The sequence below is a fragment of the Rhinolophus hipposideros genome (assembly GCF_964194185.1).
Source record: "Rhinolophus hipposideros genome assembly, chromosome: 22".
Lineage (NCBI taxonomy): Eukaryota > Metazoa > Chordata > Mammalia > Chiroptera > Rhinolophidae > Rhinolophus > Rhinolophus hipposideros.
Genome location: NC_138068.1, coordinates 44,426,113 through 44,492,194, shown reverse-complemented (window position 1 = coordinate 44,492,194; position 66,082 = coordinate 44,426,113). Strand labels below are relative to the sequence as shown.

General features: G+C 41.2%; 1 protein-coding gene across 1 annotated transcript; it reads right to left on the bottom strand.

Annotated features, from left to right (window-relative positions):
* Positions 1-14,921: 14,921 nt before the first annotated feature.
* On the bottom strand, positions 14,922-36,070 carry NANP (N-acetylneuraminic acid phosphatase). Its single transcript, XM_081033328.1, has 2 exons — positions 35,914-36,070; positions 14,922-21,124 (listed from the first exon to the last, which is right to left on the bottom strand). The coding sequence occupies exons 1-2, from the start codon at positions 35,998-36,000 to the stop codon at positions 20,465-20,467; spliced, it is 747 nt and encodes a 248-aa protein (XP_080889454.1). The 5' UTR covers positions 36,001-36,070; the 3' UTR covers positions 14,922-20,464.
* Between the last annotated feature and the right edge of the window lie 30,012 nt (positions 36,071-66,082).

The following is a 66,082-nucleotide window of genomic DNA, read 5'->3' as shown; positions in this document are numbered from 1 at the left end:
AGTTTGTCCTTTGTATCCGTGGGTGAGTTTCTAAAACAGAAACTGACAGAACAAAATTCATTTTGTTTGTTAGATTCCACATGTAAGTAAGATCATATGGTATTTGTCTTTCTGACTTACATCACTTAGCATAATTGTCACAAATGGTAAGATTTCATTCTTTTTTATGGCCGAGTAACGTTCCATTCCATGTATGTACCACCTCTTCTTTATCCAAATGTCTATTGATGGGCACTTGTGTTGCTTCAATATCTTGGCTCTTGTAAATACTGCTGCAATGAACGTAGGGATTCATACATCTTTTTGAATTAGTGCTTGGAGTTCTTTGGATAAATACCCAGGAGTAGAATTGCTGGGTCATAAGATAGTTCTATTTTTAATTTTTTGATAAAACTCTGAACTGTTTTGCGTCGTGGCTTCAATTGCACCAGACCAATTTGGAGTCCTACCAACAGTGTGTGAGGGTTCCCTTTTCTCCACATCCATGCCAGCATTTGTTGTTTGTGATTTATTAATGATAGCCATTCTGACTGGAGTGAGGTGGTACCTCATTGTGGTTTTATTTGCATTTCTCTGATGATTAGTGATTTTGAACATTTTTTCATGTCTATTGGCCATCTGTAAGTCCTCCTTGGAGAGATGTCTAATCAGGTCCTGTGCCCATTTTTTAATTGGATTGTTTGTTTTCTTTGATGTTGAGTTGTATGAGATTTTTGTAATTTTTGGATATTAACCCCAATGGCAAATATCTTCTCTCATTCAGTAGGTTGTCTTTTCTTTTTGTTGATGGTTTCTTTTCTTGTGCAAAACCTTTTTAGTCCAATGTCGTCTCATTTACTGTTTTTTCTTTTGTTTCCTTCACCCAAGGAGATATATCACAAAAATATTACTAAGAGCAATGTCAGAGAGTTTGTTGCCTATGTTTTCTTCTAGGAGTTTTATGGTTTGGGATCTTACATTTAGGTCTTTAACCCATTTTGAGTTTATTCTTGTATATAGTGTAACAAATTGGTCCAGTTTCTCTTTTTCTTTCCTTCTTCCTTCCTTCCTTCCTTCCTTCCTTCCTTCCTTCCTTCCTTCCTTCCTTCCTTCCTTCCTTCCTTCCTTCCTTCCTTCCTTCCTTCCTCCTCCTCCCTCCCTCCCTCCCTCTCTCTCTCTTTCACATGTATCTATCCAGTTTTCCCAACACCACTTAATTAATAGACTGTCTTTATCCCACTGTATATTCTTGTCTCCTTTGTCATGGATTAAATGACCATATAGGTGTGGGTTTATTTCTGAGCTCTCTATTCTGTTCCACCAATCTATGTGTCTGTTCTTATGCCAAAATCATGCTGTTTTGATTACTATAGTCTTATTTACAGTTTGATGTTTTGATACCAGGTAGCATGATTCCTTCATTTTTGTTCTTCTTTCTCAAGATTGCTGTGGATATTTATGGTCTTTGGTGGTTCTGAAACCACCGGTTCTGAAACCGGAGGCCAACTGGGGCTCATGCTGCCTGCACCGCTCAGCCAATAGACCATCACAGGAGCTGGGCCATAGAATAAGCATTTACTTTCAGAGCAGGTGGGCTAACACCTCCAAAAATTGCCTTAATAGTCTCAGACCTACTTAGGGTATTTAAGGGAAAATATGGGCTTTCCTCTAGAGGCTATGTGACAGTTCAGGGGTCTACATGGAGCCTTCCCTCTGGCAATGTGATTCTCTGGTGGAGTTAGCAACCCAGGAACAATGATGGGAGTAGCTTGGAAAGAATGCTAGACCACAGAGGTTGTGATCAATAAGCCTAAGGGTATTAATCATAAGTTTCAGGGTGATTTTCTAAAACAGGGAACTGGGTGGGACAGGGAACATTTGGAGCTCAACCTGCAGGGGGATGACCTTTACTTGTCTCGTCAATCTATTATTAAGCTATAGGCCAAGGAAAAGTAAGACTGGGGACATTGCAAGGAGTCCCAACCAAACCCTGCTTCAACTCCCCTTGTCTTTTATTCATTTTATTTCCATAAAATTAGTATGGTTGCAAGGGTAGGGGATGATGATCATTCTTGGCTGCTTCCTGTTGAGAGTGGGTGTTGTTGCTGCCTATGAGCACTCGACTTTATTGTTACTCTATCATAGTGGGGAAGAGAGTGTTTATGGCATATCTAGCAGTCAGAGAGGGTACTGCACCTGGCTATTATATCAGAAAAAATTTACAAGGATATAAGTTTCTTATTCTCCCTAGAGGAGTCAGGGGAAGAAGAGAGCCAAAAGGCATTCAACGGGTATCCCACGTGGGGCACAAGTAGAGAGGCAATAATGAGCAGCTCCAACAGTTCTGTTTGAAGAGGAGCTTAAGGTCTTCAGTTGGCTCACAGGAAGAGGAGCGAAAGTCTTCTCTCTGGCAGAGTACTGTGAGACTTAAGTGAAATAAGTTTGATTTGAGGAAAGTGGACCCAGCCACTGACTCTCTGAAGCCTGACAACAGTTGTGGTGCTCAGAAAAATTGCAAAGGGTCCCTTCCATTTAGGAGCTAACTGGTTTGTTAGAGAACTCCTCCTCCTCTAGGCTTCTAATAATACTTGGTCCCCTGGCTTTCCAGGGTACAATGTGTAAAGGGGTCAGCCTGGGTGGGGGTGCCGGTCCCCTATATTTCCTAAGTTGCTGCTGAATCTCTCCTAAGTTAACAACATAGGAAATAAGAGAACTGAGGTGAGAATCCAAAGTAATGGGCAGCAATTAGGGCCAGGGCTTAAAGGTCTCCTGACAAAACTTTTCCAGAATCCTTTTTAAGTCTGATTTGCTTATTTTAGATTTCCTCTAAGGTATAGACAAATGGTAAGGAACAGGCTGAGTATGAGCCCAAATGTAGGTGCTCTGTTTATCCCTACAACCGAGCAGGTTTCAGAGGAAATAGGTCTAGAGTAAGCAGTCAAGACAGAGTAAGTGGCTCCCATATTAATCAGGAAATTTATAGGTTTAAATACCACATCAAGGGTCACCTGCAGTTCTTCTCCCATGATGAGAATAGCCTCTTCCTCCTGGGGGATCACTGGGAACCTCAGGCCTGTTTTGGTCACAGCCATTTGCAGGAAAAGAGTTGGTCCTTGCTCCCTTCAGAATAGGGGATGATCCCTCCTCCAGTGCCCTTTTAGTTTGCATAGGAGACATGGCTGCTTTGGAGGATTAGGACACTCCTTATTCCAGTGATCTGGGCTTCCATATCTAAAGCAGGATCCTTTACCTGGTGTACCTCTTCTAGGCCTGTTGGGGTGGCCCTGGCCTTGGCCTGTCTATTAACTGCAGCCCAAAATCTCGCCGGTCTCTGGTTTCATCTCCAGTCTCACTGTTCCTTTGTTTCCTGGTTTTACCTGTCTTAGTTGTTAAAGACATTTAAGCAAATTTCGTTTCCTTCTTCTAGGATCTGAGCCTCTTTACCAGGGATGTAACAGTGGGCCAGAGCCATTATGATGCCCTGCCAAGTTAGGGAAAATATTAGGCTAAGTTTCCTTACACTGGCCTATACTCTGACACCAAGGAAGGCACATGAACTCTAGCAGTCCTAAAATAAGGAAGTTTACATAACTATCAGCGAAACTTAGTTCTTAGATTTAGTTTTCTTGAGTAACCAAAGACCTAATTAAGACAATATAAAACACAGCAATTATTCTGATGGCACATATAATCATTGCTTTTAGAGCAGAAAACTTTTTCATACTATCAGTAGCAGACCAATGGTCTAATAAACTTTGCCTTACATAGCAGAGAGAAAGCTTAACTAATCTTGTGCCAGCTTACTTTTGATGTTCAAATATACTTAATTAATCGCATTTAGCATAACCATATATAAAATTTTCTCAAGCTTTTTCTTCACAAACCTTCTATAAATTTCCCAGTCCCTCTTAGTTTGTCTCCTCTCACTCATTCAGAAATAATCATCCTTAGGACAACTTTCTTTCCATTCCTTAAAAAATCTATTTCCATACCTTATACCTTCCTTGAGAACACACATCATCTCCTTTCATATTAATTAGAATCCATAACCTTCAGAATCTTAATTTTTATTGAGAACTAAAAGCACACAATTTGCATTTCCATTGGCAAACCCAGAAACATATTTTGCAACCTTCAGAATCATAGGCTTTTGTAATAAAATACAAGATATTTTTATTAACAGATGTTAATCTATCTTTTAGCTTTCATGTGAGAAGCCAAAAATAGGTGAATGTAGACCTATTTAATAATTTATATTTCAGCATTTCATTATTTTGAAATACATAGATATTCAATAATTTTATCATTTAACAGAATTTGGTAAAACTGAAACCTTAAGTTGCCGACAGATGCTGAGAAACCACGTCCAAACATGTACACTATATAATTATCACTGAAGTTTCATCTAAAACCTTATTTCAGTTAACATTTTATTAGTTCGTAAGTCTATGAGATTTCAAAGTTAATTATCACCCAAGCTATTTTCTTGACAAGTTTTGTAAGAAATAACATTAATTTATTTTTGTAAACCCAGGTGAAAAGATACCATGCTTAATGTTAATAACCTTAAAAGACGTATCTACTTAACCAAAAGTTAAACCAGCCTTAGTATCAAATATTTTCTTAGATCACGTGATCCTGAAAAGTACTTGGATTAGTTTTTTATTATTTAAATTTTATATAAGCGCTTAATCTTTTTTCTTTAGCCAATCAAGTATTATAATCTGGTAATACCATCCAGAGGCAAAGACATTATATTACATATAAAACATAGACAAATACAGATATCGGAGATCATCTACATATAAACAGAACTATAAACAACTGCAGAGAGGGCGGTAGGATGGCTCAATTGGTTAGAGCACGAGCTCTGAACAACAGGGTTGCTGGTTCCATTCTCACATGGGCCAGTGAGCTGCGCCCTCCACAACTAGATTGAAAACAACAAGCTGCCTGCTGCAGAGCTTCCAGAGGGACAGCTGGATGGCTCCGTTGGTTAGAGAGTAAGCTCTCAACAACAAGTTTGCTGGTTCAATTGCCACATAGGATGTTAGGCTGTGCTCCCTGCAACTTTAAGGTTGAAAATGGCGACTGGAATTGAAGCTGAGCTGCTCCCTCCACAACTAGATTGAAGGACAACTTTTAGCTGATGGGCCCTGGAGAAATACACTGTTCCCCAATACAGTGGTACCTCAGTTTTCGAACGTAATCTGTTCCAGAAGACCGTTCGAGTTCTGAAATGTTCGAAAACAGCCGACAGCTAGGCCTCAGGTTCTTGCACTCAGCAGAAGCCACGTGACATGTTCGACTTCTGAGGCATGTTCGAAAACCGAAGCATTTACTTCTGGGTTTACTGCATTCTTAAACTGAAATGTTCATCAACGGAGACGTTCGAAAACCGAGGTACTACTGTATTCCCCAATAAAATTAAAAAAAAAAAAAAGAAAACAACTGCAGAAAGGACCCAAGATCTTACAATTGCCCCTACAATTTCAGAGAAGGGAGAACAAGGGGTGGGGGGAGGTCTGGTTTGTGAGATTAGCTGCTTGGGGTTTTTTTGTTTTGTTTTGTTTTTTTGTTTTTTAGTTTTAGGTGTACAAAACAATGTAATAGTTAGACATTTGTACTCCTCACAAAGTGATAACCCCCCTCCCCCAATCTACTACCCCTCTGCCATCATATGTAACTGTTACAGTTCCACTGACTCTATTCCTTATACTGTATTCCACATTCTGTGAATATATATATATATATATGTATATATATATGCATATGTATACATATATATAAAATTATAGTTGTCATTCATTATTATTCAGCTTCACCTTCAGGTGTACACTGCAGTGGTCAGACATCTACACTATACATGAAGTGGACTCCCTAATAAGACAGTGTCCATCAAATACCCTACAAAATCTTTACAACATTATTGATTATATTTCCCAAACTGTCTTTCGTATCCCAGTGGCAATCTTGTGGTTACCAATTGTGCTTTCTAATCCCCTCACCTTCTCCCTCATCCCCACCCCCCTACCATCTAGCAACCCTCAGTTTTTTCTCTGCTTCTCTGAGAGTGTTTCTGACTAGTTTGTTCATTTATTCTCTTCTTTAGATTCCACATATAAGTGAGATCGTATGGCATTTGTCTTTCTCTATTTGACTTATTTCACTTACCATGATGTTCTCTAGGTCTATCCATATCGTTGCAAATGGTAAGATTTCATTCCTCTTTATGGCCAAGCAATACTCCATTAAAAATGCCTTTTTTGGGTAATCAGTTGGCTAAGTGGTTAGAGTGCGGTGCTCATAACACCAAGGTCACCAGTTTGAGTCCCACGTGGACCAGTGAGCTGCGCCCTCCACAACTAGATTGAAAAACCATGACTTGACATGGAGATGATAGGTCCTGGAAAAACACACTATTTCCTAATTTTAAAAAACAAACAGCCTTTTTTCTTCAGTTACTTCCCCCTCACACATTCCTGGTTGTAAGTGGATTAGAATACGGGTGGATTCCCTTTTTCTCTGAACTATCAGTTTAATTCCCTTCTTTTCAGACTCTATCATAAAGACTTATACATAAGAAATTTAATCCTATTTCCCAGACCTCTAACAGAGCAATTTCAGTTGCAAAATAGTACAAGATCTGACAATTAAATTCAGGAACTTGTTGCAACGATGTTGCTAACCTTTTTTGATATCAGAGGGATTATCCATTATGAATTTGTACCAACTGGACAAACAGTTAACCACATTTACTATTTGAAAGTGCTGAAAAGGCTGCGTGAAACAGTTAGACGACCTGAACTTTTCACCAACAATTCATGGCTCTTGCATCACAATAATGAACCAGCTCACAAAGCATTGTCTGTGCCAGAGTTTTTAACCAGTAAACATATAACTGTATTGGAACACCCTGCCTACTCACCTGATCTGGCCCCCAATGACTTCTTTCTTTACCCAAAGATAAAGGAAATATTGAAAGGAAGACATTTTGATGACATTCAGGACATCAAGTGTAATACGACAACAGCTCTGATGGCATTCCAGAAAATTTCCAAAATTTCTTTGAAAGGTGGAGTCCTTTGAAAGTGACCATAGTGATATTCAGCAATGAGGCATGTAACACTTTTCCTAGGATGAGTTCACAAACTTAATTATCTGACCTCTGATGTACCACCTCCTCTTTATCCATTCTTCCAATGATAGACACCCAAGCTACCTCCACATCTTGGCCATTGTAAATAATGCTGTAATAAATATGTGGATGCCCAGGTCCCCTTGAGGCAACATTTTGGGTTTCTTCAGATAAATACCTTGAAGTGGGATTAGTGGATCCCTCACTGTCTCTGCTTATAGCCTTTGTTTTAAAGTTTATTTTGTCTGGTATAAGTATTGCTATCTCATCTTTTTTAGTTTGTTATTTTTTGTTTCCATTTTCATGTAGTATCTTTTTCTATCCCTTTACTTTCTGTCTGTGGGTGCCTTTCAATCTGAAGTGAGTCTCTTGTAGGAAGCATATGTAAGGGTTTTGTTTTCTTATCCATTCAGTCCTCCTGTGTCTTTTGATTGGAGCATTTAATCCACTTACATTGAAAGTAATTGTTAATAGATATGTAGCTATTGTCATTTTATTATTCATAATTTTGATTTTTTTTCATCTTAAAGAAGTCCCTCTAACATTCTTTGTAATACTGGTTTGGTGGTGCTGAACTCCTTTAGCTATTTCTTCTCTGGGAAGCTCTTTATCTGTCCTGTGATTTTAAATGATAACCTTGCTGGATAGAGTAATCTTGGTTGTAGGTCCTGGTTTTCATCACATTGAATATTTCATACCAATCCCTTCTGGCCTGCAAATTTTCTGTTGAGAAATCAGCTGACAATCTTATGAGGGCTCTCTTATAAGTTACTAGTCACCTTTCCCTTCCTGCTTTTAGGATTCTCTCTTTGGTCTTTAACCTTTGCCATTTTAATTATAATGTGTCTTGGTGTAGGCCTGTTTGGATTCATCCTCTTTGGGACTCTCTGTTGTTGTTGTTGTTGTTGTTGTTCTTCTTCTTCTTTCTTCTTTTAAAGTAGGGTGCATCTCACAGTGGCCCATGAGGGGATCAAACCGGCAACCTTGGTGCTAGCAGCACCACGCTCTAACCAACTGAGCTAACCAATCACCCCCTATCTGCACTTTTTGAACTTGTACATCTATTACCTTCACCAAGTTACAAAAGTTTGCAGTCATTATTTCCTCAAATAGGTTCTCAATCCTTTGCTTTCTCTCTTCTCCTTCTGGTACCCCAGGATACAAATATTGTTATGCTTGGTGTTATCCCATAGGTCTCTTAAACTAGCCTCTTATTTTTACTTTATTATTATTTTTTTTTGGTGTTCTGATTGGGTGCTTTCTGTTCCCTTGTCTTCAAAATGGTGATTCAATCCTCTGCTTCATCTAATTTGCTGGTGATTCCTTCTAGTGCATTCTTTTTTCAATTTTATTTTATTTTAATTTAAAAACAATTTTATTGGGGAATATTGGGGAACAATGTGTTTTTCCAGGCCTTCTAGTGCATTCTTCATTTCAGTTATTATATCCTTCACTTCTGACTAGTTCATTTTCATGGTTTATATGTCCTTTTTTACAAGTATGGACATTTAAGTTCTTGAACTCATCCTAGAAAAAGTTCTACATACTTCATTGATGAATATCACTGTGATAGCCTTAGAAGTACTCCCCTTGGGAAACTATGCACTAATGCCAGTACCTAGTCCACACTTCAAAACAATTTTGGAACTCTTTCTGGAATGGCTATCAGAGCTTTCATCGTATTACCCTTGATGCCCTGAATGTTGTCAAAATGTCTTCCTTTCAATATTTCCTTTATCTTTGGGTAAAGAAAGAAGTCATTGGGGGCCACATCAGGTGAGTAGGGAGGGTGTTCTAATACAGTTATTTGTTTACTGGCTCAAAACTCCTTCACAGATGGTGCCATGTGAGCTGGTGCATTGTCGTGATGCAAGAGCCATGAATCGTTGGAGAAAATTTCAGGTCGTTTTTGTCTGACTTTTTCACTCAGACTTTTCAGGACTTCCAAATAGTAAACTTGGTTAACTGTTTGTCCAGTTGGAACAAATTTATAATGAATAATCCCACTGATATCGAAAATGGTTGGCAACATCATTGCAATAAAGTTTGCGAACTTAATTGTCAGACCTTACATGCTTGCTATCTCTTTATTGAAATTTTCACTAAGTTCCTCGAGTATCCTTGTAACCATTGTCTTGAAATTTGTATGTATCTTGTAGGTTGCTTGTCTCCATTTCGTTTAGTTCTTTTTCTGGAATTTTCTCCTATTCTTTCATTTGGGACACATTTCTTTGTTTCCTCATTTTGGCTGCATCTCTGTATTTGTTTCTTTGTATTATGTCTCCCAGTCTTAGCTGGGTAGCCTTATGTAGTAGGTGTCCTGTGGGGCTCTGGCACTGTCTCCCTGTTCACTGGCTTTGGGTGCTCCAGGAGTGTCTCTTGTGTTGGTTGTGTGTGCCCTTCTGTTATAGTTGAGCATTGATTGCTATTGGCACATGGGGGGCGGGGATCGACCCTCAGGCTTATTGGCTTTGGGATTTGGAGATGCATTTTTGTTAAGGGGAAAAGTAATTTTGTCCTAAAGTAGAATGACTAATTATTTCAGAGTGAGAAAGAGAAAAACATAGGACAAAGCCTCAATGGATATAAAAACATTGTAGATGGTTTGAGGCAAGGATTCTTCAGAAAAGAAAATTATGTGTGGTCAAGCTGGCTAAGATTGGAATACATTTATTTAAGTTTTTAAAGCATGAGTTTTAGTATCAAAAATACACTGGGGTGAAAAATTAGTGTTTTGTTTTCTCTCTGTTAAACAATAAACCTTTGACTATTTCCTTGATGAGCAGGGAGGTGTTTGTGCTATTGCTAATCCCTCTTTTACTTGGATAAATACTTCTGGGAATGTTGAGATACAATTGTATAACATAGTTAAGTAAGACACTTGGGTTATGCAGTTTAAGCCTAACCCTGTATCATTGTTTGAACTGTTTGATTTCAGCTGGTTTGGATTATAGGGATTTTGGCTTTGAGTGCATTCCAAACTTTGGGTATTATTCTTGTTATAGAATTCATTGTAGTCTCCCTGGTGTGCTATATTCTCTCAAAGGTCTTAAATACATGTTCACAACTGCTGGCCAACTGACAGATGATCTCACTGAAATTGGAACGCCAAAGGAAGGAAAGATGAAGAAAATGGCCATCTATAACAATATGAACACAACTCTGTGACCTGTGAATACTACACAGAGAAGTCCATCAAGGTGTTGTCAGGTTTTGTTTTTCTTGAAGCCTCTCTCCTTGGCTTGCAAATTACTGTTTTCTCTCTGTGTCCTCACATGGCCTTTCCTCTCTCTGTGTACACACACACACACACACACACACACACACACACACACACACACACACACGAAGCTCTGACAATTAAGTTCGCGAACTTGCCACCATGCGCTTACGTTGGCAGTACTGTACAAATAGCTTGGTAAGGTTTCATAACCTTGGTATATCAGTGTCTCACAGCTGTGTTCATGTTGACATATGGCTGTGTCTTGCTGAGTGGCATTCATTATTGTTGTTGCTTGTTTTTGTGTGTCATCGTGAGAATATCTGAGTTTGAATTAGAACAATGATTCCTTGTTAAACTTGGCAAGAGTGGAAGTGAAATCAGGAACGGGTTAGTCCAAATTTATGAAGATAATGCCATGAAGAAAACGGGAGTGTACAAATGGATTAAATGTTTTTCTGAGGGGAGAGAATGTGTCACTGATGAAAAGAGGTCAGGGTGGCCAGTAACAAGCAGAACTGACAAAAACATTGCAAAAATTCATCAAATTGTGTGTCAAATTTGTCAGTTGACTGTGAGAAGCATATCAGACCAAGTAAACGTCGATAGAGAAACAGTTAGGAAAATCCTAACTGAAAATCTTGGCATGAGAAAGGTGTGTGCAAAAATGGTCCCGTCCCAAAGGAGCTCACTGATCAACAAAGGCAAAGGACAGTCAAAGTTTGCCAAGACCTTTTGGAGAGGCAAGACGATATTTTGGGCCATGTTATCACTGGTGATGAAACATGGGTGTACCAATACAACCCTGAAACAAAGCGTCAAAATGCACAATGGAAGTAAGCCAATTCTCCATGACCAAAAATGTTCCATCAGTCGAAATCAAGAGTCAAAACGATGTTGCTAACCTGTTTTGATATCAGAGGGATTTTTCATTATGAATTTGTACCAACTGGACAAACAGTTAACCAAGTTTACTATTTGGAAGTGTGAAAAAGTTGTATGGAAAAGTTAGACAAAAACGACCTGAACTTTTCTCCAACAATTCATGGCTTTTGCATCATGACAATGCACCAGCTCACATGGCACCTTCTGTGAGGGAGTTTTGAGCCAGTAAACAAATAACTGTATTGGAACACCCTCCCTACTCACCTGATCTGGCCCCCAGTGACTTCTTTCTTTACCCAAAGATAAAGGAAATATTGAAAGGAAGACATTTTGACAACATTCAGGGCATCAAGGGTAATACGATGACAGCTCTGATGGCCATTCCAGAAAAAGAGTTCCAAAATTGCTTTGAAGTGTGGACTAGCTGCTGGCGTTGGTACATAGTTTCCCAAGGGGAGTCCTTTGAAGGTGACCATAGTGATAGTCAGCAATTAGGTATTGTAGCACCTTTTCTAGGATGAGTTTGCTACCTTAATTGTCAGACCTTGTATATCTGTTGTCTCTTCCTCTTCTTATGAGGCTACCAGTGCTTGTGGATTAAGGCCCCACTATTATGACCTCATTTAACCATAATTACATTTTTCATGACCCTATCTTAAAATATAGTCACTTTAGCAGTTAGGGCTTCAACATATGATATTTGGGTGGGACACAATTCAGTCTCTAACACCTCTGGTCGCCTGCAGTTCCCTCACCCTTTTTCTCCTTACATGCCTACTTCTTTCTGTTCTCTCACCACAGATCCACTTTCTAGTTTTCTGTGGCCTTCCCTCATTCTTCCTTTTAAGAGTTCGCTCTGCAGAAGTGAGATGTGCTGAGTTCACACGCCAAGAGCCCTGTGCTTTCGCCCAGATCTGTTTGCTCGGCGTGATGGCCATGGTCTTCCTGTGCATAACCCCCCTGGGTTTTCCACAGCGCACCCCGCTGTGCACCCTGGCCTACTTGGCTCGCCCTTAGACCAGTCCGGCCCCTGTGGGCATTCACGAGTGGAGCCCCGAGCCAGAGCCTTTGAGTCACAAATTGTGGGATGAATCTGACCTGTGCAGTTGGGCTCACTTGGTGGCTGCCAACCCACCAGCCAGAGAAATTGAGAGAAAAGGCCAAGGATAAGAGCTCCTTTAAAAAGGAGCTATGGCGGGTCAGAGGAAATGACTGGCAGAGAAACAAGTGGCACCCCTGGTCTGCATCTTAAAAGAGATTCCCAGCTTTTCTGTCTGCCCCTCTCTCAGTCTGTGTCTGTCTCTTTCCCTCTCTGTCTCTCACCCAATAAAGAACTATATGTTTTCCACATTGTTCTTATTCAGCTACCACTACACACACACACACACACACACACACACACACACACACACACCAGCACTCCCCACATTAACACAATAGCACTAGACACACTGACACCCAGCAACCTAACATACACACTAAGCACACACACACCTGACTAGGCACACCCCGCACTACCTACACACCCTGCCATCCACAGCTCCACTTTACGGACACCCCAATAAGCACACACCTAATCGCTGTCACACCTACGCATGCAATCCCACTCCTCACGTACATCCTGCTCCTGACACACACAGCTTCATCACATACACACCCCACCACTCACACATAATTCCACTAAACACACCTCACTACTAAGTACACACCTCACGACTCACAAACACCCATTACTCTCTTACATGCAAACACACATCACTAATAAGCACTCACTACACACACAGCTCCACATAAGTATATCACAATACTCAGCAGAGTACTCACACACACAGTCCGTCATACAACCCCAGTACATAGACACGTATTCCCTTACACACCATTATACACACCCCACTACTTACATTTATACATGCACACAGGCCCACTAGACCCACTCTCCCAAACATACAGCCATGCACACATGTCCACAAGACACTCTACACACACTCCCCACCACCAATCACACACATCCACCACACACAGACCTCACTATGCACACACATATACATCCCTTCTACACATACGTAGGGTGTGTATGCATACATACCCTATACATACTCAACCTACTCCACATAAACACACCTCTAGACACACTCATATACACTTTCCCTCTACTATTCACATTCCCCATACCCATATGTACTCACACATCCAATTTCATACATGCACACAAAGCATAAGTTTTACCCTATTTTCTAAAATGTTGATGATAATTTTCTCTATACCCCTGAGCCTCATATTCACAGCCTGCTTTTCACTGCTCATCCTCCCTGTCCAAATTTCATTTCTCTCCATCCTCTCCCTACGCAGATCCCTTTCTTCAATCAGGCTAATCACTTCCCTTCTTTTGAGACTTTAAACTCCTACTGATGAGCACTCAGTGCCTATCACTCAGTACTGGGCCAATAAATTTGTGAACTGAATTCTCTCTCTGCAAATGTTCTCTCCCTTCTTTGTGCCCCAAATATTTCGCTTCCTTCAATACCCATCTTCAATGAAGCCACTATACAGTAGATCCCTTATCTGACATTCTTTTAGAAAGTATTAATCTATTTTGTACCATACTCCTTCTTACTTATGTACCAGGATGTCAAAATTGAAACTGGGATCTAAGTCAGTAGATATTAGTTACCAAAGTGAGTGTGAGAATCCTTGGAAGAGTTTTCAAACTAGTTAGTCAAGAACTTGTTTCCTGACTTTTGAGCTCTGTAACATTTCATAAATAGAAAAGATATGAGAAAGTGGAGGTGGAAGGGAATTTACGGGATTTCTTTGGAGAGAGCTACTGTGGCCTGTGTGTCTATCCCTTGGGGGCATGGTAGAGGAACTACCTCCATGACTTTAGACCTAGAGAGCGGGATCCAATGATAAAGCACAGAGAAAGGTTAACATGTACTTCCTGCAGAAAGCATGCAAGTTCAAGGAGCCTGTGGCAGGTGAGTCAGGGATAATGAAGGGCTGTGGGTGCGGTGTAACTTGATTCTCATTGATGGTGGTGCAGGGAGGGAGGGAGAACAACCTAGAGTCATTTAGTTCTTCCCCGGAGGACTGCCTGGGAAAGGGGTTTCCACTGGTGAGAGTCAGTGGTGGACAGGCCTGCCAGAGAATCAAGGCCATATGGTCAATTCACTGGAGAAGGGGCCCAGAAGCAGCAGCTGGGAGAGTCCAGCATGGGCCTCTAGAGTCCCTGGAAGTGCCTAAAAGGTAGTCAGGTGTGAAAACTTGTTGGCCTACAGGCTTTGGTTCCAATTCATGACAGTAGCAGGCTCTGGGCAAGTGAGAACTTCCATGTCCACCCTCCATTCCCCAGCTTGCACGGAGGAAATGCGTGTAGAAGTAGCCAACCATCCCCACAGAGAGGCTCCAGTAAGCACAGGTCTTGTAGGGGGCACAGGCAGGGTGCTGGGTAGTTCTGCTCATAAACAAAGATGGAAGTGTGAACTAATCTTTGGATTGGATCCTTCACATGTCTTAATCGAGATTGTACTTGTTGAACAGACTGTCTTTACCCCATCGTACATTCTTGCTTCCATTGTCGTAGATTAGATGGGCATATAGGCATGGATTTACGTCTGGACTCTCTATTCTGTTCCATTGGTCTATGTATCTATTTTTATTTATTTATTTATTTATTTATTTATTTTATTTTTTTTTATGCCAATTTTTAATTTTATTGTAGACTCTATTTTAGTACCAGAGGTTAAATTTTCATCACCAAAAAATGAGAATAACAGCTACTACTAAGGTAATGAGCTGTGAAATTCATTCTCCAGTATTGCTTTGAAAATACACCCCTAGGTGGTTAAGAGAAAAATCTGACTTTATCCAAATGCATTATTTAACTGGAATTCTTCAGTCATCATCTACTGTTGGCTTGATTGTCACGCCTCTTCTTATTTGACCCCAACCAATTAAACGCCAGTGTTTTTCAACTCTTCGGCTAAGGGCAATTTTTTCTCCTACTTCTGTGCACACAGGATTAGTCAAAACGATTTTGCCCAAATCGGCCTTGACTGCACTAACTCTTCCTCCTGTTGACAGGGATCCTATGTTCACCATGAGCACTTCATTCTTAGACAACTTTTGCACCTTTGCTGCTTTCTTGTCTCCTTCAGTGCGTACACCTAGCAGCCGTCTAAGCAGGAAATAGGAGATTTCCAATTCTGTGAAGATCTCAGGTAAAGCTCCAACTGCACCGAGTACCTGCCCCACCATTCTGTCAGCTCGGCACAAAGATTGTACTTGTGACTTCAGGTGATCATAGAACTGTTCCCCACGAATGAGCAGAACAGGCTGCAATTTTCATCTAGTTTTTATTCATTGGCAGGGCTTGAGTCAATGTTCAAGGAACAGGTGACAGAAAAGTTCATTCTGATTCCACCCGTGTCATCCTTGTTTGGCACACTGGTTACACACGTTTTTCTTATTAAGTTCTTTAGTTTTTATATTTGACTATCTGGTTTTCCAAATGTGAACCTCTCATTTTCTTTAACCTGCCACAGTATCCAACACTTCATTGGGAGTGGTTAACGTGTGCTGGGGCTAGCAAAGAATTTGGTCAACCTGGAAAGAGTGGGACTGTCTGTGGCCAGGCTCTTGCACCGTGGAATTTTGCATAAGCCATTTCACCAGTTTCAGTGTCTACACTGATTGTACCCACTATTCTTTGCTCCATGTTGTTTATTATTCTTAGATGGAGGAGTTAACCCACAGAATTCCCACAAAATTTGTTTATTCCAAGGAGTTAAATGTAACAGCAGCTGTTTTCAGGGGAGACTGTAACTATCTTATTTTACCGACATCTGCTAGACCCTCAGTGAAGCGCTCTTTGTGTGGTTTTCCAAGTGTATTTTACTGTTATTTTACTTTATTAGGTTTTCAAGTACAGATTTCAAGTTTGGGAGATGTACAAAAAGATTAAATACACGTCTAATGATTAGGTACTCAGCAACTGGAATATGAATGACATACACTAACAAATAAGCCATAATAAAATTTAACTTTTAAATCATTTAAAATTGTACTATTTAAGGGCATTAAGTACATTCACCATGCTGTGAAACCATAATCACTACCTAGTTCCGGAACATTTTCATCACCTGAAGAGGAAAACCTGTACCCATTAAGCAGTTACTCTTCATTCTCATTTCAATAAAATGATCAACATTACATTTTTTTGGACATAATGCTATTGCACACTTAATATAGTGTAAACGTAACTTTCATATGTACTGGGAAACCAAAAACTTCATGTGACTCACTTTATTATGGTATTTGCTTTATTGTGATGGTCTGGAACAGGACCCACACTATCTTTGAGGTATGCCTGTATGTACAGATACATACACAGGAAGCTGCTAACAGGGAAGTGAGTCCCTGGGAAAGAGATGAGAATTTTTACCATTCACCCTTTTTTATTCCTTTGGCTTGTGTATCACAAATAGTGCTTATTCCAAAATGGATATATTCCTTAATTTAAAAAGAGGATGGAATGAAAAACTTTGAGTATCATATATAGTAAGGAATTTGCTTTATAAATCTTGCTTCAGTTAAATATATAAAACTATTTAATACGCACACACATACATATATTCACTGTAAATAAATGTTTAATGGGTTGTGATGGAGAATGTTTCTTATTGCAATTGCAAATAAGTTTGAAAGTGTTAAACCAAGTATCTCTGTAACTATCATAAACTGTAACTGTCTGTAACTGTCTTTTCTACAATACTTTTGGGTTCTGGGCACTACTGTTACTGGGAGTGACGTTGTACCTTGGCTGTCTTCTTGAAGCAAAGAATTCAGTCGAGACATAGTTTGTGTAGCACAGAACAGCAAAAAGTTTATTAGTAAAAGCTAGCACTCTCTGAGACATGGAGTGGGCTGACCCAAGAGAGGGAAGCAGCCTCTCCTTACATTGTATGAGTTTTTATTTCTATGGGTACAGTTGTCTCTCTGCCTCTCTGTAGTACCTCTCATTCTCCCACCTGGTGTACCTCGTATTCCCTTCTTGTTCTCAAGGTTGTCTGAGCTTATTAAAAAGGCCCTGAGAAGCAGGGTGTATATTCTGATAAGCAGGATGGTTTTTCTCTCTCTAGCGTCTAACAATACATCCCTTTGATTTAGGGACAAGCGTGAGCCTGGAATCCTGCTGGGCTAGTAAGGCATTTGTACCCTGAGGGCAGCTGTAAGGGGTTTTGACCTAACTGGAGTTGCAGGAAGGGGCTTCTAACCAGGGTTAGGTCTCTCCTTTTCCTGATCATTTCTATCGATCTACGTACCCTATCAATACCATATCTAATTTGTTTGTGCACCAGTGGGTGAATGTATATATGGAATTAAAAACATCCATCTTTAAGTCAGTATTGTAGGTGTCTACCTTAGGCCTTCTTCTCTAACTATAGTGTGCTTGGGACAGCCTTTGGACAATTGAGACTTTATGATTTTGAGCATACTACTATGGGGAAATTAAAAAAAATTAAGATGAGAGGACACTACTGTTACATCATTTTTTAAAAAATTTTAAGGAATATTATTCTAAAACAAAAACCTTAATAAACTCATAGGTCTATTCCAAGATTTCTTCATATCTTCTATAACATTCCACTCAGAAGGCAGAAAACCACAAAGTCCTTCTCTAAGGATGGGAGCAAATAGAAATATTGCATTACTGCACTGTATAAAATACAAACTGTGAAGACAAGGAAAGTCAATGATTTCATTTTCCACCTCCCAGATGACTTTTGTTGAATAACAGCTCACCTAGCATCCTAAGAGCTATCTCACTGAGATTTGCCACTGTGATTTACAAGTGATGAACCCCCTCCAGTTAGCATAATGAATGTGACACTGCCTACATCCATCCTGTGGGACAGCCAAAGGACACTCAGCATGACACATTATTTTAGAGAAATCATGCACATAATTATTCTTCTGTCAAGATCCTCCAACTTAACAATTTTCAAATAGCTAAAATATAATTGAGGTCACACGGGCATCAAACCTGGAACTATGCACAAACATACCCTGTTCACAAATGTTCAGCTGTATAGCAATAGCACCCTGGGACAGTCAACGGCACAATCACATTTTTAGAAATCAAGAGAAGTAAACACAACAGAGCATTTGCACAATAGCAGAGAATTCTGTTCTTGGTAGTAGACAGGAAACGAAATAGGTTCATAGAGGCATAATCCAGAATCTAAGTATCAGAATCATAGGATACTTGAAAAAGTCATAGCTATATAAATCCTAACAGACAGTCTAACATTTTACCTTAGTAGTTTCTTATAGAAAAATGAAAACAATCTTACCAAAATACAAAGTCATTATTTCTTTTTAAAGATTTATTTATTTTTAAATTTTATTGAGGAATATTGGGGAAGAGTGTGTTACTCCAGGCCCCATCAGCTCCAAGTCGTTGTCCTTCAGTCTAGTTGTGGAGGGCGCAGCTCAGCTCCAAGTCCAGTTGCCATTTTCAATCTTAGCTGCAGAGGGCGTAGTTCAGCATCCCATGCAGGAATTGAATCAGCAATCTTGGTAACAGTTAGTGCTCTAAGCAACTGAGCCACCTGGCCATCCCTCTTTTTTCTTTAATTGCCCTTTGGTTATAAGTTGATGAAACCATGAGACTGCCTAGAAAAGTTTTCTAGTTGCAAGATGCCTTGCCATGGAGTAATTAATTAGTAAGCTCAAAGTGAACCCTGAATTGGATACAGAAATTTGTGAAACGATATATTTCTCAAATTTGAAAAACAGGAGACTGAAGGCAGATGGTAACACTAAGAGCCAGTAAAATATTAAAATGGCAACCTGGAAATGGTTCATAGCAAATATTAATTTTCTATTAATCACTTGGGTAAAACTATTTAGTCAGTAGAGAATAGATGGGACATGGTGTGGGCTGGGGGTGCCTGGTTAGGCTGCACAAAGGCAATCCCCTCTGATGTACCCACAAAAGGCAAATGACTTTTGGTGACATGTGGCTTGCACTTATCCCCAGCAAGACAGTACAGTCCCCTCAACTCCACTGTGTACCTGGGAAAAGATAATAAAAATACTTCCATGAGAGGTAAAGACTAACAGGAAACTACAAGCTCACTTTGGAAAGATGTGAGCATGTCATGGGAAAGGAGCACCACGTGCTAATTTTCAAGATTTTTTTCCTGGAGGAATCTATTTGTTATGTATACAATATAGGAAAATTGGAGCTCCCCCCCACCCCCAAAGGAAAGGTCATGCAGAAAAATTAGATTCATAAAAGAAAGTATACAAAGTAGGTGAAAATACGGTGTATTTTTAAAAAATACATTAAATAATCTCACTATGAAATGCCTTTGATTTGCATGTGACTTGGGATTGACTTTATATGAACGAGGTCTAGCTGTTCTGATAAATCGCTATTATATACGAGTTGGAACGTGTATTTTTAAGCCAGAACATAAAACCTGTTTTTGTGCATCCACGTATAGGCTATCCCGTGTGCTATCTTCTTGGATCCCAGATGCTAAAAAATAAATAACTTTGAAAAAACCTCAAATCACAGAATAACATATTCTTCAAGTTTTCTTTTCTTTCTTTCTTTTTTTTTTAAAGATTTTATTGGGGAAGGGGAACAGGACTTTATTGGGGAACAGTGTGTGTTTCCAGGCCTTTTTTCCAAGTCAAGTTGTTGTCCTTTCAATCTTAGTTGTGGGGGACACAGCTCAGCTCCAGGTCCAGTTGCCGTTTTCTAGTTGGAGGGGCCACAGCCCACCATCCCTTGTGGGAGTCGAAGCAGCAACCTTGTGGTTGAAAGGACGCGCTCCAACCAACTGAGCCATCCAGGAGGCAGCTCAGCTCAAGGTCCCGTGTTCAATCTTAGTTGCAGGGGGCACTGCCCACCATCCCTTATGGGACTCCAGGAGTTGAACCGGCAACCTTGTGTTTTGGCCCATATGGGAATTGAACCGGCAGCCTTTGGAGTTAGGAGCATGGAGCTCTAACCGCCTGAGCGACCAGGCCGGCCCCCTCTTCAAGTTTTCTTGATCACATTACTAAAACCAACGTGTATTCTGAACACCAGATATAAATACCAGTAAGTGGTTGGTTGGCTATTAAATCACAAGTGAAATTATTCTTAGAACTGGGTCACAGTATATAGAACGTCTTACATTTTTTTAGTTTAAATGCTGTAAAATACATAATCATGCCTTTTATGTGCTTTAAGCGGACATACTGACTTTGCAGTCTATGCTTTGTAAAATAGCAGGTAACTCTAGCACAGAAGAAACTATATAATGTGGCATGGGGGATGACTTTTGTGGCACTATTCCATTTTTATTTACCCAGACTGTTGCTTTCAGCCTTGCATTGAGGCCTCCTTGTATATCAGTTTCTAGTGTGTCACCAACCATCACACAGTCCCCAGGCTGTACTCCAAGGAGATTACAGCAGTAATAAAATATGGAAGGTGCTGGTTTCTCTTCTTTCTGTTCTCCGCCTACAACGATAGCGTCAAAATAAGACTGACAGGCACAAGCCTCGATCTTCTCCCTCTGTGTCTGTCTGTCTCCATTTGTTAATAAAAGTAGGTAGACCTCCTTTCGAAGTTCAGTGAGCATGGCTTTGACATCTTCTGCTATTGTCATATGTTGTAAACGTGTAGATTTCCACAGGAAATAACATTCTTCAGCTAATTTCCTATTAGCTGTACCACCTTTCGTTTCCTGGATTGCTTCTTCCCAGTGTGAAGTCCTTAGATCAGTAATGCATGTACTGGAAGGATGAAAACATTCCTTGCTGAGTTTAACTTGAACTTTGTCACAGATGATTTCAGCCTCTTCTTTGTAATAATGGTATTTTGATTGTAAGAGCTTTATCACCTAAATAAAGGAAAATAACTCCATTAACACACTTTATGTCTTTAATTGTCATGCCGTGAGAAGATGTGATCCTATTAAACCCAGAGCAGAGATTCTGACTCCTCTCCTGTCTTAATGCAGCTCTATTACTACACCATTTCTTTTTTTTAAATTAAATTTATTGGGGTGACAATTGTTAGTAAATTTACATAGATTTCAGGTGTACAATTCTGTATTACATCATCTATAAATCCCATTGTGTGTTCACCACCCAGAGTCAGTTCTCCTTCCATCACCATGTATTTGATCCCCCTTACCCTCACCACCCACCCCCCCACCCCCTTACCCTCTGGTAACCACTAAATTATTGTCTGACTACACCATTTCTGATGGGAATTGGTCTCATTTTTAAAGAGTACCAGAGTGAAGATCTCCCAACCTCTCTAGACAAGCAATTCTCTTTTTCTTTTTCTTTTTTTTTTTTTTTTTACCAATTTCTATTCTAAAAAGATTCTTTATATATAGCTAATAAAAGATTCTTTATATATAGCTAAAAAAATGGGATGTGTGTGTGTGTGTATTGATATTGTTTTTTAAGTTTTCTCATGTCATGTTTTGAGATAAGGTTAAATAAAATTTCATCGATAACTTTTTCAAAAGTTTCTTGTATGTTTTCCATCATTGTAAAATAGAGTGCTTTCCTATAAAAATCATTAGAATAGGTGATCGAAAGAAATGAGAGCATATCATAATATTAATAGCATCATGAGAGAAACAGCAAGAATATAAATGAATATTAATAATATTTTATCATTGACTATGAATATAAAGTTTGAAAGGTATAAAAGGTATAAAGTTTGAAAGTTTGAAAGGTATTTCTGTATCAGTTTTAGTTGAAGGTGGTAGACTTAAACTGTCAAATGAAAAAGTCCTTAATTTGGCAGTTTAAATCTACCACCTTTCATTCTGATCATGAAGACATGAAAATAAAACTTGTGCTTATATTTCATAAAACATTGCAATTTTCTAACAACTATTATTTAGATTCTTCCCAGAAATAATGCTAATTAATCTCAGCTTTTCTCTTTTATATGCATTTTATGTTTTGAAGACCTAAACTGACCATCATATAAAACAGGATCCAATTCTGTACTTTTAAAAACGTGTATATAACTCTAATGGAATCAAGCATGTTCTGTGTTTTCAGCAGTTTCATGACCCACTCAGTGCTTCTTCCAAACCTAATTTCCCAGATAAAAAAAATTCAATAGCTCTGAGTCACTCCCTGTTACCCTGGTTCTGATTCCCTTTTCAGAATTAAGCACTCCTTCTCATGTTCCCACAACTCTTTATCTTGGCTTTTATTACATTTGGCCTGTCTTCTAACATTTACTAAAACCCTAATGTGACAAGCATTATGCCCAATGCCCACATACATTATTTCTACCTTTCTAAGTCTGCAACAGAGTTCCCTTTTTGAGATGAGGAAGTGGAAGTTCAGAACTGTTAAGCAACTTGCTCGAGCTGGGATTTAAACCCATACTTGCTTACTTCCAAAGCCCACATGCTTGCCTTTATACTACTGTATTAGGCACTTGGAAACTGGATCCCTTGTCCTCATGACATTATCTGGCAAGGAAAAAGCAGATATGGAAGCACCACAAATACTGTGTTAAGTGTCATGACAATCTTATGAATAATAACTGGAAATAAAATGAAAGATACAAGATATTCCACAGGGTTGTTGGGAAAGGTTTGGCAGAGGAAGAAATATTTCAACCAAAGAGTTACCAACCCCCTAAGGTGGGGTTGGGAGGAAGATAAAATCATTCTAGACAGAAGGAACAGCATGAACAAAGACACAGATCTTGGAATTTTGTGAAATGGGAAAGACAAGAATCTTACTTCAGCCAAAATGGAAGTCATGTGAGGGAGGATGCTAAGAGATGAGACTGGAGAGGCTGTTTGGAATCAGTATGTAAAGACCCTTGAGTCCCAGGCTATCCCGTGTTTCCCTGAAAATAAGACCTAACTGGAAAATAAGCCCTAGCATGATTTTTCAGGATAACATCCCCTGAACATAAACCCTAATGAGTCTTTTGGAGCAAAAATTAATATAAGACCCAGTCTTATTTTCGGGAAAACATGGTAGCAGATGCTACCCAAATCACCTTGGCACACACTCTTCATATACATGCCAATGTCTTCATACTGTAAATGTTTTGGCTCTCTGCCTGAAGGCTTTATTTGGCCACAGGAGCACCCATGCACATAGGCTGGGCTGAAATGTTGCAGACCTCAACCAATGAAGGACAGAAATTGGTGAATAAACATTATAGCTTTCTTGCCCCTTGGAAGGGACAAAGAAAGCATGTTCTGCATACTGTCTCCCATAGTTCTCTAGCTGTTCACACCAGTAACCTCCTCTTTTATGTAATCTATATTCAATTCCTTCCCTTCTCTGTCTTACTCACCACACCCCTAGAGCGCTTTCTGGGATCACCTCCCAAACAAACTACATGCACTTGAAGTCCCTGTCTTAGGGACAACAGGGGAAAGTCAACCATGCCGAGACTATTTTGTATCTTTGAAGATAAGTGCAGTACACGTAGTTTGGACTAAAAATTGTCTGCTGTTGAAAAAAGAGGTCAAACAAGTTAAAGTGTGTTGCCCTAAACTATACAGGGAATAAGTGGTATGCTACTCACACCAGACACTCAATTTACCTACTGAAAATATGAAAGATGAATAGACACATTCTTCTTCCTTCAGAGTATAACAATCACTTACATCAAAAGTAAAGATTTTTTAGGCTATTTGTGCTCATCAGAAAATGCAATAATTAAAAATTTTTAGTCCAAGAAAAACATACCAGTTCTAAGAATTTTAGGTGAAGGCAAAAGACTGAAAAATTTTGCCTCATAAGGTTAAACTTCAATGAACAAATCAAGTTTTTTCAACTTTCATTGCTATGTCACCATCTTTTATAATAATGTCAATTGAATTACTCTTCATCTATGATTGAAGGTCATTCTACAGTTTCAACAGCACTATGGTTGCACAATAAAAAGAAGCAGGCCTCTAGGACTCCACCATGCTTGAGCTTAAATAGGAGCTAACTCAGTAAACAGAGAGCTGCCAATAGGAAACCAATTTTATGTTACTGCAATTGGCAATTCATTAAGTACATTCTTGGATCTCTGAAAAAGCAGAATTAGCTTATCTTAAAAAAGAAATTCTTGTAAAGGCATAGTATACCATTCCCACGGTTCAAAATTTCTTCCCATTACACCCCCTGAATTAACTTTCCCATTTTATCACATAGCAACTAATTACAGATTCATTTGAGAAAACAAGTAGCATTTTAATAATATTAACATCCTTGGGAAAAAAGTTTATCAGTCATTCACATATTAATATTAGATCAAACAGAAATAATACCCAAGTTGAATTAGTACATGTTATTATTAGTATAAACTCTCCTAACATTTGCACTGAGAAAACGGGAGTTTTGATTTAATTGGGGGTGGAGGAAAAAGAGCTCTAACTTGGAGGTGTGATGACATTTTGCGCAAGGGGTAAGGCAGGCTTGAAAAAAAATTGTGAGTAGAATAAGCCCACCAGGTACTTACAGACCTGAAGAAAGATGCCCTAAGATAGTTGAGGCTAGGGAGTGGGAATGGGGAATCAATTTGTAGACATAATACAAGCTAAAACTATCTACTTCAAAACTCTATTTAACAAAGATGGCAGATTAGGTAAAAGCTATGCCTACTGCATCCCAGGACCATACCAAAATTACAAATATAGAACAATTAACCTGATGAATCATCTGAAGACAAGCTGAACAAAACCCCTATAACTAAGGATATAAAGAAGCCACATTGAGAGTGGTAGGAGGGGCAGGGACAAGAAACGGGCTAATCGCAAAATCCACAGAGAGTGGCTCAACACTGGGTGGAGTGGCTACCTCGGTGGTGGAGGTCCCCCCTAAAGAGGGAGGGGTCCCAGCCCCACACTGGGCTCCCCAGCCTAAGGGTCCTGTGACAGGAAGAGGAGTTCCCACGGCATCTGGCAGGGAAACTCGGCGAGCACTCTGTCTACCTCTCCCAGTGACACAGAAGGCAACTAGAAACCCAGACAACCTCTTATAGAGTTCACGCACAGACTTGCTTGTAAATACTCCCCTGGTCTCTGGTGGAGGAACAGCAGCTTGGGAGGCCCAGAGATGTGCAGGGGAAGACTGAATTGTATGGCTTCGGTGCGAGGGCTGTAGGGACAGGAGCCATTGTTGTCCCAGTGTGAAGTGCGACATGTGTAGCCTACAGGAGGGTGCCATCTTTTCAACGTTGAGCCCTCCCCTAAAGGGCCAAGGCTAGGACCACATTGGTCAGGTGGAATCTGTGCATGTGCACTGCTTTGGTGATGCCCTGGGTCTCCACCCCCTGCACAGCTGGTTCTACACTCTGGACTGCTGGCCCTGCCACACCGGCTGTGGAAGCCTTTTTGCAGTGGTGGGTTACCCATGGCAGCCTGGGAAATGTTTGCTGGTGGGCGGTGACCCAAGACCTGCTCTGCAGCAGCTTTTTAGGCAGCTCTTGGGGACCTATGAACCTGAAGTGGGAAGTGGCTGACTGAAGTGTTCTTGGGGCATTTTTGCAGGGTGCCCAGGGGCCTGGCACTAGTTCGAGAATCAAGACTCCACTGACTTTGTAGAAATAACCAACCACACCCCTTAGCTCCCAGGAAACCCCACCACCTAGAGCTGCAATGCCAGGGGCACTCTTGGTGCTTGGGTGGCCAGCCCCACCCCATTAAGCCATGGAAGACGTTTATAGCAGCAAATGGCCCAGTGACAGCCTGAAGAGCTTTTGGTGGTGAACAGTGACCCAAAACCTATGCCTCAGGCCCTACAGGGCAGCTCTCAGGTATTTGCCAGCCCAAGGAAAGTGGTGGCAAGCTGTGGTGTGCTAAGGGCATTTCGCAAAGTGGTCATATGCCAGGTACTGCCCTGAGGCGAGCAATGGCTGGTTGCAGTGTTCTTAGTGCACTGTGCGAAACAATTACAGGTTGGAAACTGGTACAGGAACTGAATCTGCATTAACTTTGTAAAAACCACCAGCCATGTCTCATGACTCCCTGGGACTGTACCCCGCCCAGCTAATGCTACATCGCCGAGGGCACTCTCAACACCAGGTCAACCAACCCAGCCTCCCTCCTAAGAAGACTCTTTCAATGATTGGGCCTTACAGGCCGCCAGCGGATGGCAATAGGCCTGGGGGCCCTGGACCTTTTGCTAAGCTGTCCCAGCCCCACTACTAGTGGCAGCCAGCCACGGTTCACAGTGAGGCCAACCCTACATGCCTTCAGGTCCAGCACAGGCAGCAGCCAAACATACTGCTTTATGGTTCCTACCAGGTAGCCACGGGCAGGTAACAGGCAAGACTGAAACTAGCGTGCACGGGAGCTCCTACCAAGAGATACCAGAAATACCACACCCAGAAGCCAACTTTAGACCATACCAGAGCACTACCTGGTTAGCCCCACAAGCAGCACACCCGAAAACAGGGTCTCAACAGGCATTAAGAGCCCACAGGGGGGAATCTTCTTCTGAGGGATGAGCCCACACAAACCAGCTCATACACTGTTGGCTGACTCACAGTGAGTCAGACTGGGAGTCAATCCCACCCACTGACACAATCAAGGCTTACTTACAACAGGAGAACACACACAAACACTCAAGGAACACTCCTGGAACATACACATAGGAGACCAGGAAGACTGTGTCATTGGACCACACAGGACACATACTATACATAAGGCCACCCAGCAAAGACTGAGAGACACAGTAGATCTACCTAATACATAGAAGTAAACACAGAGCAGCAGCCAGAATGAAGAAACAAACAAACAAAAAACATGTCCCAATTAAAAGAACAGGAGAAACATCCAGAAATAAAATTAAATGAAATGGAGACCAAAAAAAAGAAAAACCCTACCAGAGACAGGTTATAAACACTGGTTATAAGAATACTTAAGGAACTTAGTGATAACTTCAACTAAGAGATAACAAGCATAAAGAAGGACATAGGAACCATAAAATAGAGCCAGTCAGAAATTAAGAATACAATAATTGAAATGAAGAATATACTAGAAGGAATAAACAGCAGATGAGATGAAGCAGAAGGTCAAACCGGCGATTTAGAAGACAAGGTAGCAGAAAACACCCTATTGGAACAACAAACAGAATAAAGAATTAAAGAAATGAAGATAGTTTAAGGGACGTTGGGAAAACATCAAGCGTAACAACATTCATATCATAGGAGTACCAGAAAGAGAAGAGAGGGAGAAAGGGACGGAGAACATATTTTAAGAAATAATGACTGAAAAGTTTCCAAACCTGGTGAAGTAAATATACATACAAGCTCAGGAAGCACAGAGTCCCAAAAAGGATGAACCCAAACAGGCCCACACCAGGACACATTATAATTAAAATAGAAAAAGTTAAAGATAAAGAAAGAATCCTAAAAGCAGCAAAAGAAAGGCAACTAGTACCTTGTAAGGGATCTCCCATAAGACTGTCAGTTAATTATCAACAGAAACTTTGCAGGCCAGAGAGGGAGGCAGGAAATATTCAAAGTGATGAAAAACAAAGGCTTATAACCAAGACTACTCTATTCAGCAAGGCTATCATTTAAACTTGAGGGAGAGATAAAGAGCTTTCCAGACAAGAAAAAGCTACAGGAATTCATTATCAATAAGCCAATATTACAAGAAACCTTAAAAGGACTTTTAAGTAGAAATAAAGGAGAAAACAAACAAACAATGAAGATCGAAAATATGAATAATAAAATGGCAATAACTATGTGCCAATCAATAATCACTTTAAATGTAAACGGATTAAATGCTCCAAACAAAACACATAAGGTAGCTGAATGGATAAGAAAACAAGACCTATGCATATGCTGTCTACAAGAGACCCACCTCAGAATGAAAGATACATACCGACTGAAAGTAAAGGAATGGAAAAAGATATTTTGCGTAAATGGGAACAACACAAAAGCTGGAGTAGCAATACTTAATAAACAAATACAAGGTAGGACAATTAAGTTTGAGAACTCATCCTAGAAAAAGTGCTACATACCTCATTGCTGACTATCACTATGGTCACCTTTGAAGTACTCCCGGTGAGTACTATGCACCAACACCAGTGCCTAGTCCACCCTTCAAAGCGATTTGGAACTCTTTTTCTGGAATGGCCATTCCAACTCATTTTCAGAGCTGTCATCGTTTTTTACCTTTGAGGTCCTGAATGTCATCAAGATGTCTTCCTTTCAATATTTCCTTTATTTGGGGGTAAAGAAAGAAGTCATTGGGGGCCAGACCAGGGGAGTAGGGAGGGTGTTCCAATACAGTTATTTGTTTACTGGCTAAAAACTCCCTCACAGACAGTGCTGTGTGAGCTGGTGCATTGTTGTGATGCAAGAGCCATGAATTGTTGGCGAAAAGTTCAGGTCATCTAACTTTTTTCACGCAGCCTTTTTAGCACACCCAAATAGTAAACTTGGTTAACTGCCCAGTTGGCACAAATTCGTAATGAATAATCCCTCTGATATCAAAAAAAGTTGGCAACATTTTGCAACAAGTTCATGAACTTGTTAGACCTCGTAGACTATAAAATGAAGACTATAATAAGAGATAAAGAGGGACATAACATAATAATAGAGATCGATCTAACAAGAGGACATAATCCTAGTGAACATTTATGCTCCCAGCAGAACACCTAAATATATAAAGCAAATACTGACCGACATAAAGGCAGAGATCAACCATTAACACAATTACAGCAGGGGCCTTTAATAACCCACTGACACCAATGGACAGGTCTTCTAAATGGAAAATCAACACAGAAACAGTGGCCTTAAGTGATACACACTAGACCAGATAGATTTAATTGATATTTTTAGAGCATTTCACCCTAAATCAGCAGAATATATGTTCTTTCAAGTGCACATGGAACATTTTCCAAGATAGACCACATGTTAGGCCACAAAACAAGTCTCAATAAATTTAAGAAGATTGAAATCATATCAAGCATCTTCTCTGACCACAATGGTATGAAACTAGAAATCAATTACAAGAAAAAAACTGAAAAACACACAAACACATGGAGACTAAATAACATGCTACTAAATAATGAATGGGTCAACAATGAGATCAAGAAAGAAATTAAAAGATACCTTAAGACAAATGATAATGAAAATACAATGACGCAAAATCTATAGGACATAGCAAAATCAGTCCGAAGTGGGAAAGTTATAGCAATGCACGCCTACCTAAAGAAACAGGAAAAAAACTCAAATAGACAGTCTATTTTACACCCAAGGGAAATGAAAAAAGAACTGTAAATAATATAATAATTATATATAATAATAATCCCAAATAATTATATATAATAATAATAATCCCAAAGTGAGCATAAGGAAGGAAATAATAAACATCAGAGAGGAAATAAATGAAAGAGACTAAAAAAATAATAAAAAAGATCAATGAAACCAAGAGCTGATTTTTTTAAAAGATAAACAAAAATTGACAAACCTTTAACCAGACTCATCAAGAGAAAAAGAGGACCCCAATAAATAAAATCCAAAATGAAAGAAGTGACAACCACAGAAATACAATTTTGAGAAAATACTACGAATAACTATATGCCAACAAATTAGACAATCTGCAAAAAAAATGGATAAATTGCTAGAATTATACAATCTTCCAAGGCTGAATCAAGAAGAAGCAGAAAATCTGAACAGACCAATTACTACCAACGAAATTAAATCAGTAATCAACAAGCTCCCAACAAACAAAGGTCCTGAACTAAGTGGCTTCCCAAGTGAATTTTACCAACATTCAAAAAACAATTAACACCTATTCTCCTCAAACTATTCCAAAAATTCCAGGAGGAGGGAAGCCTCCAAAGCCTATTTGAGGAGGTCACCATTACCCTGATTCCAAACCACACAAAGACATTAAAAAAATACAAAAATGAAAACAAACAAAAAATCGATATCCCTAATGAACACAGATGCAAAAATCCTCAACAAAATATTAGCAAACCAAATTCAGTAATTCATTTAAAAGATTATACATCACGATTAATTTGGATTCATTCCTGGTATGCAAGTTTGGTTCAATATCCACAAATCAATTAATGTGATATACCACATAAACAAAATAAAAAATAAGTCATATGGTCACATCAATAGATGCAGAAAAAGCATTTGGCAACATCCAGCATCCATTTATGATAAAACAAAAAAACTCAGCAAAGTGGGAATAAAGGTAACATAACTCAACATAATAAAGGCCATATGTGACAAAACCACAGCTAACATCATAATGGGGAAAAGCTAAAACCATTCCCCTTAAGATCAGAAAGAAGACTAGGATGCCCACGTTCACCACTTTTATTCAACACAGTACTGGATGTTCTAGCCACAGCAATCAGACAAGAAATAAAAGGCATCTAAATGAGAAAGGAAGAAGTAAAAATGTCCTTATTTGCAGATGACATATTATGTATAGAAAAACTCAAAGATTCCACCAAAAAATTATTAGAACTGATAAATGAATTTAATAAAGTAGCAGGATACAAAATTAATATTCAGAAATCAGTTGCATTTTTACACACTGATAATGAACTATCAGAAAGAGAAATTAAGAAAACAATCCCATTTACAACTTCATCAAAAAAATACTCAGGAAAATATTCAACCAAGGAAGTAAAAGACCTGTATGCAGAAAATGATAAGACATTGAATAGAGAAATTAAAGAAGATACAAATAAATGGAAACTTATACCATGCTCTTGGATAGGAAGAATTAATACAGTTAAAATGTCCATACTACCCAAAGTAATATATAGATTCACTGCAATCACTATCAAAGTACCAATGGCATTTTTCACAGAACTATAACAAATAATCCTAAAATGTATATTTCAACCATGTAGACCCCAGATAGCCATGGCAATCCTGAGAAATAAAAACAAAGCGGGAGATATCATGCTACCCGATATCAAGTTATACTACAAGCCTATAGTAATTAATAAAGCATGATAGCGCCATAACAACAGACACATAGATCAATGGAACAGAATAGAAAGCCCAGAAATAGATCCACGCCTATACGGTCATTTAATCTATGACAAAGGAAGCAAGAATTTACATTAGGGTAAGTCTATTGAATAAATGGTGCTAGGAAAACTGGACAGAGACATACAAAAAAATGAAACTGGTCCACATTCTTATGCCACACACAAGAATAAACTCAAAATGGATTAAAGACTTAAATGTAAGACCCGAAACCGTAAAACTACTAGAAGAAAATATAGGAAGTAAACTTTTAGATATTACCCTTAGTAATATCTTTACTGATATATCTTCTCAGGCAAGGGAGACAAAAGAAAAAATAAACAAATAAGACTACATCAAACTAAAAAGTTTAGTAAAGGAAATCATCAATAAAACAAAAAGACATCCTACTGAATGGGAGAAGATATTTGCCAATGACACTGACACATCTGATAAGGCATTAATATCTAAACTTAAAAAAAAAAAATTCCAAGAGAAAAACAGCAAGCAATGTAAAACGTGGGCAGAGGACTTGAATAGATATTTCTCCAAAGAGGACATACAGATGGCCAATAGTCATATAAAAAGATGCTCAATGTCACTAATCATCAAAGAAATGAAAATCAAAACCACAATGAGATACCACTTCACTCCTGTCAGAATGGCTATCGTCAATAAATCAACAAACAAGTGCTGGTGAAGATGTGGAGAAAAGGGAACGCTTGTGCACTGTTGGTGGGATTGCAAATTGGCCCAGCCACTATGGAAAACAGTTTGGAGTCTCCTCAAAAAGTTAAAAATACAACTACCTTATGACGAAGCAATTGCACTCTAGAGTATTCATCCAAAGAAATCCAAAACACTAATTTGAAAAAATATATGCACCCCTATATTTACTGTGGGGTAACTATTTACAATAGCCAAGATATAGAAACAACTGAAATGCTCATCAAGATGTCTCTCGGAAAAGACATTGTGGTACATTTATACAATGGAGTATTACCCTGTCATAAAAAATAATGAAATCTTACCTTTTGCCACAATATAGACAAACCTAGAGGTTATTATGCTAAGTGAAATAAGTCAGACTGAACAAGATAAATCCCATTATGATCTCACTTATATGTGGAATCTAAAAAATAGAATAAACGAACAAACAAAATAGAAATAGACTCATATATACAGAGAACAAAGTGATGGTTGCTAGATGAGAGGAGGGTTGGGGATGGGTGAGAAAGGTGAAGGGATTAGGAAGTACAAATTGGTAGTCACAAAATAGTCACAGAGATATGAAATACAGTATGGGGAATATAATCAATAATGTTGTAAAGACTATGTAGGGTGTCAGATGGGTACTGGACTTACCAGGGGGATCACTTCATAGATTATATAAATGCCCAACCACTGCCCTGTGCACCTGAAATTAATATAAAATACTGAATGTCAACTGTAATCAAATATACAGAGGGTGCCAAAAAAAGTATCCACATTTTAAGAAGGGAAGAAACTGTATTAAAATTGTAATACCCAATATATACCGATAACAAAAGATGAATACAAGTCATGTGTATACATTTTTTTGGCACTCCCAGTATACATAAAGTGACGGGATGTAAAGTACAACATAGGGAGTATAGTCAATGGTATTATAATAGCTATGTACAATGTCAGGTGGGTAACAGACTTGGTGGGATTATCACTTTGTGAGGGGTGTAAATGTCTAATCATATGTTATTTTGTACACCTAAAACTGAAAAAGAAAAGAAACAACTCTATTTAAGGCTGTATCTTAATAATGTACAAAAAGGAAACTATTCTTCTATATCCTGCTCTCTGGACCCAGAATTAAAGTTAATGCTATCAGTACCAACATTTAGCTAATTGTGATTTAAGAAGACTTTTTGAGGGCTACAACCATATAACACTATGATTAAGATAAGAAGTGGCTGAACTCCAAATAAAACAAAGTTAAAAATACATGCTCACAAACTATGACTGCCTGTATATATCCTAACAATTCAAGGACTCCTGTTTTTAGTTCAAGTCTTTGCTCAAACATTTTCCACTTATTGTGACCTAAACTGACCTACGTATGTAAAACTACAATTTGTTCCCCTCTCCAATTTGCCTAACACAGTTATAAATACATTTGATGTATTATGTTCACTGTTATCCTTCCTAGAAAGTAAAACTTAAATTGCAGAAATCTTTTTTGCTTTGTTCAGAGAAACCCTAAATTTCTGAATAAGGCTTCCTCTTGAGTAGCGACACTGAGACAGGCCTGAGAGAGTGGAAATAACTTTCCCAGAAGATTTTTAAAAAATTAAAGTTGATCTATATAGTCAGTAAGTATATGACTCGTCCCCAAGACCAAGGCAATGGTTTGACCTTTCCCCCTTCCTCTTTTCTTAACTCATTCAGAGTGATTTATGAAAGCTGGAATATTACTTTTAAATAGGCCAACATTTGTGGGTGTTGTTATATTCTTATGTGATAAAGCATTCCTTGTATAGTCAAAAGCACACAGTTCAAAGAAGTTGGCAACAGAACCAAGTATGGGGAGACCTGGATTTTGATCCATCCATCCAGCTTCCATTCAGCATTTACTATGTGTCAAATGGAGATGACTGACAGTTCCTTCTTAGGAAGCTCAGTTTACTTGTGGGCATCTGAGTTGCAAAAAAAACTGTAATATTCTTTGGCAAGTGCATTAGGAGATACCTGAACAAAATACACTGCTGCTATAAGGGAGGGTGTAAAGACCAGGGAGAAATACAATCTAACATTTGTTTCACAAATTTTAAGATGACATTAATGTGGACAAGACCATAGCAACAGTCTTCAGTGGTGTCAAAACTGCGGCCCGCAGGCCAACTGCGGTCTGTAATCCATTTTTAATCGGCCCGCAGCAAATTCCAAAAATATATTTAGTTTACTTAAATAAACCAGGTGAGGCAATACATACTTCACCTCGAGTGAGTGGCCCGGCTGTTTGTGTATTTTATCGCATATGGCCCTTGGTGAAAACGGTTGAAAAAGTTTGGACACCCCTGGAGATGATAGAAGAGTCCAGCTTTAACTAAGACAAAGGCCAGGAGGCTATGCAAATGATGGACTGAGTGACAGGCTGGATAGTGGTACAATTTATCAAGTGAACACTGGATGCAATGTACTTCCACTGCATTATACTAAGCCTACCTGATAAGATTGTTGAGGCCCAATATCATTATTCAGATTTTATAATGAGGATGTGAGGCTTAGAGTGGTTGAAAAACTTGTTTAGGTACTTTCTGCTAGGTATTGGGAGAGCTGTGATTTAAACTCAAATGCTTGATTTTAAAGCCTCTTGGCCTACAGCATGATTTGGACTAATTGCAACACCTTGGGCTTGGCCTGCCAAGAACACATAGGTTAACATGTACTGTCTGTAGCTAGAGATACTAGAGGCAATATAGCACAGGCTGTTGTCCCTTAGGTCAAGGTCAAGGGTGTGAAAACTGAAGGTATGGTCAATAGTGTGGAATGCCTCAGTAAAGTCATTAAGATAAAATTAAAAGATCCACTGATTCTGGCAAACTGGAAAATACCTAATGACTTGTCAAGTCAATTCCATTCTAGTGACAAAAAGGAAAGCTACACTGCAGTGGATTTAGGAGTAAACAGGAGGTAGAAACTTGGAGATAATGGGTATAGATTCCTCCTGAAAAACACAGCTGTTAAGCGATAGGTAACATCTAGTGGAGGAAGTTCCAAGGGAAACATTCTGTTTATTTTGTTTTTAAAGTATGGGGCAGACCTAAATATGCAGGAGTGGAATGCACAGAGGATGAAGATACAAGAGACAACAGCTAACTAACGAAGCATGAAGAGGAAGGGCCATTCAGGGAGGGAAGGATTAGCTTTTGAAAATGGGCTTTTCACATCTGATAATCCTTAGTTTTCTCCTTAAATCTGAAGGCAGAGGGAAAGAAAGCTGGGATGGATTTAGGGGCTTGAAGAACATAGGAAAGGGCGAACACAGCATCTGTGCGTCTAGAGGAGAGGACGCTGCTGAGCACCGCCTGGAGAAAGGAATGCCATGCCCTGTGCAGGGCGGACTTCTGGGCATCCCTCAGAAATGTGCTCAGGCGACAGGAGGGCAGTTTCTGCGGAAAGCCTCTGCAGTCCATTAAGCGCAGGCTCACCACCGACAGCTGTGCAGCTTCTCGAGTCTCCTCAAAACTTCCCGGGGAGCACGCAGTGAGGGGACAACCCTCTCCCGAGGTCAGAGCCTGCTGCGTGCACTCATTCTGGGGAAGTCGCACCTGCCGTGGCGAAAAGCCAGGCGACTCGCGGCGTGCTGCGACGGTGCTGCAGGTTTGTGCGTAACTGCCGTCGTGGCAGCTTGAATGATATCCTTCCGGGTCCCTCCTTCAAGAAGCCAGCTTCCCAGAGCCTCTGCGTGCACAGGCAGGCGACCTAGGCCGCGAGGCTGGGGGAAGGCGGCCTCCGCCGCCCACCCATCCTTCTCCGCTCCCCCGGGAAGCGGGGGTGCTGTGTGCGTCTCCGGGGCCCCTGAGGGGTCACTGGCCCCGGGCGCGGTGTAAGTGGCGGGGGGGAGGACGCCGAGAACAGGGCAGCGCGCGGTACGCGCTGGGACGCGCCGCCGGCGTCCGCAGGGCGCTGGGGGTCCCTGGGAGTTACCTCCAACGTGGCTCTTCTACTCGCCTGCGCCGTGTCCACGAGCGTGTTGTCCAGGTCAAAGAACACGGCCCGCACACCCAGCCCCATCCCGCCGGCGGCCAGCCCCGCGCCCCGCTCCCCGCTCCCCGCCCGCCTGCGCAGGCGTGAGGCCGCTTCTCGCGCCAAGGACGTGTGGGCGGAGCTCTGAGGGTCCCCTGACCCTGCCACACCCACAGTGGCCGAGCTCCCGCGAGATTTCTCAGGGCGTGAGCGCCTAGGAACTGCGATATCAGGTCACGCTCCGGAATCGTGGTCTTTAGGGCGCGAGAGATCGTCTGAGTCGCTTGCGGTGGAGGGCGATTGGAAGCGCCGTTTTCCTTGTTTGCAGCGGCCTTGTGCTTATCTGTTTGTTCGTTTGGCCCTGCTTCAGTGAGGCAGATGTCACGACTGCTCAGGGGGTGGGGCGGACGGAGGGGGTGTTCTGTGCTGTCTGGCACCGCCAAGGAGGTTGAGAAGAAGCTGGCATCCTTCATTAGGCGGCTGGCTTATCGCACAGGGAGCTGTCGGCGGCTGTGCAGTTGTTGGCGCTGAGACGTCGCCGGCCCTTTGCCTTAAATTGGTCTGTGTGTGTGTGTGTGACTACATCCCAGGGACAGGGCACCGTTAGTAACAGGAGCACCAGAGGGGTGCAAAACTGTGCCAATGTAAGAAATATCCAAACTTGTAGAGAATTTGTGTAAGTTTATTTGAGCCAAATAGACAATTTCAGGGAAGCAGAATCTCAAGGAATTAAAAAAATGCTTGGGAGAATGGCAGTTTGGCAGCATATTTTATACATTAGAATCAAAGGAAAAGATGTAAAAAGGATTACATGAAATCCATTGGTGGTAGACTGAGGGAGTGAGAGAAAGCAAAGTTGGGGGGCGTGGAATCTCTGGCATTGAATAAAAAGCAAAATGGAGAGACACAAACAATTATAGTACCTAAAGATGGTCTCTGGCCAACAAGATAACGGGTTCTGTGGTCTCCTGCTCTAGTGTCAGCAGCTGTGCCATGAGGGGTTTGGAAAAGATTACTCTGACATTTCAAAGGTACTGTTTATCTTAGATGCAAAAAGACAACAGACAGGCTCACTTAAGGTAAAGACTGACCTTTCTCAAGGCAGCTACAGGCCAAGGATGTGACTACTCGCCATGGCCTGCTTTTAGTGAGGAATTGTTATGTTCAGAGCATCCTATGTGATTACTTTTGTTCTGAGTTCATAAGGCCCACCATGCAGGCCTCCCCTGAGTTTGTCAAGTTTACTGTGTGACTTGTTTTTTGTCCACAGCTGTCATTGCCAGTGTTTTAAAAATCTTGTTTAATTATAGCTTATTATGTGCATTGTATTTTTCAAGCTCGGAAGCCTCCCACCTGGGCCTTACTGTGTTTACCTACTAGACTGTGGTACCTGTGTTAGAACTGGAGCCCTCAACAGTACATTTTTAAAAGGTGTAACCTGGGATGGCCAGGCCAGTTAACTTAGTGGGTTAGAGTGAAGTGCTGTTAACAACAAGGTTGCTGGTTCGATTCCCCACACGGGCCACTGTGAGCTGTGCCCTCCACAACTAGATTGAAACAACTGCTTGGCTTGGAGCTGATAGGTCCTGAAAAAACCTATTAAAATAGGTAAAAGTTTTAAAGGTGTAACCTGGATTTTTTTTTTTAGAGTCCTTGACCGCTGTGCCTGAAGACTGAGGGCTCTGTAGTGTCTGCCTGATACTTTGTCCACCTTAACTTTTTCCTACGGTCTTGCATCTTCTAACTTTTCAGGTATAGCAAGAGGTTGAGGGACCTAGACAGTCTATTAAAGCTCCAGAAGGGTAATAATAATAACTATTTCCTTCTGCTGTTAGCAGAACAATGATTTTGAAACTGTCAACCAAAGGTCGTCATTGCCAGTTCAGCACCAATAGGAATTGGGGGTGTGGTAAAGGGGAGAGTTTATTTAGTGAAAATAGCTCAGGTGAAACGCCTGGGTAAGTTTGCTCAGGTGTTACAGCTCCAGTGTTACAGCTTTGGCTGGGAAACACCGTCTTTGAGGGAAATTAAAAGTGCACTCCATTGAGGCCAAAGTGAAGCTGGTTTATATAAAGAAGAGTACCCACCTCCAGTCCCTGATTGGTCCTGTCTCATGCAGATGAGTACTCCAAATCCTCGCAGGTTGATCCAAAAAGCACTATATTGATTGGTTGACAAAAATACAAATGAGAGTAGAGCTGTGCCCCTCTGACTGGACTGGGAAAGTCTCAGTCGTATTGGTTGAATTTTGATCCTAGGAGCTATCTTATAAGGGTTGATTCAGACAGCAGGAGCACAGCTCAGTTTTCAGTTTTTCTCTGGTACACATTGTGCATGAGAATCATCAGCAAACAACGGGTGCTAGACTCTGGTTATTTTCAGCAGATATATTCTTCTCAGGGTCAACAAAACTATCCCAAATTTTCTGTATAAATTGTCTCTATTGGGTAACTTTATGGCCTGTCATGAGATTTTGTTGGAACTGTGAACTAAGAGTGGTTTTTACATTTTTTTTAAATGATTGAAAAAACCAAGGGAAGAGTATTTATGACACATGACAGTTACATGAAATTCAAATTTATGTGTCCGTAAATAGTTTTATTTGAAGCCAGCTACATCCATTCAATTGTGTGTTGTCTTTTGCTGCTTTGCCCTACAATGGCAGAGTTGAGTAGCTACAAGTGAAACCATATGGTCTGCAAAGCCTAAAATATTTACTATCTGCACTTTATAGACATGATTTACCTACCCGTGAGGTACATGATTGACAGTTGGGCTGCTGGTGTTCAGTAGAATTTGATTGTCTTATCTTTATGTTAATAGATTTGTCTTCTGCAGTGGCAAACTATGGTTTCTGTATGTTTTCGAGCAGAATCACTGTTGACCTCTTTGCTCCTGTGGAAAAGAAGCATATACATTCCTTAAAAACATGACTGTGTGGTTGCAGGGCTAGTCTATCAATTTTGGTCATTTAGATTAGCAGTCAGTCAAAATTGTGAGTGTATTAATTAGAGTTACCTGAACTATCAGAATAAATTTAGCATAATACTGTTTATGGGCCTATAAACTTAAAGGATTGGAGCAGTTTGGTTTGTTTTTCTTTTCCTTTCTTTGGTGTAGATCTAGAGTTATTGACTTAGGCACAATCCAAACTCAGAAGAGACATAACAGTCTATAATCAATCCTCTTGACTTAATGGGTTGGGTGTTTGACAGGTTTTCCTCTGTGACAAATAGTCTAATGGCATTCCATGACCTGTCCAACTTTGCTACTTAGCGAGAGGTGATTGCCAGATACAGTACATCCTGACAGCTTTAATTCCTTCTACTTAAATGTCTTGAGGTTTTAGGATGTTGCAGTTAATATTTGTGAACCAATGAGTTTTCGTGTAGCATTTTAAGGTAGTGAGATGTATAGGCTCCTGATTATAGATGGGCCTTAGATTATTAAGCACAACATTTAAGCTGGTCAGATTGGCAGATTTAACACTAGTACCTAAAGGAGGTCTTCATATTTGGAGGAAGCAAGGTCTAAGTAAAAGATTGGTAATTGGGAGACTTGATCTAGGAACAAATAAAGTAAAAACTAAATGGTAACGCTGCTTCTCCTGCGATGTGCATAATGGTCCATAGTGTGCATTTTCTGCTTCCCTGCATTGATCCTGGCATTTCCTACCTTAGGGAAAGTGTCTCCCAGACCCTTGCCTCTCACTTTCCCTGTACAAGTTCATTATAAATCCATGACCTCAAAAGAGAGGTTTGCCTTGTGGTTTCTCAGAATGGGGTATTGCTAAGATACCAGAAGAGAATCTCACAGGCTCACACTTTATCTACCCAGCTATCATCAGCTGTACCCACCCACCTTGCCTGATAACCTTAAATGAGCCATCCCTGCAGCCTTTTATGGCCAACCCTTTCAGTTCCCTATATCCCCACCCCTACTTAGGGACACCTTTTCAGCAGTTCTTTTCTCCTCTCTTTTGTATCATCAAAAATTTTCCATCTGTTTGTTAACTTAAAAATAAAAAAGAACTTTCAAAGTTAGAGGCAACATGCATTTATTTGAGGTCAAAGAATAGCTATTTGGGATGCACTGATTCAGGCAGAAGTCCAAATAGTGTTCCAATTAGGAGACAAAGGCAATGGGTATTTAAGAGAAAGGGAAGGGGAACAACTACATCAATAGAAGGAAGGCATTTATATTGGTGCAGATAATACAGTACAGTTAATTCTAAATAATGTTTTTAATTTTCAGTCTAGTAGCCATCAGTCTGGTAGTCATAATATATCTGCTTTCTCATTAGCTGCAAACAGTTCTTTAGGGCACAAGGTTGCCGTAAGCCCAGTCCAAAGGTTATTTTGCATTGTTTTAACATTCCAAAGGTTTGAGGTGTAAGACACTCAAGCCAGTTCCTCAGGGATTGAAGATACAGCTTCATGTTTTCCATACAAATATCCAGTTGTCTCAGCAACATTAATAAAAGGACTTTTTCCATTAAAAAGTGTTTGGTCCACATATATTTAATATAATTATTGATACGATTGGGTTTAAGTGTACCATCCTGTTATTTACTTTCCATTTTGCACCTTTGTCGTGACTTTCTGCCTTTTTAAAAAAATTGTTAGTTTCAGGTGTACAAAATAATGTAATAGTTAGACATTTACCCTTCACAAAATGATAACCCCCCTACCCCAATCTGGTATTGTACTACCCCTCTGATATTGTACATAGCTGTTACAATTCCATTGACTCAATTCCCTTATGCTGTACTCCACATCCTGTGATATATATACCGGGGGTGCCAAGAAAATGTATACACATTTTAAGAGATGTTATCTATGTATTACTTCTTGAAGTTGAATTGAATTATGGTAGCAATGTGTAGTATGATGTACGGTCAAAAGATGTTTTTGGGAATGATCGATTTTACTTCCAACAAGATGGCGCCCCACTGCCCTTCCACCGAGATGTGAGAGCTTACCTTGATGAGAATTTGCCAGAACAATTTCACTTTCTGGAATGAAAGCCATATTAAGGCATGGAATGTTTTCCTCCCTGTGTGTGGCATAACCTGTGTTTGCTCTGGGAATAGGCTACCAGTACTAGCTTTGTGGGCAAGATGCTGATTCTCCCCATGCCTCAGTTTCCTCATCTGTGAAATGGGGATGAGTAACATGAGTCTTTATATAATCCTTAGAACATAGTCAGCCTTCAGGTAAGTACTATCTGTGTTTATTGTCGCCAATGCCCACAACTGTGCGGGCACTTGGTAAGGAATCAATAAAAATTTAATGAACGTACTGGTTCATTGAATGCCACATCCTCTCAAAGTAGAAAGCAGTAACTTCAAAGATGAAGAAACTAAGACTTTGCAGGGTTAAGTGACTATTCCAAGTTGTAGTGCCAGTGGGCAGGGCCAGGATTTGAAAGCAGGTCTGTCTAGTTCCAAAATTTGTATTTCCATGATGCCATGTGCTTGGTGGAGAAGCAAAATGATTGACAATACGATGAAGAGATATGTTAAAAAAGGAAGGGGGAAAAAGGGTAGCGGAAATAGGTTGGAGGAAGAAAGCAAGGGAGAGAATTTTAAGAAGAGAAAACAGTTGTTGTAGGTGCCCTGTGAAGCCCAGTGGCAGTCTCCCTGGTCACCTGTGTCAGGTGTTCCTAGAGAGTCTCTTGTGTGGGTTGTGTGTGCCCTCCTGTTATAGTTGAGGCTTGATTGCTATTGGCACGTCAGTAGGTGGGATTGACCCTTAGGCTGACTGGCTGTAGGGTTTGGCCACATCCACAGTTTATGGTCTGCTGTGCAGGGGGCTTACCCCATGGACTGGGATTCACCCCAGTGGGCACTGGTGTCTGTTGATATCGTCCTTGGGGTATGCGGCTTGTGAGGCTGATTGGGTGGTGCTCTGCTGTGGTCTAAAGCCAACCTCCAGTATTTTGGTTCTGGGGCCCTCTTGGATCTGCTGCAGGCCAATGTCAGCCATTGCCTATGACTGACCAGCCACTACCTGGTAGTAGCTACAAAGTGATCCCTGGTTGGTCACTCCCTGTACTAAACCTGGAGGTATGTGAAAGAGGCCATGATGAGAACTAAGGATGGCTTCCACCAGTACCAGGTCTGGGGTAGCTTTGCAAAAATCCAGGATGCTCCAAGACCTGCTGCCAGTTGCCAGTTCCCATAAGGATCAGCTGCTGATAAAGCCTCCTGCAGTATGGAATTGGGTGTGGCAGGGTCTCAGTGAGTTCCCAAGGTGGAGTGAATAGAACTCATCAAACCAATTCAGATTCAGATTTGGCCCTGGTGGTGGAGGAGAGTTCAACACAGGAAAGGTGGCAACCATCTGTAGGCTGCACAGGAGAAAGACCCCACACAAGGAAAATGGCAACTGTTTCTCCAGGTTTTGCCCTACAGCCATACAACTCAGTCTTTCCCCATATGTCTCTGACAACCCCCCAAATCACTGTCCCACTGCCAGAGCCCAGGGTGAGTGCCTGCAAGCCAGTGAATCTGTGTAGGGGCCCTTTAAGAAAACGTCTGGGTTTCCCAGCCTTCCATCCCACCTGGATTGTTGGAATCCCCACTGTTTTTCACAACCAGATGTTGTAGGGGCTCCTCTTCCTGACACCAGTACTCTGAGCTGGGGAGCCTGGCCTGGGACTGTGGTCCCTCACTCCTTTGTGGGAAATTCTGTGGCTGAGTTATCCCTTCAATTTTCAACCATGTGGAGGTTTGGGGCCAACATATTTCACGTCTCTGCCCCTCCTACCAGTCTCGTGGCTGCTTCTTTATATCTTCTGTTCAGCGAGACTTCAGATGGTTCTCCAGATTGATTGTTTTGTAATTTTGTTGTAATTTTGATGTTTTCATGGGATAAGTTAAGCACAGTGTTTATCTACTCCACCATCTTGGATCTCAATTTCATTGATTCTTTAGATTAATTCCAATTCCATATATTTTCTTAGCCATTAAAAGTGATTATTTAAGAATAAAATATATCCTTAACTTGTATTATCTTTTACTAGACTTTCCTCTTATTGTTGTGGTTGGTTGTATTTAAGTCAAACATTTTTTGTCTGATCGTGAAAAATAAAATTTGGACTTTTACCTCCATGATCAAAACACTGGCTGTTCTGAGAGAAATAGCAGTGCATCCCATAGACCAGCAAAGTTTGGCATTCTTTACTTTGAATCATCAAAAACCTTGATAAGGAAGGAGTTTCCACTGCCTGTGATGAGCCAGGTACCTCATTACCAGCAGCCTCAGTCCTCTCCCTATCTCAGCCCAGTAGGTGACCTGGCCTTGTCCTTCAGAGGATTCCATGTGTTGCACACAGCTCTCTCTGGTGGGCAGCTTGTATGAACCTCTGGGGCCCAGTACCTGTCCTAGGATCCAAGGTTTTATTCCCCTCCTAGGAGGAAGCGGCAACTTTTTTGCAGTTATGTAGGGTAGATGTTGAGAAAAATTTGCCTTCATTTGTTGATGTGAGCTTTTGTCTGTTAGTTTTTATTTGTTCCTGCATGTGAAGTGACTGTGCTGTGATCAGGGGTTGAATAAATTCTTCCTTTGGTCTCATTCTCCCAAGCAGGGGAGATACAAGATGATGTTGCTTTCTGTATCTCATTCTCCCCAGCAGGGGAGCTATGGGATGAGGTGGCTTTTCTGTCCCACTTTGGTCTCATTCTCCCAAGCAGAGGAGACATTAGATGAGGTTGCTTTTCTGTTTGGTCTCATACTCCTGAGTAGGGGAGATGTGAGATGAGGCTACTATTCTGTCGGTGTTGTTAGGTGATAGTTAACTTAGGGTTAAAAAATTCTATGATCAGGGGTTGAGAGTATTCCTCCTTTGGTCTCATCTTCCCGAGTAGGGGAGATAAGAAATGATGTTGCTTTCTGTCTGTTTCGCCCACATCAGCAGATGAAGTGCAGAAGTAGCTAAGTTATATAAGGAGGACATCACAAGCACATCGCCAGGCCTTGTTGCTTATTCAGATGATTTGGCCCTTTGGCCAGATGGGCAACATTCATATCAGTAACTGCCAGACCTCCTTGAAAGGACCACTCCAGGAGGGGGAGGCAGGAACAAGAAATTTGGCTTTAAGTTACATCTGAGAAAATATATAACACAGACCTCAATTGGCAGTGTAATAATTATTGTTTTTTTCCCTTTTTTAAAATTAGTTTCAGGTGCACAAGACAAAGTAATACTTAGACGTTTATCATTTTATATCCCTCACACTGTGTGGACCCACTCCCCCAATCCACTATCCCTGTGACATCGCACCGAGCCATTACATTTCCACTATCTCTATTCCAAATGCTGAACTCCGCTTCTTGTAAGTATATACATACATACACACACACACATATATATATATATATATATATATATATATATATATATATATATATATATATATATATATATAAATTATAGTTGGCATTCATTATTGTTCAGCTTCAGGTGTACATTGCAGTGATCAGGCATCTACATCATCCCTGAGGTGGTCTCCCAAATGGGACACGTGTCCATCAGATACCCTACAAAATCTTTATAACATTATTGATTATGCTCCCCAAATTAATTTTCAAAACCCCATGGCCATCTTGTGGTTACCGACTGTTTTCTAATCCCCTCACCTTCCCCTTTATCCCCACCCCCGGCCCATCTAGCAACCCTCAGTTTTTCCTCTTTGTCTCCAAAACTGTTTCTGATTAGTTCATTCACTTATTCTCTTCTTTAGATTCTACATATAAGTGAGATCATATGGTATTTGTCTTTCTCTATCTGACTTATTTCACTTAACATAATGTTCTCTAGGTCCATCCATGTTGTTGTAAATGGTAAGATTTCTTTCTTCCTTATGGCTGCGTAATAACTCCATTGTATAAATGTACCACAGTTTCTTAATCCAGTCATCTACCGATGGGCATTTCAGTTGTTTCCATGTCTTGGCTATTGTGTATAGTGCTGCAATAAACATAGGAATGCATAAACTATTTTGAATTAGAGTTTTGGATTTCTCTGGGTAGATACCTAGGAGTGGAATTGCTGGATCATAGGGTAGTTCCATTTTCAGATTTTTGGGATACCTCCATACTGTTTTCCATAGTGGCTGCACCAATCTGCAATCCCACCAACAGTGCACAAGGGTTCCCTTTTCTCCACATCCGCGCCAGCACTTGTTGTTGGTTGATTTATTGATGATAGCCATTTTGACTGAGGTGAGGTGGTATCTCATTGTGGTTTTTATTTGCATTTTTCTGATGGTTAGTGAGGTTGAGCATTTCTTCATATGTCTGTTTGCCACCTGTATGTTCTTTTTAGAAAAATGTCTCTTCAAGTCCTCTGCCCATTTTTTAATTGGGTTGTTTGTTTTTTTTGGAGTTGAGTTGAGTGAGTTTTTTATAGATTTGTGATATTAACCCCTTATCAGGTATATCATTGGCAACTATCTTTTCCCATTCAGTAGGATCCCTTTTTCTTTTATTGATGGTTTCCTTTGCTGTGAAAAAGCTTTTTAGTTTGATGTAATCCCACATGTTTATTTTTTCTCTTACTTCCCTTGCGCGAGGGGATATATCAGTAAAAATCTTACTCCAGTAATGTCTGTGAAGTTTCTTCCTATATTTTCTTCTAGGAATTTTATGGTTTCAGATCTTACATTTAAGTCTTTAAGCCATTTTGAATTTATTTTTGTATATGGTGTAAGGAGGTGGTCCAGCTTCATTTTCTTGCATGTGTCTGTGCAGGTTTCCCAGCACCATTTATTGAATAGACTGTCTTTACCACACTGTACATTCTTGCTTCCATTGTCATAGATTATATGGCTATATAGGCATGGATTTATTTCTGGACTCTCTATTCTGTTCCATTGATCGATGTGTCTGTTTTTATGCCAGTACCATGCTGTTTTGATAACTGTAGCCTTGTAGTATAATTTGATGTCAGGTATTGTTATACCTTTCACTTTGTTCTTATTTTTCAAGATTCCTGAGGCTATCCGGGATCTTTTATGGTCCCATATAAATTTAGGATTATATGATCTATTTCTGTGAAAAACGTCATTGGTAGTTTGATAGGAATTGCGTTGAATATGTATATTGCCTTAGGCAGTATAGACATTTTAACTATATTAAGTCTTCCCATCCATGAACATGGTATGTGTCTCCATCTATTTATATCTTCTTTCATTTCTTTCTTCAGTGTCTTATAATTTTCTGAGTACAGATCTTTTACTTCTTTGGTTACATTTATTCCCAGGTATTTTATAGTCTTTGGAGCAATTGTAAATGGGATTTTTTTAAAATTTCTCCTTCTGATGTTTTATTATTGGTATATACACATGCTACTGATTTCTGAATATTAACTTTGTGTCCTGCTACTTTACTAAATTCATCTATCAGCTCTAATAGTTTCTTGGTGGAGTCTTTAGGGTTCTCTATATATAGTATCATATCATCTGCATATAATGATAATTTTACTTCCTCCTTACCAATATGGATTCCTTTTATTTCTTTTTTTTTTAATTAAATTTATAGGGGTGACAATTGTTAGTAAATTTACATAGATTTCAGGTGTACAATTCTGTATCACATCGTCTATAAATCCCACTGTGTGTTCACCACCCAGAGTCATCTCTCCTTCCATCACCATATATTTGATCCCCTTTACCCTCATCACCCACCCCCCACCCCCCTACCCTCTGGTAACCACCAAATCATTGTCTGTGTCTATGAGTTTTTGTTTCTCACCTGTTTGTCTTGTTCTTTTTGGTTTATGTACCACATATCAGTGAAATCATAGGGTTCTCTGCTTTTTCTGTCTGACTTATTTCACTTAGCATTATACTCTCAAGATCCATCCATGCTGTCACAATTGCTCCTATATCATCTTTCCTTAACGCCGTATAGTATTCCATTGTGTATATGTACCACAACTTCTTTATCCATTCATCTATCGAAGGACATTTTGGTTGTTTCCATGTCTTGGCCACCGTAAACAAAGCTGCAATGAACATTGGAGTACACGTGTCTCTATAGAGAAATGCTTTTATATTTTTGGGGTAGATACCCAGGAGAGCGATTGCTGGGTCATATGGTAATTCTATTCTTAATTTCTTGAGGAACCTTCACACTGCCTTCCATAGCGGCTGCACCACTCTGCATTCCCACCAACAGTGTATGAGAGTTCCTTTTTCTCCACAGCCTCTCCAACACTTGTTACTATTTGTCTTGTTGATGAAAGCCATTCTGACTGGGGTGAGGTGATATCTCATTGTGGTTTTCATTTGCATTTCTCTGATGATTAGCGATATTGAGCATTTTTTCATATGTCTATTTGCCATTTGTATATCCTCTTTGGAGAAATGTCTCTTCAGGTACTCTGTCCATTTTTCAATTGGGTTGTTTGTTTTTTTGTTGTTGAGTTTCATGAGTTCCTTGTATATTTTGGATATTAGCCCCTTATCAGAGGAACTGTTTGCAAAAATCTTCTCCCATTCAGTTGGTTGCCTCATTATTTTGTCAATAGTTTCTTTTGCTGTGCAGAAGCTTTTCAGTTTCATATAATCCCATTTGTTTATTTTAGTTTTTACTTCCATTGCCTTTGGAGTCAGATTCATAAAATGCTCTTTGAACCCAAGGTCCATAAGTTTAGTACCTATGTTTTCTTCAATGCAGTTTATTGTGTCAGGTCTTATGCTTAAGTCTTTGATCCATTTTGAATTAATTTTGGTATATGGTGACAGATAGCAGTCCAGTTTCATTCTTTTGCACGTAGCTATCCAATTCTGCCAGCACCATTTATTGAAGAGGCTGTCTTTCCTCCATTGTATGTTTTTAGCTTCTTTGTCAAAAATTATCTGTCCATATTTATGTGGTTTAATTTCTGGGTTCTCAATTCTATTCCATTGGTCAATGTGTCTGTTTTTCCGCCAAAACCAAGCTGTTTTGATTATTGTAGCCCTGTACTACAAGCAAAAATCAGGAAGTGTGATACCTCCAGTATTGTTCTTTTTTTTAATCTTGCTTTGGCTATTCGGGGTCTTTTGTGGTTCCAAACAAATCTGATGATTTTTTGTTCTATTTCTTTAAAAAATGCCATTGGGATTTTAATGGGGATTGCATTAAATCTGTATATTGCTTTGGGTAATATGGCCATTTTAACTATGTTGATTCTTCTAATCCATGAGCACGGAATGTCTTTCCATTTCTTTGTGTCTTCTTCAATTTCTTTCAAAAATGTCTTATAGTTTTCAGCATATAAATCCTTCACATCTTGGTTAAGTTTATTCCTAGGTAATTTATTCTTTTTGCTGCAACTGCAAAGGGAATTGTTTTTTCTATCTCTTTTTCTGAGATTTCATTGTTGGTGTATAGGAAAGCAATGGACTTTTGTATGTTGATTTTGTAGCCAGCAACTTTACTGTATTCATTGATTGTTTCTAATAGCTTTTTGGTGGAGTCTTTAGGGTTTTCTATATATAGCATCATGTCATCTGCAAAGAGTGACAGTTTAACTTCTTCATTCCCAATTTGGATGCCTTTTATTTCTTTCTCTTTCCTGACAGCTCTGGCGAGGACTTCCAACACTATGTTGAAAAGCAGAGGTGATAGGGGACAACCTTGTCGTGTTCCTGAACGTAGAGCAAAGGGCTTCAGCTTTTCACCATTAATTATGAGATTAGCTGAGGGCTTGTCGTATATGGCCTTTATTATGTTGAGGTATTTTCCTTCTATACCAATTTTAGTAAGTGTTTTAATCATAAATGGATGTTGTATCTTATCAAATGGTTTTCTGCATCAATTGATAGAATCATATGATTTTTATCCTTTATTTTGTTTATGTGATGTATCACATTGATGGATTTGTGAATGTTGAACCATCCTTGTGCCCCGGGGATGAACCCCACTTGGTCGTGATGAATAATCTTTTTAATGCATTGTTGTATTCGATTTGCTAGAATTTTGTTAGGATTTTAGCATCTGTATTCATCAGAGATATAGGTCTGTAGTTTTCTTTTTTTGTGTTGTCCTTACCAGGTTTTGGTATCAGGGTAATGTTGGCCTCATAAAATGAGTTAGGGAGTACTGACTCTTCTTCAATTTTTTGGAAGAGTTTGAGCAGGATTGGTATTAGATCCTGTTTGAAGGTTTGGTAGAATTCACTGGTGAAGCCATCTGGTCCAGGACTTTTGATTTTGGGAAAGTTTTGGATGACTGATTCAATTTTGTTACTGGTGATCGGCCTGTTAAGATTTTCCAGTTCTTCATGATTCAGCCTTGGAAGGCTATATGTTTCTAAGAACTTGTCCATTTCTTCTAAGTTATTAAATTTGGTGTCATATAGTCCTTCATAGTATTCTTTAGTTTTCTGGTAAGGCTGTGTCTCCATTGTTTCTTTGCCTTTTTGTTGTTGTCTGTTATTTCTGTGTGGTGGTATTCTGATGTTTCCCTCTGTTTCTTCTTTTATTACGGTACATATTTCAGTTCTGGATTTTTTTTGAGTGGTTACCCTTAAGTTTATGTAAAAGAAAGTTTGATATTTAGAGTATTCCAGTTTCTTCAGTATGCTTACTTTCTCTATTCCCATATTCCAGTTCAGGCCTTTACGCTCCCCCTTTTTATGTCTCGGTTGCCACAAGTTGTCTCTGTTGATGGTGGTCTAATAGCCTCTTTTAGTATTTCTTGTAGTTCAGGTCGTGTATTAGAAAATTCCCTCAGCTTCTGGATGTCTGGAAAGGTCTTTGTTCCTCCTTCATATCTAAAGGACATCTTTGCTGGATATATTATTCTTGGCTCATGATTTCTCTCTTTCAATAGTTTGAATATTTGGTTCCATTCCCTCCTAGCTTGTAGAGTTTCTGCTGAAAAATCTGATGATTATCTAATGGGCTTTCCTTTGTAAGTTACCGTCTTCTTTTCCCTGGCTGCCTTGAGGATTCTTTCTTTGTCATTGATTTTAGACAGCTTCAATACAATGTGCCTTGGTGAAGGCCTGTTGGGATTGAGGTAATTAGGTGTTCTATTTGCTTCTTGGATTCGAGGATCCAGTTCTTTCCACAAGTTTGGGAAGTTCTCATCGACGATTTGTTTGAATATATTCTCTGTTCCCTTCCCTCTTTCTTCTCTTTCTGGTATGCCCATTATTCTTATATTGCTCTTTCTGATTGAGTCAGAAAGTTCTTGTAGAGTTCTTTCATTTCTTTTAAGTCTCAAGTCTCTTTCTTCTTCCTTCTGTATAAATTCCAGGTTCCTATCTTCGATGTCACTGATTCTTTCCTCCATCTGGTCAACTCTACTACCTAAGCTGGATGTTTTATTGTTAATTTCTTCTATTGAGTTCTTAATCTCCAGAAATTCTATTTGGTTCTTTTTCAAAATTTCAATCTCTTTTGTAAAATGCTCATGGTGTTCTTTGATTGTGTTTCTGAGTTCATTAAACTGCCTTTCTGTGTTTTCTTGCATCTCGTTCGGTTTTTTCAGAATTGCACTCTTGAATTCTCTGTCATTTAAATCACAAAGGTCCATATCTCTAAGTTCCTTTTCTGGAGACTTTTCACTTTCTTTCTGAGCTATCTTGTTGCCTTGGTTATTCATGGCAATTACTGATTTACTATTTCTCTTTCTAGACATCTACAGGAGTGGCTTCTGCAACAGGTTGATAGGTATGCGAAGAGCTTTTGGAGTTCCAAAGCTCTTTCTGCACCAGATTCAGAGCCAGTATGTTTCAGCAGTTCTGTTTACTCCTGCAGGGATCCGCCCAGATAGGTGGGGCAAGGGGCGGGGTGAGTTGTGAGAGGTGGTCCAGAGCAATGGCGGCGACCACCACCACAGCCAGTCCTGCATCCACAGCTCTCTCCCCTTTGCCGGAACTAGTTGAGCTGCGAATCTGTGTCTGCGGTCCACAGTTCTCAGAGCAGCAAATATTCTGTCCTTTGATCCGACACTGCTACTTTATCGCTTCTAGCACCGGGCAGGTGGGGGTGGGGCGAGCTCTGGGAGTGTAGTGAGGGGCGGCTAGTCTCCGTGCCTAAGGCTTCCGTTCTCCGCTCGGCAGTGAGGGCTTAAACCACTGATTTCAGCCCTCTTCCCTCAGTCTTTGCTCCGAGGTCTGCCGTGAGCGAGCGTTGGGTTCAGCCATGCTATATGCTGCCCCCTCAGCCCTGTGGGCCGTAAGCGGAGCCCTAGCAGTCCGAGTCCTTCCCTCTCCCGCAGCTGCGGAAGATCCGGGAGCAGCGAGCTCCGAGCACTGAGCTAGGTCTGTGTCCTGCGCCCGCGCGGCTCCGTCTCCGCACTTCTCCTCTCCCTCCTCCCCCGCTCGCGCGATTCACCCACCTGGAGGTGAATTCAGTAGTCGGCCTCTTCGTCTTGCCTGTCTGCTGTGCAAGGAGACCTTTGTGGAGTTATTGTTGTCCGATTCGTTGTAAATTCCAGGGGAGCGTTACAGAGGCTCACCTCACGCCGCCATTTTTTCGGGGCACTTTCAATTCAACTCTCTTCCTCATGGTAACTGGACGTGGGGGGATGCTGGGCAGACAGAGGGTGGGGTTTGGGGGAGGGACAGGAAGGGGCTGAGTACACAGCTCAGCTCACTGTGCCTCCCACAATTTAGTGTCAGGAATCTGTGTCCTTCTTGCTCCACCTAGGCCTCTGGCTTCACAGCACTGCCCGCAGGGGATCCAGTTGGAGCCTCCACAGGTTTCCCTCCTAGGTAAGGGGCAGGCCTATGGATGCTGAGACTCTGGGGCTCTCAGGTGATGTGACCCAGGAGGCTCCTTGACCCAGACATCACAGAGACTACTGTGTCTTGGGGAAGCACAGCCGTGTGACTTTCACTACACGGTTTTACTTGGACAATTATTTATTTTAAATGTAAATATAAGTGTATAATTTATATAAAATATCCATATTAATAGATTTCGCACAGTGCCTGCCTCTGAGTAAACATACAACAGGTTGTAGATATTGTTTCACTGATCTAATGATGTGGTTTAAAATATGGTCCCATATTCTCCTTGCATTGAAAGGTGGGTTCTGGGAGTCGCCTCTTGACTCGGTGGGCTTGTGACTGCTTCAACTGAAAACTGCAGAGAAAGTGACCCTGTGACTTCAAGATGGGGTCAGAGAAGTCCCCCAGGCTTCTGCCAAGCTCTCTTGGACACTTGCCAGAGGTAAAGCCAGTGTCCGTCTGAGGATCCCCGCTTCTCAAGACCACCACGCTGGAGAGGCCTCTGCAGGTATGCGCTTGACAGCTCAGCTGAGCTCCTGGCCAAAGCTGGCATCACCTGCCAGCCAGGAGAGATGGCCACCATGGATGTTCAGCCCCCTGAGCTCCCAGGTGAGTGCAGCCCCACTGGCATCTGACTGTAGTCACATGAGAGCTCCCAAGAAAGAACTGTCCAGCTACTCCCTTCCTGAATTCCTGGTCCACAGAACTGTGAGCAAGAGAAAATGGTTGTTGTACCACACCTCCAGATGTTAAGAAGATTTGTCTCAGCAACACAGCAGTGGGTCTGGGACACACTGTGTGTGTGTGTGTGTGTGTGTGTGTGTGTGTGTGTGCGCGCGCCTCAAAGGGGGTGAAGCCCAGGGAGCCAGATGGCTTGGATGAGAATTCCACTGGCTGTGTGACCTTGGCAAGTTCCTTACTCTGTCTGAGCCCCACTTGTCATCACTTAGTGGACAGTACGAATCCCTTTCTCTTGGGATTATGGGGCTTCCATTTGTTCACGTCTGTAAAGCACTTAGAACAGTGCAGTTACACAAATAGATATTATTATTCCAGTCAGAATGTTAACAAAATTTATTTTACGTGTTGTCTTCTAAGAGTTTAATTTCGTTTTTTCAAATGATGTTGTTAGCCACTTTTTTCACCCATGAGGTTCCCAAAAACTGCTTCAAAAGGCCACAATTTATACAGCAAATTTCCATTCTGTCATAGGTCAGTTTCTGCATCTCAGTCCTAAATCTAGCTGTATAGCTGGGTTTTTTTTCTTTGCCAAGTACTCCATTTTAAATATATTGAGTTAATATTGGGTAGGTAAGAACTGTTCTCTTTATTCTTTACTAAATTTTATTTATAAATCTGTTGTATTTATTCTTCCAGATGAAAGTGTTTGTCAAGTTCAAAAAATAGAATTACTTTGTTTTTTTCAATTAAAGTTTATTGGGGTGACAATTGTTAGCAAAGTTACATAGATTTCAGGTGTACAATTCTGTATTACATCGTTTATATCTCACATTATATATTCACCAACCAGAGTCAGTTCTCCTTCCATCACCATATATTTGACCCTGTTTACCCTCTTCTAGAACCCCCTCTCCCCCTTTACCCTCTGGTAACCACAAAATTATTGTTTATGTCTATGGAATTGCTATGCTTTGAAATAGGACTATTTCAAATATTACATTTTAATTTGGCAAAAGATTGACAACATTTAATATACAAGCTTTTCATTTTAGAATACCATGTCATGTGCTTGTGCTATTATTATGTCTTCCAGTCATATAACGTAACTTTTTATACACATTTCATATTTCCTGTGAAATTTATTCCTGGGTATTTTATATTTTTCTCAGGAATATTTTCCCATTGTATGTCTCATCAGCCATTGCTAATGTAGAAGAAAATTATCTATCTTGCCTGTGTTCCGTGTATTAGTTTTGGTGGATCATGATTCATATACTCTTAGAGGTCTGGGGTTTTGTAGTCCATTACTGCCATCAGATGCAGAAGGACAGGAGTGGACTTGGATGAGGTCACAAGCCCCGTTAAAAGGCACAGAGAGGGGAAAACACCGACCCTGTTCAAAGCCTACAAGATCAAGCTAGAGAGGTGGATATGGGGAGACAATTACTCTTTCAGGCGTTTCTCTTCATTATACTCTGCTATGTGAACAAACATATAAAACTGAGAAGAAGTGCATCATATGGTACCCCGAACAAGGAGCAGATTCTCTTCTCCCCCCCTTCTGCTTCTCCTGTCCCTCCTCCAGTTCAAGCCATTGTTTCTCAGTCTAGTTGTGTAGGGCACAGCTCCCTGGCCCACGCTGGTATTATGAGCGTTGTGCTCTCCCCCAGCTGAGGCAGTCAGTTGCCAGTCGGGTGCTCACAACAACTCATGGCAGCTTGGCCACTCACGCTGGCTGCCAGCCACTCACTCTGGCTGCCGGCCACTCATGGCGGCACAAGGTAGCCCACATCGACCTCTGGCTGCTCACCGCAGCCCAACTCCAGGGAGAGCTGTTGTTCACAATCTTAGCTGTAGAAGGCATAGCTCACTGGCCCATGTGAGAATCGAACTGGTGACCTTGGTGTTAGGAACACGGCTTTCCAACCATCTGGGCCACTGGGCCGGCCCCAGATTCTCTTCTAATCAGCCATTCTGCTCTCTCACCCTTGGCATTGGAGCTCCTGGGAGGTCAGATACACTCAGGAGTTGTTCGGATGTCAGCTGGGGTTCCCAGTGCCTTGAAACCAGCCAAGATGTATAAATAGTCTCAAGTGTGATTGGATGTGCCATCACTGGGGCAGCTTTAGACAAAGTTCAAGTTGGTAATGTAAGGAGATCCTGAACTCACATCCTCCCCGGGACACACTGAGTCTATAGCTACATGTGGAACAGTTTTCTCATAAAAACTAAAGGCTGGGTGAGTGATAATGACACATGGGGCAAGTGAGAAGAAAACCACATTGATGATGGTAGGAGAGGCTGGGACAAAATCTTGCCATAAACCCGACCCCCAGCATGGTGGCAACTCAAAACCTGGAGCTTCTTCTTGTAGAATAAAGTTTCTAATCCCACATGAGGCATCCCAGCCTCTAACATATGCACTTGAGAGATGAGTCCCCAAAATATCTAACTTTGGAAACCAATAGGACTTGCATGCAGAGACCCACAAGACTGAAGCAATCTGAGAAATGGCTCTTAAAGGGTTCATGTACTGGGATTTACCTGTCCCAGGGCCCAGCTCAGGAGCAGCTGGTCATGTCCAGATTTATAGTGAAGGAGGCTCACCTGCTTATATTAAAACTTCAGCTTGAGGAGCAGACCTGTAAATTAACACACACGTCTTAGAACCTGCTACAACACTTCCAATGGATAAAGAATGCCAGGTGCCATCTTCGCACTCTCCCTTTGAGTTCCATAGCACTAGTATCTCCTGGAAGGGAGCTTTTATAGGTGTCTGGTGCTGTGATTTGTTTCAAGCTATCACATAGAAGATGCCTCTTGATCACCTGGCTTTGGACACCAGTGAAGCTTTTGCTCCTGGTCACATGAGACTGTGTAATTAGTGTCACCGAGAAAGGAACTCATAACCCTGTCTGGCACCTGAACTTTTGTGACTGCTGCCTGGAGACACCTCTACAAACCTGACTCTGGTGGCCAGTGGGGCTTACGCTGCGGGTCCCACAGGACTATAACCAATGGGGAAAGAGTTCCCTAACAGTTTCCATCCCAGGGCACCACGAGGCAACAGACCCAGGGCCTGGGTCTTTCTGTAAAGAAGGTCTATAAACTCATCTTCATGTCTGCAGCCTGAGGGGTAGGCTTCTAATTAAACATGCATCTAGGGGCTGACTGTAGTCTTTCCAGAGACCAAGGATGGTGGGCACCATCTATGATGTCACCCTCTGCTGTGCTCAGGAGCACCACTGTGTCCTGGAGGGGAAGTTTATATGCATCTGGTGCTCAGTTTGGGGGCCTGAAGCCTGGGTTACAATGCTTGATCACCCAGCTCTGGTATCTGGGGGAGCTTATGTTTCTGGGTTACACAGGACTGTGGCAACTAAATGGACAGTCTTGGCAGGCTACCAACCAGGGCACTGCACAGACAATAAACTAAGGCACACCCCCAAGACTTTCTGTAAAAGAGGCCACTTTCTTTCTCCTGGAGGTTTGTACTGAGAAGCATGCTTCACGTTTGCACGCATTTAGTGGCCGACATTGCTGCTCTCAAGGAATGTAAGCTCTAGTTGCCACTTTCCCACTGCCTTGCTTTAATTGCTGGTATCTCTCAGTTCTTATAGATTTTGTCACGAACTTAAAGAGTTTTCTGCTTTCAAGGAAATCCAACATTAAAAAAATCTATATAACATATTTCCTCTGAATACACCCTTGAAAGATTGTGTGTGTGTGTGTGTGTGTGTGTGTGTGTGTGTACATCTAGACAAATGGCCAGGCACCAATCCTTCCACAGGAGTCTAAGAATTGCCTTTTGCTGGTCTTCTAATGAGCCTGGCTGAGCCGCATTCAGTAGTTCTTGCATTCCCCTTGACTATGTCATTGCCTTTTCCCAGGTCTCTGGATTAGCACCTTGATTTTTGTGGTTACCAGATGCTCTGCAGCATGGTGGCTTTTCTTTAGCATAACATCACATCAAAGATACACTCACTTTCCCTCATATGCTTCCTAACAATGGGCACATCCTACCACAAGGCACCTTGTTTCATGAGACCCAGGCCAAGAAAGGAAGAATAGGTGTTCATCATCCATCCTCTGTGCCCCTCTATGTGGTGCCTTTGTTCTGACCTGGCACATTGTCTGCTGGCCAACTGCTAAAGTGCCAGTCCCTCCCATAGGGCTAAGTAGGCAATTTTTGAATGAATGACCTTCCCCAAAATCCTTGATGAAATGTATTTTCTACATTTGCAAGTGAAGAATCTGCAATGAAAAGTGTTAGGGCAGAATTTGAATGCAGGCTCATCAGACGCCACAAGCATGATTTTATCACTGCCCAGCTCTGCGTGGGATCTTGGAACTCTCCAGTAAAGTCACCTTTAATGGGGGAAAATAACTCCATATATTCAGTCAGTCAAAAAACGTTTATGGTGTGCCCAGTATATGTCAGGGATCATTTTCCCCTCGGCAAAAGTACACCTATCTAACTGGGGAGTCGTGAAGAGAAAATGATGATGTATGTGAGGTCCTCCACAATCTCTTGGGTACATAAAAGCCCTCTAGAGAAGGTGACAAGTGCTGATGGTGAGTGTTTTGCTGGCTGGTCCCAGGACAACCTGTGCTACAAGCCACCCTCTCCAGGGCAATATTTTCATCCCTCCCCAATTGCATTTTGATATTTCTTCCTAAGCCTTTGTTAGTTTGCAAAAAGTTCCAAACATAATCTAGGCTCCAGCCATTGACAATAGCAGTTTTAAGAAAGTCTTAAAGTCATATAACCTCCTGATACTGTCAGCAAGATGTCTACCATGGAACATCTTATATACACTGGGCTCTCTGACAAGCCCATCCCTGAACATTCATTCATCCAATAGTACACTGAGTGAACTTTGTGTTTAAGGGACTGTGTTGGGCACATTACAGAGAATGAAACAAATACAGTATTGCCTTAAAGGAGTTTACACCCAAATAATATCCTACCTACCCAGAGAGAATAATTAGGAAAGGTAATTTAGATGAGGTGATATTTGAGCTAAAACCTGAAGGAACAGAAGGAGCAAGATGCAGAAACCAAGGAAGGGTGTTTCTGAGAAGAATTTCGTGAGGTGACCCTGAAGCAGAAATGTCCCCAACCATTCAAGCTCTTGAATGGAGTGTCAAGGACTGGCAGGGTGGGGGAAAAGGAGATTGGGTTTGATGGCTGAGCAGGTGTCAGTTTCTGTCAGACCTTGTATACCCTCACAAGGAGTTTGTATTTTATTCAAAGTGTAATGAGAAACCTTTGAAAGTTTTTTCAGAACATAACATGACACCTTCCACATTGTTAAAACATGAGTATGGCCACAGCAAGGGGAATGGGTTTCAAGTCAGCAAGAATGGAAGTACAGAAAACAGGCAAGAAGATACTGCAGGGGTTGCAAAAAGCGGGGACGGCGACCTGGGCAGCTGTTGTGGGGGTTGGGGGAGATTGTGCAAGAAGACAGACTCTGTAAACTTGTTTGAGGGCTTGCGTGTGGGTGCAGAGGGGAGGAAAGAACAAAAACTGCAGCCCAGGCTTGAGCAAATGGAGGTGACAGTTACTGGAGAAGAGGTGAGGATGCGCAGACTGTCAGGGCCCTGGGCTGGGGAGCACAGAGAGCTGTTCTCAGAGATCCTGGGGAGAGCCATGGGTGTACGTCTGTGGATCTCAGATGCCAACCGTGGATTTCAGCCTAATGGGATAGTTTTTAGTTAAATTGAAGGTCAGGACACCCCTGTATTTTGGTGATGGCTTTCATTTTAGCTGTATCCAATGCCTTTCTACTGTGAATAGTGACAGATATTTCTCTTTGGCAATCTTACTTGAAGATACAAACATTAGCAATTGTTCATTTAAAAAAAACACCTGTTATAGGAATGCACATTCTGCAACCTATGGCCTGGATGATGTCTGAGGGGGACCATGGGATTGTGTCAGTGTTGTCAGGAAGATGAGTCTTTCAGGATCTGAGAGATGGAAGACGTCTGGGGGCAACTAGGGAGGACAGATGGTCACCAGAGGAGGCTCCCCCCACCCCCCCACCCACAATGAAGGAGCGGTTGGTACGCTCAGCTAAGAAATGTGAAGACAGCAAGAAGATACTCCTTGAAGCTGATACGTCAACACAATGACAAGGGCCCTCCCAGGGCCTGTAGTCTCCGCCCTGTAAGTCCTGCTGAATCTAGGAGTTTGCAGAGAATCTAATCTCTATTTGGCCAGGGTCTACATCCTCCAATGACCACCAGAGGGGAGCATTCACCCACTGATGATCAGCCTTCTCCTCTTCTCTAGCTTTTTATTACAGCCTCACAAGCATGCTCCATGTTCTCCAGGTCTCCCCTGGGATGACTTAGAATCTGACTTGAGGGAAGGAGCTCTACAAACTAAATACTCCCCGAGTGCCGTCTCAGGTTATGGAGAACCCATCTGTTGGCTCTGTGCTCCCTGCTCTGGGCTAACTAGGGACACTGGGTATTGCTGAACAGAGGAAATGCCAGTAGACGGCGGCGGCCTCTTGTTATTCAACTCTTTAGCAGAAATGCCCAGAACTGGGCTTCTCCAGAAAGGAGAGACAGGCCTAGAACTATTTACTGACCATCTTGGGAGATAGAGACCTTCTTCAAGCAGGTGAGAGTGAGTGTGTGGATACCCATGCAGACAAGTCTGGTTTCTGCCCTCTCTCCTGTATACCCATCCCCCTCCTTCTTCTCCATGTGATTTGTCTGTCAGACAACAGCACTGAAATAATCACAAACATAAAGCAGATAGTAATAGTAATAACATAATAATAATAATAATAATATCAACTAACAATGAGCATAATACTCAGTAATTCATTATAGCCTCACAATAATTATTCAGTAGGTACTATTACTAGTCCTAGTTTACAGATGAGAAAACTGAAGCACAGAGAGGTTAGGAAAGCCTCTCAAAATCACACAGCTTAAAAATATCAGAAGCACTAACCACTACACTGTACACCTGAAACTAATATAAAATAGTATTGAATGTCAACTGTAATTAATGTCAACGGGAATATAAAACACAGCATAGTCAATAATATTGCAATAGCTGTGTACAGTGTCAGATGCGTATTAAACTTTGATGGGTTATCACTTTGTGAGGTATGTAAATGTCTAATCACTATGTTGTTTTGTACACATGAGACTAATAAAAAAGTAAAAATGCCAGAATCAGGATTTTTAACCCATATAGTCTGGACCCAAGTCCTTTGCTCTTGCCATGAAATCAGATGTTCCAGATGTCTTCAGTCTCCAAATTTTTTGGACATTTGAGAGGTTGTATGGTGTACCACAGTTAAGCTGCTGTTGAGCTGGGGCTCAGAGGACGTGTCCTTTAAAACTTCCAGGTCTCTGTCCCCTCATATGAAACTTGACACAGATTTGTACCCATGTGTCTTGGCCAAGAATCTCCTCTGTTTGGAATTTCCTGAACCTCATGTTGCCTCGTTGATTTCTCTTCCTCTTTTGCGATCCAGGATATATATTACATTCTCCATGATGGTGACTGTCTAGTTTGGGCGAACCAGAAGCAGACCCTGAGATAAGCAATGGGTTTATTTGCGAGGTAGTCCTAGAAACTCTACTGGAAGAGTGGGGGAATGCAACAGGGAAGGAAGGCAGCCAACACAGGGAGTGTGAACTGTCAGGCTCATGTTGTGGACAGCTGGGGCTCAGTCCTGCTGGAAACTTCTGGAAGGTGGGGTAGAACTGCTCAACTGGGATCTGCCAGTGGTTGAGGGATTGCCAGAAGCATTAGTTCGCTAGCACGCCCCTGTGCCACTAGCAGATGTAAACTGATGCCGGTGCTGGTAATTCAGAGGCGAACAGGTAGGCGCTGAGGTAGGAGGACCAGGGGAACGAGAGCAGCATCTACTACAACTGCCTCCTATGTCAGCCCTCTGTGTGGGCTTGGTGTCCCTACTTGGTGCCCTGTTGTTGTCATGCAGCAGCCTAACTGTCTGTCCCCTCATGCCTATCCCTAAAGAAAGAAGAGTCTGTGAGATTGATTTTTTCAGGAACTTTGCTTCATCTTTGTGCTTATACTTCATGTCTCTCTGTTTGGCCCCCAAAAAATGACGGGTAAGATTCCTCACGGGAGGAACAACCCAAGCCAGGAGGAACCTTGTGGGGACCACCAGGAGAACTCACAGGGTCAATAGAGGTGGGCACAGCCCCCCACCTTCCCCTGGCTAAGGAGAGCTTCTGCCTCTGTGGCTGCATTCCTTCCCATAACCTGCTTGGGAAGTGAGTCAATGATCTAATAACATCGTTCTCCTTCCATTCTTAACAGTAAGTTTTAGCATAAAGGATTTGTCCCTTTGGGAGGCACACTCCATAATTGTTAAGATTTCATGGGACTTTCTATTCCGGCTGTTTGCAGGCAAGGGTGATTGATTTGAATCAGTTTTCTGGTATGAGGTATGAGACTCACAGACCGTGGAGAAAACAATGCTACTTCCTTGTGTGTTCATCAACAAAAGCCAGAAGGCGGCCCGATTCAGGGCTCTCAGTCCTTTGAGGCTGGGAGACCCTTGGCCCCCTGTTTCATAACTTTCTCGATTTCTGTTTCTTTCTTAACCCTTCACCGCCCCTTCTCATTCTCTCACTACCTGTGTTGCGCTGGACGCGGCACCCTCTAGTGCCCAATTCTTGTCTCTGCTTTCTGTTTCATGTCTACCACCCAACCCTCCATAGTTGACTCAATTGCCATTGAGGCTTCAAAGACTCTCCTCAATTTCCCTAGCACCTGATTGAGTGTCTGGTGCTGAACATCTCCTCAGTAAGTATATGAGGAGTGACAAAATTAGGCCCATATTATGACAAGCTTGAAAAACTCTCATAGATCTTCATTCAGAAACTTTAACTTGTGGAGAAATACTCTTGAATAATTAAGATAGAGAAATATGTTATAGAAGCTGCAGGAACAAAAAGCAAATTGCTTCAAGCAAAATTCCGGAGTCCACGTATTTAGGGAAGAGGAATGACAGCACAAAGTGACTTTAAGTTCTGCTTTTGTTTGCCTTACAGCCGCGTGCTGCCTGCAAAGGCTGCAGATATCCACCTGGTGTGATTAGGTGGGTATTTGTGGTAGCCAATGTCCTCTGAGCATTCCTGTTTCTTCTCCTGAGTACATGATAGCATCACACTTCTCCCTTTGGATCAGATATAGTCATGTGACTTGCTTTAGTGAATGGAACAGAAGAGGAATGATGTATGTCCCCTCTGATGGCACTTTTGAAAGACAGTGCTCGCTGTCTTGGTGCCAATTGTTGTTCCCAGTGGGGTTTCCCTCTTCATCCTGAGACCTAGAATGAGCACACAATGGAGCAGAGCCCCAACATATATGTGGTACCTCTGTGAACAAGCAGGCACCACAGCTGAGTGTTATGCAGCTGTCCTGTCACTGAGGTTTGGGATGGCTTTTTATGACAGCATCACCCAGGCTGTCCTGACTGACGCAGCAGTTTAAAGATGTGGGAAATGATGCCAGAAAGACTAAGGAACTCTCCCAAGGTTATACACTGGGTAAGAGGTATACTCGCCTGATAGGTCTGTGTGTTCTGCTTTTGACAGTCAAGATACAGACAAGTGGAGAGAAAACTTTCATTACTAACTGAGACCAGGAGAAGGAGAAAGGGAAGACAGCAGAGAAGAGGAAAAGGATGAGTAAGGAGGAAAAAGAAAGCAGTAGGAATCAAACAACCACATGGGATCTTTATGTGCTTTTCTCCCTTTTTTTCTATTATTAACTAATTAGTTATGGACATCCCATGCTACTTTATCATGTGATATAGTTTGTCAGATAAATTCAGCTCTAAAATTAAAAATGCATTTCCAGAGCACTGAAGTCGTATCATATTTGAAGGAAATTGCCAGTAAAAAGCCTACCCCTTTCCAAGAGATCCTTTGGGCTACAAATAGAAATCGACTTTCTTTTAGCATTTTGAAATGTCAGCTGTCTTCCTGTAATGGTTGTAATGGCCATAATTGTCTGGTTTACAGCTCCTACAAACTCAGAATGACCTATAACATACGGGAAAATAATTTTGGCTTATGAAGGAGAGTCAGGGGGAGCTGAGATTATAAGAAAGACAGACACTGGCCAGACACTAGTGGGTCACATAGAAAACACACATTGACTTCACCCCACTCTAACCTGAAACCCTCCACATTCATTAACAGAAGCATCAGGTGCTTCTGGAAGACATATCTATGCCAGTGTGAGGCTTTGTCACACACTGGAAATAATATTTCAACACTCCTCAATAACGTGCTTCACAGGCAGTCTTTGCAAGTAGTAAAAGAGACTGTGGTCCCGTGTAAGTGATACCAGCAGTGTCTGGCTACACTCAGACTACAAACTAACTCACCCAGCTGGACTGAAGGCCCTCTGGTTCTTCAGGTATGTCTGATGCTATTTTGAGTATGCACTCCACCCCCTTTTACTTCACTGAGAAACAATATCGATGTTCCTGTGGTGACAACACTCAGGAAAAAATGCTTCGTGTGGCTGGCTGAGCAGGAAGGGAGGATTTTTTGGTTTGCTAGGCAAAGTGCCACAGACTGAGTGGCTTAAACAACAGAGATTTGTTCTCTCAGGCTTCTGGAGGCTGGAAATCCAACATGGAGGCATAAGGAGGATTGGTTCCTTCTAAAGTCAGTGAGGGAAGGAGCTGTTCCAGGCCCTGTTTATTGACCTGTAGGTGGCCTTCTTCTCTCTGTGTCTTTTCATATTGTGTTCTTTCTATGAGTGTCTGTCTCTGTGTCCAAGATAACCTTTTCATAATGATACTAGTCTCCGTGTCAGCATCAGAACCCCTCTGCTAAGACCTCATGCTCTCACGGGCCATTGGAGCCCATCCTAACAAATTAATTTTACCTTGATTAACTTGTGAAGCCTCTACTCCAAATACAGTCTCCTTCTGATGTACCAGGGTTAGGACTCAACATATGAATTTAGGGTGGGGCCTGTGAAAGTGGAGTAGACCCATTTTCTCTAAGTCTCAGTTATGCCTCATGGTTCTGCTATGACGCTGGACAAGTGATTTGATTTCTCCTGTCTTCAAAGTCTTCATCTGTAAAACAACCTAAAAAATTTTATTGGTCTCAAATCAGTCATAAAATGATCTCTTTCTACAAAGATGAATTTATCAAAGGTACACTCTTCGCTCTAACTCAGAGCATTTTTGCATAGTAGCATTCTGTCTTTTGTAAGCATCTTTAGATGTAAATGTATAAATATGCCCCCACCTCTCCTGAGCTTCGGATCTGTATTTCCAGCTCTTTGCTGGGCATCTCTACCTACCTGTTCAAGGCTTAAAGCAAGTTCAAAATACCCACAAATAAACTCATCTCACTTGGTAACATCATTACCAGTCAGGTGCTCAGAATGGAAGCTGTATGAGTTGGCTCGTGCCTAGTTGGCAAAATTGGCCTAGAATGTTTTGCATGTCTCAAGCTCCACTCCCTGGCCCCTGAGCTACATTGTTACCATACCTCCATACAGAGGCACCCTGCTTCTCTGCTTCCTCTAAGATGTTTTATTGGAGAGGGAGAGGGAGAGAGAGAGGGAGAGGGAGAGGGAGAGAGAGAGAGAGAGAGAGAGAGAGAGAGAGAGAGAGAGAGAGAGAGAGAGAGAGACACCCTCATGTACCCATACCAAAATCAATGGGGTTCGTGTATACGAAAAGTTGTATACCAAACTTTTCTAAAGTGATCATGCCATGTTACACTGCAGCCCACCATGCGCGAGAGTCCAGTTGCTCCACATCCTTGCCTTTGGGGCTGTAAGTCTTTTTAACTGCAGCCATTCTGGTAACCTTGATTGTGTGCTCACTTTAGAAAGGCAAGGAAAAAGATGATTAGGAGCTCACTTCAGAGTGATCTGGTTGTGCTGTTCTGTTGGGAAACTCCTGAGCTTATCTTTAGGATTTCCTCTTGGCTGGTAAGACTCTCAGAGAAGGGTCTCCTAATCTACTGCCTAGAGAGGGAGGCGTGGTTGCCATCATTGGGTAGAGATAGCTGGGGGCTCTTCACTTCCATCTGTATACACTTACTCAGTATACACTAATCCACAGACCCTTTGGCCTCCCCTCCCCAGAAAACAAACCTCTCGCATTCGCGCAAGTGATCTGTGGATTAATTGCTTTTTATCAGCAAAGCCAATTTTACTTTCTTTTTTCCCTCCTCTCTAGAGGTAACTGACCTCATGTTGTAAATTACGTTGCTTTTGTTTTGTTTTTACATTTTCCCACTTCTAGCCAGGTTTCAGTTTCCTGAAGAGTGGGTCAATTGCTTTCATTCACTTTCTTCCCAGTTTCCAAAAATCTCTTTATATTATCTCTTCCCATTTGTCCTTGTGGATTTATTCCAAAAAATAAAACAAAACATAATAAAGGCATTTGCTCTCAGGCAATGCGTTATAGGAGAGACCAAGATTAGATGCATATTTTCAATCTACCATTTTCATCCAGAAGTGGTTTTATTTTCTTAAACAAGTAGCATAAGATACCACTCGAGACCTCAGTGTCTCAAAGGCACAATCGATAATTCTCACTCACTTGTTTTGGGGCTGGCTGATCCAGGCTCCACTGGGTTTTCTGGGCTTGGTTCTGAGCTGTGGGTTGGGTCCAGATTACCACCTTTGTGTCTCTCAGCCTCTTTGGAGCAGTGGGCTACCGAGGGCATATTCAGTGGTGATGGCAGAATGTGGGAGTACATTTCATGCCTTAGCTTACACCATGTCTACTTACACACCACTAGTCCAACACAACATCCTCTCTCTGGTGGGAAGCCCTGAAATGTCACATGGCAAATTCTGGAACATAGAGAGGGGTGAAGCCTTGGGAACCCATAATACAATCTACTACAGATGATCATACCATGCTTTGTTGATGGACCTACTTTCATGAGATGTTTTTACCTTCAGAGTATGATCCAAGGAATATTTCTTTATTATATTATAGTTATTGCATACTAGTCTTTAAGTTTTATGTGAATAAAATGTCTTATGATCAAGCAATTTTGAGAAATGTTTTGGTTAACACAATGAAATCTATTTCATGCCTATCGAAGATTACTGAGAGCTTTTAGTCTGTAAGGTGGAAGCTTTGTGATTCTTCAGAGGAGGAAGTTCAGTATATAACATTTCTCACAGTTTGAATGCAGTTCTTACCTCTTTGAATCATTGTACAACACTGGTGTTCTATGAAAATCTTTAGGATGTGAGGGCTGTGTGCTGATATTGAAAACCATTGGAGTGGAATGAAAGGCATATCATCACATGATTCCTTCTACATGTTCCATGTCATTTGAACCCTCCCCAACATTTCCTTTACACCCCAAAGTGCCTGTCTCCGTCACTTTGCCTGTGCTGTGTCCTCTGCCAGGCAGGCTACTCTGTCCTTTATGGTTTCACATCTCATTAGCTCTCTCCAACCACCTCTTCCTCAGTCTACATGAACCCCTAAGCTATCTCCTTTATAATGGGACAATGGTGATGCCTTCCCAGTAAAAGAGCAATGGGGCATGTGACAGAGTAGGAAAACCAGGGAGGAAAAGGTTTAGAGTCTCACAGGCCCCGTCGGGCTGCAAGTCTACTTCATGTTACTCCTTCTGGTTTGAAGCCATAAAACCATTTCAACAGGTTGGTAATGCAGAGAAGTTGTAGAACGCAGAGAAG

Excerpts from the sequence above, each read along its gene's own strand:
- NANP (XM_081033328.1), bottom strand. The coding sequence starts at position 36,000 with ATGGGGCTGGGTGTGCGGGCCGTGTTCTTTGACCTGGACAACACGCTC. Across the intron at positions 21,125-35,913 it reads GTAGAAGAGCCACGTTGGAG|GTGATAAAGCTCTTACAATC; the intron begins GTAACTCCCAGG and ends TCCTTTATTTAG.